The sequence below is a fragment of the Lupinus angustifolius genome, chromosome LG19 (genome assembly GCF_001865875.1).
Source record: "Lupinus angustifolius cultivar Tanjil chromosome LG19, LupAngTanjil_v1.0, whole genome shotgun sequence".
Taxonomy (NCBI): Eukaryota; Viridiplantae; Streptophyta; class Magnoliopsida; order Fabales; family Fabaceae; genus Lupinus; species Lupinus angustifolius.
Window position 1 is genome coordinate 13,002,839 of NC_032027.1, and position 72,089 is coordinate 13,074,927.

General features: G+C 33.0%; 6 protein-coding genes across 10 annotated transcripts; 2 read left to right on the forward strand and 4 right to left on the reverse strand.

Moving 5' to 3' along the window:
* On the forward strand, positions 2,626-4,891 carry LOC109334054. The gene is made up of 3 exons (XM_019569630.1): positions 2,626-2,965; positions 3,276-3,299; positions 4,528-4,891. The coding sequence occupies exons 1-3, from the start codon at positions 2,779-2,781 to the stop codon at positions 4,851-4,853; spliced, it is 537 nt and encodes a 178-aa protein (XP_019425175.1). The 5' UTR covers positions 2,626-2,778; the 3' UTR covers positions 4,854-4,891.
* LOC109333611 lies at positions 5,781-12,151 on the reverse strand. Of its 4 annotated transcripts, XM_019569128.1 has the most exons (11): positions 11,572-12,146; positions 10,505-10,605; positions 10,301-10,372; positions 10,063-10,144; positions 9,230-9,310; positions 8,636-8,677; positions 7,286-7,345; positions 6,908-7,051; positions 6,116-6,276; positions 6,032-6,075; positions 5,781-5,989 (listed from the first exon to the last, which is right to left on the reverse strand). In XM_019569128.1, the coding sequence occupies exons 1-10, from the start codon at positions 11,959-11,961 to the stop codon at positions 6,051-6,053; spliced, it is 1,158 nt and encodes a 385-aa protein (XP_019424673.1). In that variant the 5' UTR covers positions 11,962-12,146; the 3' UTR covers positions 5,781-5,989; positions 6,032-6,050. The 4 variants fall into 4 exon arrangements, 3 of the variants coding, with proteins under 3 accessions (XP_019424673.1, XP_019424674.1, XP_019424675.1); XR_002106033.1 differs by having other exon boundaries at positions 6,032-6,276; positions 11,572-12,144; XM_019569129.1 differs by having other exon boundaries at positions 5,781-6,276; positions 11,572-12,144.
* LOC109333664 (protein STRUBBELIG-RECEPTOR FAMILY 8-like) lies at positions 18,776-23,942 on the forward strand. Its single transcript, XM_019569199.1, has 16 exons — positions 18,776-19,076; positions 19,599-19,731; positions 19,837-19,908; positions 20,003-20,068; positions 20,169-20,240; positions 20,412-20,483; positions 20,879-20,950; positions 21,043-21,108; positions 21,181-21,246; positions 21,342-21,655; positions 22,006-22,262; positions 22,442-22,713; positions 22,847-22,982; positions 23,089-23,228; positions 23,340-23,496; positions 23,653-23,942. Exons 1-16 carry the CDS (start codon positions 18,974-18,976, stop codon positions 23,803-23,805), a joined length of 2,151 nt encoding a protein of 716 aa, XP_019424744.1. The 5' UTR covers positions 18,776-18,973; the 3' UTR covers positions 23,806-23,942.
* On the reverse strand, positions 25,346-30,844 carry LOC109334745 (50S ribosomal protein L4). Of its 2 annotated transcripts, none has more exons than XM_019570670.1 (9): positions 30,766-30,844; positions 30,077-30,230; positions 29,902-29,957; positions 29,642-29,762; positions 28,053-28,201; positions 27,566-27,673; positions 27,348-27,467; positions 26,051-26,224; positions 25,346-25,808 (listed from the first exon to the last, which is right to left on the reverse strand). In XM_019570670.1, the coding sequence occupies exons 2-9, from the start codon at positions 30,180-30,182 to the stop codon at positions 25,707-25,709; spliced, it is 936 nt and encodes a 311-aa protein (XP_019426215.1). In that variant the 5' UTR covers positions 30,183-30,230; positions 30,766-30,844; the 3' UTR covers positions 25,346-25,706. The 2 variants fall into 2 exon arrangements, with proteins under 2 accessions (XP_019426215.1, XP_019426214.1); XM_019570669.1 differs by having other exon boundaries at positions 29,902-29,963.
* Positions 33,331-40,441, reverse strand: LOC109333651 (homeobox protein SBH1-like). Its single transcript, XM_019569183.1, has 4 exons — positions 39,220-40,441; positions 38,616-38,865; positions 34,416-34,657; positions 33,331-33,806 (listed from the first exon to the last, which is right to left on the reverse strand). The coding sequence occupies exons 1-4, from the start codon at positions 39,667-39,669 to the stop codon at positions 33,597-33,599; spliced, it is 1,152 nt and encodes a 383-aa protein (XP_019424728.1). The 5' UTR covers positions 39,670-40,441; the 3' UTR covers positions 33,331-33,596.
* On the reverse strand, positions 62,488-66,710 carry LOC109334872 (plant UBX domain-containing protein 4-like). The gene is made up of 4 exons (XM_019570859.1): positions 66,532-66,710; positions 64,107-64,392; positions 63,314-63,409; positions 62,488-63,089 (listed from the first exon to the last, which is right to left on the reverse strand). The coding sequence occupies exons 1-4, from the start codon at positions 66,678-66,680 to the stop codon at positions 62,706-62,708; spliced, it is 915 nt and encodes a 304-aa protein (XP_019426404.1). The 5' UTR covers positions 66,681-66,710; the 3' UTR covers positions 62,488-62,705.

Below are 72,089 nucleotides of genomic sequence, written 5' to 3' on the forward strand. Positions count from 1 at the left end.
GTGTATTCTGTAAAGCCCGTGCGTTAAAGGTCATGCACGTCTATCCCAGTATAGTGAACGCTCTAGAAATTTATGCCCCAAAATTTCATAGGAAGCGGCCCCCACTTCCACATTCACATAGGTGAGTCTATCAAGAGTACTCCTATAGCCTAGGTACTCCACTCCAATTGGAGTATAGATCTTATTAAGAGTTTTAACTCATCCTTACATATGCTACATGAATCATGCTGCTTGTAATTTTATAGCATGTTTATTCTCATATCACTTCACAACTTGTTATTACCCATTGAACCTATTTCTTGGGATCTCCAGTCAGTTAGGTCGAGTTACCAACATGAGTGATCCTCGTTCTAAGGGAAATAGTCACATACTCTCAGAAGTATTATGAACTTTCTATCTAGCTAGTCCTTTCGTCAAAAGATCTGCTAAGTTATTCTCAGTGCGTATATGATCCACTCTAACAACTCATGTAGAGAGTAATTCTCTAATGGTGTTGTGTTTACGACGTATTTGTCGCTTCTTACCGTTATGAAAGCGGTTCTCAATTTTTTTTTCAATAGCCGTGGTACTATCACAATGGATCAACATGATATATGTTTTTCCCATAGGGGAATCTCTGCAAGCAAACTTCTCAACTCACTTGTTTCTTCATTAGCTGTTGCTAATGTTATCATCTCAACTTTCATAATGGATTGAGATAACATAGTCTGTTTCTTGTTAGACTCTAGATAGTCCATCTCTCATTTATGGCTTCTCGCCACAAATCAATATCCAAAAAAAACTTCTTGGATAGTTGATGGATTATCCTCCAATATATAGACCATATAATCATGTGTATACTCTCTAACAATTATTGTTCTCTTACTTCTTCTAGGTTCTATTTTAAACCTTTCATTTTCTATCATTTTCTCTAATCACAAGTATGTGACTAGTTGATGTGCCCCCACTATTCCTCAATTTAAAAAGGAATTTCTTCTAATTAAAGTCAACATCGTTAGACTCAATGATCATTTTGTGTTAAGGTCCTAATGCTTATACACAATATTATTTATATCATACCCAATGAATATAAATTCATAGGCTCTCTGAGTTTAACTCTATAGGGCCATACCATCAGAAATAATTTCATGAGCAATTTTATGTATCTCATAGGACTAAGACTCTACTAATTTATTATCAGTCATTTTGATACTTGAGGTAGTAATAACATTATATATATATTATCTTAACTTCTTCGGTATCATATTTCTTTATTTCTCAAATGCATACCAAATTAATTTGGCACACTTGTATGGGCTATAGTAATCATACAGATCATCAGACAACCCATTCAGAATGAAGTTCTTACATAAGTAATTACTTTCATTCCAGAGAGCTATTTCAATAGCCAATTTATCTTTTTCATCTTTTTCAGCCTCATCCGATACCACTGGGATGTCGGTTTTCAAAACATGGGCAACCTTTCTCATAGTGAGAAAAAATTCCATCTTATGTTGCCAACGTTTGAAATTTGTTCCGTCAAACCGAAATGGCTTGTTCAGGTCATAGTGTTCGGTCTAGTAATATTATCTACGAATGTCATTGCAGTCGAAACGTCTTAAAATTGTTGATACCGTAGCTTGCAGCAATTCTAAATGGCGCGAAATAATACTTAATGGCTAAGTCACGACCAGATCGCTCTCTTTAAGACGTTTCGTGGTACTGCCCAAAATGTGCAAGCAGACTATCAACCACTGTATGACTACCCATGCCAATTCTCACAATACTGACTACTAGTGTCAGTTCTCGAAATGCCCATAATATGGCTACCTGTGCCAATTCTTTCCCTCAATACTGACTACCAGTGTCAGTTCTCGAAATTCCCAAAATATGTCTACTTGTGCCAATTCTTTCCCCCAACAATACTGACTACCAGTGTCAGTTCTCGAAATTCCATCACGGAAAGAAATGGGAGAAGTTTGCCGGAAATGCATCAACAGAAAATATGAGGGAGAAAGAAAAAGTTGAATGAAAGCGCATTCAACTTGGGGGGCAAGAAAATATGAAGAGAGAAGGCTTCTATTTATAACTTGAGATTTTTTTTCCAAGTTCCAGTTTCTCCAATGTGGGACTTGAGAGTTGATTTTTTCAAAACTCTCATATGTGGGACTCGGGTGTTTTTTATATTTCACACCTAAAAGTTCTCACTCATGGATTTCAAGAAACCATGTTCCAACATAAACAACCAAATAGATATATACTTTAAGTAATAATTATTCATATGAAATCAAAACAGTAGCGAAAAGCATATGATGAATCACGATCAATATACATGGGAAGGATTTGGAGGGTTATATGAGGAATGTAATGAATACTCATATTAAATGAAAATTGTAACCAAATAATTGATGAATCATGATCAATATTCATATGAAGGATTTATATATATAATTATAAAGGGAATTAACAGTCCAGTAAAATATGACAGACAAAATTATTCCATTTAAGTACTAATAATTCCTTTATAGAAGAAGATTATTTATGATTTATTTATTTTAATTAACTAATTAAATACTAGTAAATCAGAAACAATGAGAACAAAAAACACTATAAATAGAAGAGTGAGATACAAGAGAGACACACGTAATAGACATGTGGGGTTAATGTAGTTCAGTTTTCCCCCAAAAGATGAGAGAGAAACAGATACACGAATCATGAAAGCAAACAAACAAACCTTAACCAATTATCATTCAAGATCCTGTTCCTCAGTTTGAGAGAGAGCAGAAAATAAAAGTAAAGATGAATTGGAAGCAACAAAGAGTGTTCAAATTGTTCATGTCAATTCTGGGATTCTCTTTAGTGACTTACATTGTAGGACGACCCTTATATTGGCATATCAACGATACCCTAAACTCTATCTCTTCTAATTCTTGTCCTCCATGCCACTGTGATTGCTCTTTTCAACCACTACTTTCTCTCCCTGAAGGTACCAAAAAAATTTGGGTGATGAATATTGAAACACCATTACCTTATATTGTTAATATAATAATTCCTTGTTTGTTTAAATGCATTCTGGTAATAGGTTTATTTATTGTACATTCTTGTAAACATGCTTTCTATGATTGTTATCAATTAATGGGTAATCAAATTACTAAACTAAGTTTAGAACTTTTTTGTGTGTGGCCATGCAATGAAAATTTGGTAACTTGATAGGTATAGTATTTGTATATGTTGTTTCTTGTGCTTATATATCATTGATTGCTGATGAGGTGTTTCTACGTGTTCTTAAACTGCAGGATTGGCCAATGACTCCATTTTAGGTTAGTTCTTCTCCATTACTATTAGAGTTCTTCATTGGTTAAATATGTAAATGCTGAAGCATTTATAATAACTTTGATATCTCTTATGTTAAGCCAATTAACAATAAGATAAAAGAAAATGATGAAGATCACACATATTTAATATTTAATGTGGTTTGGTCAATGTGACCTAGGTCTATAGGCAAAAACAACAATTTGTTATTTCTAAGAGAATGGTATACAATGAGATGATTTACAATAAGCCCTAATAACATAATATATGGTAATCCACAAAAGTCACTAAAATGCATGTAAATATGCAAGGGCAAAAATATAAGTGGCAATCACTTTTTGCTTCCCACTTGCTTCTTATTTTTCTTCCTTAAAATTTTGAGCAAAGTTAGGTTATAATTTGTACGGTCCCTTTTTATATGACCAATGGTATTTTCTCAAGATAAGGAAATAATTCATTTTGGACGTGTGTCTACCTCTCTCAATAAGTGTCACTCACGTAAATTGAATCTTTAACTTTTAGTCTAGTACAATACCTGATAATCTAATAAAGTCTTATACCACTAGACCAACTTGTCGTTGATAATTTGTGTTGGTCTATTAACAACACTCAAGACATTCTACTGTCATTCTTTATGAGCTAGCTTTTGAGATAGAGTTGTAGCAAATTATTTTGATAAGTTCCATTATTTTGACCAAAAAAGTAAAAAGTTGGCATCAATAAACAATACCTATGGAGATTGGGTTCTATCAATTTCCTTAGTGTTCAGAGAGGATATTGGCCTTTAAATAAGTTATATATATAGTAAAATATTGAGTCAAATCTAAGTTAAAAAGCTAATGACTATTAAATAAGGTGAAATAGAGAGGAAATGGAGATAATCTGCACTTAATTAGATAAGATGAATGAATTGAACTAGAAATAGAGAGGGTTTACACCTCACCTAGGATAGCCTTAGTTTTTCACTTGATAAAAATATTAGAAAGAGAGAATTACTTTATGGACAATAGTATGTGGTATTTATGTCCATATTTCTAAAAGTGTAATAAAATGGTGTTTTGTAATTAGTAATTAGTAAAAGGGCTTATTTAAGAAAAAACATCTCAAATGCTTTTCCTTTTCAATTAGTAGTTTTTATTTCTAATTTCTTAACTTGAGCCCTAAATAATAGAAAATGTAAAGTATATAATACTTTCATGCATGAACAAATGTAAATATTGTTGACTATATTTGTAGATTGCATGAGGCAAGAGCAAGGGGTAAGTAAAGAAGTGGAGAAGAATTTTATAGATCTTTTGGCTGAAGAAGTAAGGCAAAAAGAATCTGAAGCTGAGGAAAAACAAAGAATTGCAGACATAAAACTATTAGAGGCTAAGAAAATAGCATCACAATATCAAAAGGAGGCTGATAAGTGCAACTCAGGAATGGAGACATGTGAGGAAGCTAGGGAAAGAGCTGAAGCAACACTTGAAAATCAGATGAAAGAAACTGCTCTTTGGGAACTTCGGGCTAGGCAAAGAGGATGGAAAGAAGGTGCAAAGAAATCTAGAGCTCATTTTTGAATAGTATAGTACCCTTTACAAAGGGTACTCTACTTTTAGTAGTTAATTCTTTCTTTTATTTCTTGACTATTTTTTGGTTACTTGAGTATTATTTAGTGAAAAATAAATACACAAGACCATTTAGCCTTCCCATGAATCATTGAGTTTTCATCAATTCATTAACTTGATAGGTTTTGGTGTTGAACCTTAACATCCATTCCCATAGATATTGATGACAGAATATGACAAACAGTAAATTGCTTGTGTTTGAGTTTGACAAAGACTAAGTAGCAAAGCCAATATAAATATGGGCGGTTAGGATTTAAACACATGAGAATAGTCTAACACAAAAGACTAGTCAATTAGGTTGGAGAGCCGTATAACTTAAATACTACATTAAATTTGTTATTCTAATCAATAAAGGACTCTAACATGGCTTTATGTTCTCTCCTGCGTAGTCCATCTGGGAACATTAAACTAGTAATTATATGTTGAATTTTAAATTATGGTTACAGTGTTGATCACATTGCAGCTATTGCAATCAATTTCAGTAATGTGGTCCACAATCATGACCCATTGCATATGATGCAATTTACATTTTAAAACACTGACTACAAGCTTCAAGTGATCAACTATTGGGCATGTTGTGATCCCACATGAAGGAACCACTTGTATTGAAAGAATGAATTTAAAAGTAGAGACACCCCAAAAAATGTGGTATGGCAAACATGACCCTAGCAATACCTCCCCCATTTTTTCTTTAAATTTTTGAGTTTAAGGGGTTAGGTCTCTATATGTAATATACGATGCATGAACCTAAGTAGATGTACGTAACCTTATTCTGCAAGCAAAGATATTGTTTCCAAGATTTGAACAAGTTACTTCATATTCACTAAGCAACAACTTTATCTTTGTGACAAACTCAACTTCAAATACAATCTCCAGGTCTTCTATAAAAAATAATGCTTCTTTGTATTATATTATTATAACTGGTTACATTATGTAACCGATCACTGTTGTACAAGTGTGATTAATGTACACACCAAGTCATATAAAATGGTCTTATTAGTTCATTACATCCGCATAAACTAACTATCTCAGTCACAACTACAAACTTTTATCTTCAAAATCTGGTTCTGGAAAGTGATGTATATATTAAGTTGTTGCAGTAATCCCATTAGACATCCAAAGTATATATCTGTCTATGTAAGTCAGTAATCAGTAAATGGCTAAAGAGTGGTTGCTTGGACAAAAGCACAAAAGGTCATAGAGGAGTGTCTAACATTGCCGAAACTTCAAAGTGGCCAATAACTTCTTCACTCAACAATCTCATAGCAGCTCCCTGAGAGAATTTCCTAGCAAACAAAAAGCATGGAACAGATGTTGAATTGGAATGACACCACTCGGTCCGGTACTCGGTTTCGTAATATACATGATTGATGCCCTGTTAAAAAAGACATTAGATTAAGCAAATAGTTGTATTAAAAACATAAAATTGTTTTCAAAAAAATAAAACAAATTTTGTTGTGCTAATCGAATATGATTCTACAAATCTATGATCAGCACTAGATATATTGATGTAAAGCATAACATCTGTATGGGCACAAATTTGGTAAGTGAAGACATGGAAATCATTTACCAAAGGTAGTAAAAAAGAAGACAATCATTATTCATCATTTTTTGCTATGAACCTTTATCTAACTCTTCCAATAAAACCATTGTTCACTTTCAACCCGGAAAGGACACTTCAATCTTATCATGAGAGATGACAGTTTGATTACTAATATGAATTATACCATGATATAGGGTCACCCTGTGCCACTTCAAGGAAAGCATTTGAAGGAGCAAGAAAGTTTTATTTACTTCAATGACAGTTTTCAACCATCCCATGCCCCAACCACAGAATATAACAGAGCAATAAAAGACACCAGGGTTTTATTAAATGGATCCTTCTTTATTATTTTACATTTTTTATCCCAGCAACAAAGGAAGGTGGAGGCCGAGCCATCTCTTTTTATCCAACCCTAAATGTCTAAATCTATGTTCAAGTCAAGTATGAGGCACCAGAAGATAACCTTCATATCCTTTATCCTTTGAGGGTTAGCATTTGCATAGCTGAAAGTCATAGGATGCCATTGATTCTCCTTTTTCGCTGCCGACTGGTTCCACAGGGTATAGGTCAACGTTCTGCGTTCAAGTTCCCCTTCTAGGTCATGCATCTAGAAAGAAAGCACAAAGAAGAGAAATGTATTATGATTCACAATAGAATCAAACAAAATCCATGCAAATTAATCCTCAATGAGTTATTCAACATTATTTGATCAAGGTCATTTGTGAATAAAGCAGAAGCGAGAAATATTATCAGTGTAAATACTAAATAGGGTTGAAGAGTGAAAAACTCATCCAACAAACGGCAAATGTAAACAGTGATGAGGGAAAACTCAGTATATTACTGCAAGCAATGTCTGCACGTAGTGTTCATCTGGAATACAGTTGTGCTGCTTCTGAAGTTTCTGCACTTACACAAAAGCATAACAAACAATTGTTACTATGAAAATACATTATAAAATGAGGAGTACTAACTACTGGGAAGCATCACAATAATTGCTAAGTCACAAGGATCTATAATGTTTCGCTAAAGAACCTATAAACTCCTAATCCTAATAACCAACTACCCAATATGTTATTACACTCACATCTATACTAATATACAACACTTTACAAGGCTACACACAGCAACTAGTAATCCAATTTAAAATTTGACAAAGCTGGACTACTGAAAATTTATGGTACATTCAGTCAAAGACTGAATGCAGGCCCCAAGGAAAATTCCAATGTTCCCAGGAATACATAATTTTGAATTCCCTGTACAATTTTTTTTAATGTTACATCAACAATTCAATATTGAACACCAATCTTTGCTTGAGTGGCCCATAGAGCTTCCATTAGCCAGTTACAATTATTTTGAACTACTACCAGCCTAGTGCATGAGGCTCCCAACTAGTGGGGTTTGGGGAGAGTGGCAAAGAGATTATTTCCAGGATTTAAGCCTATAACCTCTAGGTCACAAGACAAGCAATCTAACCGTTATGCCCAAGCTCACCCTCCTATTTAGAACTACAAGCATAATCCCATAATCAACATAACTTCAAGGCATACAACCTTGATTAATAATTTCCATAAATTTATGAACATTGATGATATAACTTGCAGCCTGTGTGGTCTTGAGCATGAAACCATAAACTATTTGTTCTATGAATGCCAACGGACACGTGAATTACTCCAACAGGTTTGCCAATCATTGTGTCTGGACTATTGGCCCAAGAGTTTCAACAGATGGGTGGGATGGATTATGCATGCTTTCAGAAACAAGATCAGGAAACATATGGTTTGGGCAGCTTATGCAGCAGTTTCTTACTATGCTTGGAAGGAAAGGTATATGAAAAGTTTCAACAACGTAGTTCCCAACCAGAACAATACTTTAATGTGGTTAAAAAAGAATTGGCTATGACGTTTCTTTTCTGCTATCCGAATATTAGGAATTGGAAGAATGCAGTGTTAGTTAGCGAAGTGCAAGCAGAATGTATTTAATTTTGTAGTTTGTTTTCTTGGGGCATTTTGTTGGGCCCGAACACTTCCTAGAAGGAGGCAGGACTAACTAACTTCACCTTTTATTTGTATTGTTGAATTTCCAATTAAAAGCAAAGAAGGTGCCTTAAAATTATGTATAACAGTCTAAGACAATATGATACATTCCATATTTATACAAAATTAGAAAATCAAAACTAAATTAGATGACTTACAAGATTCAGTTTTCCCTTTCTGCTATCAATTGGTGGACGTCTCTGCAAATGAGAAGAAAATTAGATGGATATTTTTTAGGTTTAAATATGTTTTTGGTCCCTGAAAATATATCGAATTTTTGGTTTAGTCTGTATAATTCCTTCTTTAGGTTTTGGTTCTTATATATTAAAAAAAAAATTGGTTTTAGTCCCTAATGACAATGTGGCTAACATCAACAAGTGACGTGTCATAATAATTGATGGTGTGGTCAATTATGGTATTGAGTATTGACACATCATCAATACGGACTAAAACATTAACAATCAACTAAAGTATGGATTAAAAACTATGAAAAAGAATTTATGGGACTAAAATCAAAATTGCTTATATTTTCAGGGATGAAAAACATGTGTACTCTACTTTTTATTAAGACATTACAGTCAAACAGTTAGTCCAGTCGTGTATAGTTTGTATGCTGAAGGGTTAAGTTTTGAATTCTATATGATGACTTTGATATAAAATCAAGTTTAAGCCAACTTTAAGAAATCAATGTTAGAGTATAGCAATTAATGTAGGACTAGTCAAAACCACCTAACCAGTGATCAATTACATACCTTGCAGTATTTCTTAAAGACAGAAAAGATAATATCATCATCTACAATCACTTCGGCATGGCTACGAATTAATGTGATCCACTGAAAATTCAAAATAAAATCAAATTAAGACATTATTTCTAGGAATAAATGGTTGAAAATATCACCCTTTAATCTCAATGAAACAATTGATGTGCATTTTATATCTATAGAAGCAGTTCATAGCTAAATTCAGCTTGAATTTCCAAAATTAAAAATTTCCCAGATTACATGGCAAGTGGAGCCTTTTGACATAACTTAGAAAACACTTGCGGAAGTCAGCTCCATGGAGCAACAATGGTTTTAGTTCTCAATCTGAAACTAGTTTGGAAGAAGAAGACAAATTCCTGCCTTCGCAGTTTAAAACATTAATTAGCTCAATTAAAAAAGAGCGGTCCAGTGTACAAGGCTCTCACCTAGTAGGGTCCGGGGAGGATAGATGTATGTAACCTTACTCTCACAGCCTTTACTAATTAAATCAAATAATTGAATTTATTCTACCACATATAGGAATCACAACTTAAAACTATGGACATGGAGAGTAAAATGAAATGGAAGATTATATTTCACCAATACTTCAGCTAGCCAAATTTTATGCTTTTCCATCAACTACTATCAGCTAAACTTTTCTGTTTAAAAGAAAAGGACACGCCTAACCAGTAGGTTCCAACAGATTGCAGAATTAAATACTCTACTAAATACCATTATCACAACAAATAAAAAAAAATACAGATAAAATACCAGCAAAGGGTCCTTAATGAATGGGATGAACAACATTGATGTCTGGAAAAAAGGAATTAAATGAGAGAAATAACCTGGGACCCTTTGCGCCATTTTTCTCTGGGTATTTTAGGTGACATTTTTGGGTTGTAGCGGCCCTCCTTCACATCAAGAAAGCTGCAATATAAACAAACTAGTTTATTGCATCTTAAAGTTTAAACCAACTCTCTCCACTTCACTCCAATGAACAGATTGTAAATATGGACTATTTATAATTTAACAGTCAAAAAAGACTTTGTGCTAAGCACCTCAAGAACCAAAGCCTTCTTCTACCTGTCCACGAAACTCCTTGGAGAAGCCATGACATAATCATACACATAGGAAAAGTTGTACAGGGGAACACAGCTACACATGGAAAACAGAAACTTAGAGTCTGTGCATGGGACCTGCCCCTGCCTACAAAACGTATTGAAAACAGAGCAAGAACAAATCTGATCTGGAAACATACGTTAATGCAAGACTTCAAAAAAAACCAACCTGTCCGAAAGAAGGACAAATCTTTGATTTGCAGGGTCCTCTAAAGCTGCTTCTAGTAACAACTTTTCAGCCTGAATCATACTTGATTCTCCCCATGAAACCTAAAATACGCACAACACTAAACTCCTATCAACATGGAATACAATAACCCATGGAAGTATTTCATTTATATTCAATCCCATTGGTACACACATTGTAGGCTAAAGCATAAATCCTAGCAAAAGAACAAGTCTGAAAATAGCATGATAATACTCTCGACCATCAAAATGCTTAGCTACACACCACCACAGTTACAGAATAATATAAATATCATCACAGCACTGGCATTCATAGCACATTTTTTGTACTTGATTCATTGAGCTAAGAAAGAGTGATCCTTTGCACAAGTGTAAGGTTGATACCTTTTGACCAAGTGGACTCACGGTCACAAATCTAAATCCTGGAAACAACATCTTCATATGTGGAGATAAGGTGTATTACATTTACCGGACTCCACCGAGTGGGAGCCTCGCATATAAAAAATTCTATCTATCTATCATGTAAATAGCAGGTTGAACAATTAACAAGTTAACCTAACCCATTGGAAGAGTGTCCAGTTGATTGAGAAACCAAAATTGAATCTTTAGAGCCAATTTGATATCCCTATTCATTGGTGATGAAAAATCTACAAAGCCCATCCCAAAGTACTTTCAACTTTCAAAGGGAAATGAAACAAAACCTTATATTCTAGTTCTAGTTATGATTTTATAACTTCATACGAAAAGGGTACACACTAATATGCATCAACAAGTAGAAAAGAAACTAACTTTATAATAATAATAATAATAATAATAATAATAATAATAATAATAATAATAATAATAATAATAATAATAATAATAATAATAATAATAATAATAATAATAATAATAATAATAATAATAATAATAATAATAATAATAATAATAATAATAATAATAATAATAATAATAATAATAATAATAATAATAATAATAATAATAATAATAATAATAATAATAATAATAATAATAATAATAATAATAATAATAATAATAATAGAAATTTACCTGAATACTATTATTGATTTGTCGAGCTTTGAAAAAACGGGACCTGGTAGTTGAATCATCCAAAACGAACCCAGGTGTGGAATGAACATAAATGGAGAATTTCGAAACGACACCGTTTTGGAAGAATGTTCCCCAGAGAAAATCAAGAGGGATGTTACGTCGAACAAGGAACAAAAATGCGATCTTGGGAGGGCCATTGAATACGCGAGAAATTGAAGATCTCGTCAACCGAGATGAGTTATTGCTATAATTATTATTACTATAATGAAGCCTGAAGAGAGATGCTAAAACGACGACGCATGAGAGGGAAACAGAGAAGAACAGGATCAGTAGCTTCCAGTTGAAACTCAACCTGGTGCTGACGTGGCGTCTCTTGCTATTTGCAGCCATGCCTTTGTTATATTTTTATGTGATGTGAAAATAGGAATGTATGCATAAAATACATAGACATAGGTGGTGTTATTGAATTGGAATTTGATGCACATGCAAAAGCTAAGAAATTATTTGGGATGTTTAATTTGGGTGCTTTCTCTTCATCTTCTTCAACCACTTCATTGAATTTTTTCAAAATTGGGTATTTGAGGTTGGAGTGGGAATGTAGGATAGACAGCGAGGCGTGAACGTGGGGGCCACTACCACTGAATTGCCGCAAGTGAAGTCTGCACTATGGGAGGGGAGCAGATTTGTTATCCATAGTTAACCTCACCATACGTGTTTTTAGCTTGTAATTAATCAAAAAAATATTTTATAATTAAATTTTAATTTAAATATATTTTTTTAATTAATCATAAGTTCATAATACATAAAGTGGCATAAACTATGTAACAACATATGTAAATATACCCTTTGAGATGGAACGTGAGATTCGATACACATGTACCCACATCGTTCCTCACCTAAAAACCAACCATGTTTTTTTTAATGCTAGTTTACTAGGATGCCTTCGTTTACTAGGCTGAAATTTGGGAGAGGCTCTAAATGCATGTATAGATTCAATGCTGTTGGTGTAAAAGTATATCATTAAGTACATAATTGTTTGGTAAATTTCTTAATGAGAAATATATTTCAATTAATATGGAGATCGTGAGAATTTCGGTCTTGGGCCTAAAAGTGTGCTATAGTTTATAATTTTTTTTTCTAAAATGAATGATGTGTTAGTTGAACAAGATAAACCATATGAGTTGAATGAGAATAAACATGGTGGAATGTGGTGAGGACCCACAAATGTGTTGGATCCAAAATCCTAGAAGTCCATGTATTGGATTGAGACCATAGTGGAGATAGGAACTCAAGTGTTGGGTCGAGCTTTGAGACAAAGGTTCATAGATAGAATATCTCATTTGAGAGGAAAAGTGAAATATCATTATGTTGCGTTCACTGCGTCATAGTGAATGGTGTTAATTACTAGCAATTCCACAAAAGCACATGGATGTATGTTGACTTTGATGCATTGTGGAATGTGGGTATTGACTTTGATGTAAGTTGTAAATGGTCATTGGTAGAGATGCAGTGTGTGAACTGAGTATTGACTTGGATGCAAAGGTATGACACGAACATTGGTTGACATTGATGTAAGATGTGTGTTACAGTAATACTCTTCAAGGTGGACTATAATAGTTCTTTTAAACTATGATTATTGGTGTGAACAATGGTGGTAGTTGTTGAGACTTTCCAATGAAGTTTTATGGTTCAATTGGGTTAAGTATAGAAGATGACGATTGTTGATGAACTTTGGTGTAAAGATTTCATAGTAGATAGTATTGAAAGACTTCCTAACAAGAAAGAGCTAGATGATATGCTCCATTAGACGATGATACAAGAAGTTGCACAATAAGTTTGGAGAACTACGCTCTTGGTAACATCGCCAATGATACTCAAAAACATATGTTGGAGGTGAACTCTTAAGTGAGGGGATATTAAAGAGAATTAAGCAACGAGCAAGGTAAAATGAGATGTTCACTAATGTCGACATTGTTGTGTAGATTTCAGAATGAGTGATATATTTTAATCAAGGTAGAGATTGATGGGATTTGCTTGAAATATAGTATTATAAAAAGTCACATATTGCTTAGGATTAGGGTGTATGAGATAAACCAATGATATATATTGAACCTAGATCTCATGTTATAACTAACATCAATTAGAAACACTTTATGGGTTCTGTTTTGGGAGAGAGGAGCCTTCAAGATCAGTACTCCCCTTTTGTTGAACACTTTCAGCATCCTATCCTCCAACCTCGTGTTGTATCCTTTTTCAAATAATTGGCCTAGGCTCAACATGTTTCTTTTCATCCTTGGCACATACAACACATTAGAGATGTAGGAGGCTGATCCATCCTTCTTGATCATCACTTTACCAACTCCTTCTACAGTGATGGAACTATCATCTACAAACTTGATCTTTGTCTCAACATAATTGTCCAGGTTCACAAACCGCTCCCTATGCCCTATCATGTGATTGGAACATCTTGTGTCAAGATACCAACTGTTTGAACTCTTATCACATTGAGTTCTTACCATCATAAGTGCCTCATCTGAATCACTAGCCTCTTGATAAAAGCCTTCTCTTTTGGCTAGTAGCAATACCTCTTCTTCTGAATCCTCGTCCTTGGTTAATATGGTCTCTCCTTATTTAACATGAGTGGCATTTTTCTCTTTGCATTCAGAGGCAAAATGACCTCAATTTCTACAATTGAAACATTGGATTCTACTCTTATCCTTTTTCTTCATGTTATTCCATTTATGGCCCTTTTAATTAGCCTTATTGATCTCAATGTCATAACTTTGATTGATAGAGTTAATCCTTTGAGACCCTGGTCCTTGTGATCTTGAATTTTCAGGCTCAACTCTCTTGTCACCATGCCACTTTCCTTTGTCCCTTTTGAATTTATCATTGTGTGCAGAACCTTTTCTTTCTGAATTGAGCACTCAAAGCTTGCTGAGATTGCCTATCAGAATACCTTTTTATGAACCTTCGTTCATGTGCTTCCAAGGAGCCCCGCAACTCATCAATCTTGAAGTTTTCAAGATCCTTTGACTCCTTTATTGCCACTACAATATGATCAAACTTAGGAGTGAGCGTTCTAAGTATCTTCTCCACCACACCTTGCTCAGATAGTGTCTCTCCATGCCCTTTCATTAGATTGATCAAACCACAAATTCTTGGGAGGTATTCTACAATTGTCTCTTGTTCATCCATTTGGAGCAATTCATATTGCCTCCTAAGTGTTTGAAACCTCACATTCTTAACCTTCATTCCACCTGAGTAACTTTTCTCTAAGATTTCCCATGCTTCCTTGGAACAAGAAGCTGCAGAAATCTTCTGAAAGTTTGCACGATCTACACATTGATGAATCAAGAAGATTACCTTGCAATTCCTCTTCTTGGCTTCCTTATGCTCCACTGAATCTTCCTCTATTGTTTGTAGCCTAAATTGCGCACCATCAAGACATTCTTGGAACACAAATATTGCCTTCATTTAAATGCTCCAATGGTCATAGTTCTTCCCATCAAGAATTAGAAGATTCATTGAAAATTCATGTGAGGTTGCCATATTCCTTTGCAGCTTCACTTTCACCCCCTTTCTCCTTGAGTCTCTTATCACAACTATGAGCTTCACCACTTTGAAGCTTTTTGCACCTTAACTTGGCGCCTCCATAGATCCCTAATCACTTAGCTCTAGATACCACTGTTGGAAGGAAATAAGGAAAGGGGGAAAAGAATGAATTTAATCGATTAAGATATGAGTAATCGATTATCGAGTGAAAAGAGTGTATTGAGCAAAAAATTGAATAAATACTTCGCGCCTTTTTTATTCCAGCTATAGTGTCTTTATAACAAAAATAACATATTGTTTAAGCGATTGTACAATCTATTAATCGATTAATGAAACTAACTAAATGAATTACATTATTCTCAAGAAAACCATCGTCCAATATTAAGAGTGCTAAGTAGAGTTCTTTGCACTCTTCACATTGGTACTAAGAGAGAGGGTTGGAGACAATATAGCAATAAGAATATACATCCCTTAGTTTGTCATATGGGTTGAGGTTTACCAAGAATGATTTATTCATCATATAGTTTCTCCTATGTGCAAAAAAAATTACAATGGATAAGTGTGAAAGATACAACTTAGATAAATGATTTCACTTCTCCCTATTAGATGTGTGGAACGACATCTTTTAATTAATCATGCTACACAAATATATTAAAAAAAACAATTAGTATGTGCAAAAAATATAGATATGTTAACAATCAAATATTACAAAAAAGAACAAAGATAAAGGAGAATGGTACAAGAATTTGTCATCAATGTTTAGCCAATTTACGCATATATTTTCGAGAGTTAAACGCTAGCTATATTACTATGCATTAGAAAATAATAATTTGTATATCACTCTAATCTAATAACTTTTATATTTGTAATGTTGTTTTAGAAAGAAAAGTTCCAACTCAAATAAGTCATCTGTATAACAAAATGTCAAATCTATAATTATTTTTAAAAAAAATGGGGGCTGGTGCCCTCAGTGAGTCACTGTGGACTATGTAGGTGCATCCCCTGAATGGTAGTGAGTTAACAGTGATATATTGTTTATGGACAAGGATTATCTCTCCTTAATCATGTCATATTCCCTCTTCTAAACCAATTACATGTTGTCATATGAATAAAAAAAAATAAAAAATAAAAAATTCTAATTAATTTAGGACAGAAAATGGAACACTATTAAGAATATTGATCTTTATCCTTTGTTTATTTATCTCAGAATCAGTGTCATATGATATTTATTACTAACACTCTCATCTTATTATATGTATTTATGAGTTAATTTTGGTGTTGTCGATAGTATTATTATCTTATTAGGTGCTTTTGGACTTAAATCTTCATCTATAAGCAAAAGATCATGACTCATGTCTTTGTTTTTCTCCATATTAGCTGTCTTTCAATCTATAAACACAGATCCAAGACGCATTCACCTTCCATCTCGTGTGTCTGTTGCTTGCACCGGAATCTGTGATTGAATCTAAGTCTATGTTGATCTGAAAGATACCCGAACTTTGACTTGTGCCAATTGCTAAGCAGTGAAAAAAATTCCTATTACGTGCTCATCAAGAAAATGTTGTTCTTCCTCCTTACTTATAATCACTCATGGATAATAGTGAGAGGAGTAACATAATAAGTTCTCAAGGAGTATGAAAAAATATATGTTGGTGTAGTAGAAGTAATTATTGCATATGATTAGCAACAGAGAAAAAGACAAGATAATTTGTTAATAAAATTTTGTTAATTGTGCTCATGTTTCTAGGATATCATATACATAATTAAAATTACCCCTTTTTACTCTTAAAATATGATAGAACTTCAACTGGGGCCATGCACGTCACTAAAATTAGCTTTTTTTACATATGTGTGAGGGTTTCTTAATTTATATTTTGTATACTTATTCAATTTGTAATTTAATTATATGTAAAGTAACCATGCATATTAAATACTTTAATTTTAGCATATTTTCACAAGTTTACATGTCTCACTATGTATCTTATTTGGTGTACTTCTCATATAATAAATTGTGATCGAGTAAAAACTACTCTATGTAAGAATGGATACATTTCAAGCCACCTCAATTTCGTTGTTTCATATTTATTTCTGATTAAACTCTAGGTTAATGGCCAGAAGAGACACTACAAGCAGCACCAAATGTTGCTAGAAAGTGCAACAAAAGGTGCTAAAATTCACCTTAAAATTGGAACTGATGCAATCCATGCCAGACTCAAAACTGTTAATGAAGTTACATTGTCTGCATATTTCACAGCTAGGAAGTATTTATACTCCTGTAATTTTGTTTATGCTATTTGATTTGCTAGCTACTAATCTATTTCACAGCTATTATTTGATGGCCAAGTTAATTCTTGGTATTGGTATTGACATCTGAGGCCTGTAATAACATCAGCCCAATTGAAAAGAAAATGTTTAAACCTCAAAATTATCATGTTCACGTGACTTTTTACCTAATCATTATCTTATTATCTGATATTCAAAACTGTGTGATTTCCTGACACAGGTTGGGGTAAAAGCAAGAAAGGTGTGGAATAAGAATGTAAAATGGATAGAAGCAAAAAAATAATATCCATAAAGTAGAAAGGCATAGGCCCCATATATTGCTTCACTCCTTTAAACAAAACTACCCTCCACCCCATCCACTCTTTTTATTTTCATATTAACTTTTTTTAACACTATTACTATTCATTATTTAAGTTTTTTAAATTTACTCCACATCATAACATCAATTTTAAAAAAAATTCAATTTTTTAAATTAGTGGGTACATCTAAACATTAATTTCCCTAGAATTGATAGCTAAGATAAAGAGTAAATTTAAAAAATTTACTCTTGGAATAAGTAGATCCTCACTCTTCATTATATCTTAGCTATCAATCATGTAATTATATATATATATATATATATATATATATAATTTTCAATACTAGTTTTACTTTGAAATAATAATTATGCTGAAAAAATCATGTAATTTATTGTTTTGGGTGTTCTTTTGCCTGTTACGAAAATCATTTAGTATTGGTTAGTTACCCAAAAAAACTAGTGAAATGAACTATATCTATACTATATATAAATACAAAACTTGAAATAACTTCTCTAATTGTGTAATTTTTATTTCCTATTTTACTCTTCACATTATTTATTTTTTACAAAAAAACTATATAATCCTAAGCAACCACCACCAATACATTAATTAACCACATATCTCACCTTAAATTAAATATTATCATAAACACAAAAAATATAATATAAAGTACACCGAACATAACAAATACATTCTAATTCAAAAAAAATGAAATATATAAAAACTGAATATGTAATATCACACCATATTCGCCGTACCTGTATACACTAGTAGATATAATAAACAATTATACTTATCATATTAGTCGGTTTTCAATTAAATCATATTAGTCATATATACTATTTTTTATTTAAAATTAATCTTTTAAAGAAATTAACTTAATTTTTATCAAAATAGTATAAATAATTAAATACATAACTATTACATTTGTTTTATCCATCTAAAGTATATTATCTACCATTAAATAACCCATTTTATTTTATTAGTATTAAATATAGAACACAATACCATGTTGAGTAGGGTATTAATAACCCTGGTTGCTTTTTTAGTTTCTCTGTATTCATTACTCTACGCTTCGCTTCGAATTTCTATCTGTCCCTTTCATTAAATGCATTACTTTCTTATTCTGCCATTCGTGATCTAAACCTCAACTACTATTGTACTACTTTCACTACCGTTTTCTTCATCTTCTTTCCCATCGTCCCCATGCTATTATTGCATGCACTCTCCCACACCTGAACCACGCTTCTGAAGTAGAAACAACAATGCCTCTTATCATCTTTTCCTTCTCTAACTTCATGTCACTCTCTTTGATCCTCTCACTTTTTCTTCTGCCTTTTTCACTCTCTATTACTGACCCTTTTGATGGTATTACTATTACTACTATTATACCCTTTTTCTCATTTGTTCTTTTTATGATATCATCACGCTGTGTTTGGTTGATTCATTGATTGGTTTTGTTGCTGTGGGGTCTTCATTTCATAATGTTATGGAAAAGTTTTCGTTTTTGATAAAAAGTTTGGATTTTGCGATGTGGGTGGTTGATGCTTCAACCCAAGTTGAAACCTTGGCTTCTTAAAACATTGTCTTTTTTGGCTTTAGCGTTTTTTTTTGGACTGAACCGATGAGGGAGCGTTTACGTTTGGGGTTTTTGGTTTTTGTTTTCTGAAGTCTGGTTTATGGAGGAGAGAGTGCAGTAAATGAAGTCACGGGTTTATGCTTTTTCCAACCAAAAAAAATGTTTTTTTTTCCTTCTATTATTTTTTATTGGAAATAAGGTTGAGCTTAATCCATTTTTATGGCTATATATGAATTTGTTAATGCAAAGTGGCTGATGCCATTGCCTTTATGGATTATTGATAGTTTTTATTGTTGTTTCTCATGTTACAGTTGAAGCTCTTCAAGTTTTGTACAATGCTTTAAATAGTCCAAATGTGCTAACGGGTTGGAAAATCAGTGATGGTGATCCATGTGGAGAATCATGGAAAGGGATAACCTGTGAGGATTCATCAGTTGTTTCCATGTAAGAGATTCAGATGACACTGCACAATAATAATTTTTTATAGTTGTTTTTAGTGTGTTGATTGAGAAAAATGACTGATTTGATCCATGTTGTAATGCTGTTTAGTGAGCTCTCAGGTTTAGGACTCAATGGGACTCTTGGTTACCTTCTTTCAGATCTCATGTCACTGAGAAAGCTGTGAGATAATTCTATTCTGTTATTTTGTGGTACACATAGTATTAGCTATTTTAATGTATTGGTGATTGATAGCTTCTTACGCGTGTTCGTCCAGTGATTTAAGTGACAACAAGATCCATGACATAATTCCTTACCAGTTGCCGCCGAATCTTACAAGCATGTAATATTCATTTATTGATCAGTTTCACTTTGGTGGTTTTTCTTATTTTAATTTTTCTTGTCACTGAAATGTGTCATTGCTCTTCAATTGTATCAATCAGGAACCTTGCAAGAAATAATTTAAGTGGAAATCTTCCTTATTCATTCTCGGCCATGACTTCTCTTAATTATTTGTAAGTTGCTTTTGAATGTTTAAAATATTATTTCGTAATATTCAATTTGGTTGTTAACATTTAATCCATGTAGTCGATCCCACCTAGTAAGGCTAAGGCTTCGTCGTTGTTGTATTCAATTTACTTGTATATTGGAGCCACTCTTACACTGTTCTTTGATGTGATTTTTAGGAATGTAAGCAATAATGCGCTCTCCATGACAATTGGTGACATCTTTCAAACTCTTTCTGATCTTGGTACCCTGTAAGATATCTTACAGTGTCTTCACTGCATTCTCCCATCATTTAATTCATTTTCATTGTATTCGGTTTAATAAAAGTATGCTTAAATGTGACTACTCTAGTTCTAGGATTGACAATGTTGAAGTATATTTATTTTTCTCTTGTGGAAGCTTTATTCATTGCAATTCTTTAGACTGATCACATGAGGATCCGAGTTCATATTGATATACCATATTAATATAAAGCTTATGCTGCAAGGGAAAACAATTTTAGGGTGAAAGAGTTTCATACTCAAACTGTATATTTCTTCGGGCTTTATAGCTATTTGTTGTTGCGATAATTATTACTAGCTAGCTATTCTTAGTTTTAAAGTTCATTATATTTAATGAATGGTTGCCTTCCTTTTCAATGATGCAGGGATCTATCATTCAATAGCTTTTCTGGAGATCTTCCTCTTTCATTTGCTTCATTGTCCAATATTTCTTCTCTGTATGTTGGATGATATTTCATTTGAAGAACTTATAGCATATTGTAGATTTGTAGTAAATGTTAATTTGATGCTTATGAAAACTTTTTTGCAGCTTTTTGCAGAACAATCAGTTAACTGGATCTCTTGTTGCTCTTGTTGGTTTGCCGTTGGATACTCTGTAAGCTCTTCTCCTTTTGGGCCTTGAATTATCTTTATGCTTTTGTTCTTATCTTGCTCCACATTTTTTCAGAAATGTTGCTCACAATAATTTCAGTGGATGGATACCTCATGAACTTAGTTCCATCGGTAATTTCATGTAAGTATTTATGCATTTTTTTATAAAATGACTATATGTTTTGTAGTGCATAATTGCAGCAATGTGGTTAATGTGACTCTTCAAATATGGGCTAGATATGATGGAAATTCTTTTGCTGATGGTCCTGCTCCTCCTTCACCGCCATCTACATCACCTCCGCCGAGTGGATCTCATAGTAGTCATCATCGTTCTGAATCTGGTTCACATGATAAAGCATGGGGTTCTAGTGATGAAAAGACTGATGACCATAAGGGTTTGACAACGGGGGCCATTGTAGGCATTGTTTTAGGTTCAGTGTTGGTGACTGTTCTTGTGCTACTCGCTCTTGTTTTCTGTATCCGAAAGCAAAATAAGAAGGAAAATGGTGCAAGAACTTCTAGTGGGAGCCTTCCTCGTGGAATTACAAATGGTGAGTTCCCTCCATGTACCTTCTCGTTTCCTATTATATTTTCTGATTGTGTATTTTGGTTTCTTTCTAAAAATATTATCTTAATACTATGTCAATGAACATGATTTATGATAGAGAATTATGACGTTGTTCCATGTAACCGGCCCTACTTAGTGAGATTAAGTTTTGGTTGTGATGGCGACATTTCTCTTTATTCTTTAACAAAATTCATTTACATTATCCTTTTGTAGCTATTGTTCTGTGAAATGCTCGATAGAGATTTCCTACTGTTATATTTATTGTTTTAAGATTAAGGACTACATATACGCCTCCTCGCAAGTTTAACTTCTCTGTTGGGCTTTTACATGCAGTAACTCCTCAGGTGCAAGAGCAAAGAGTAAAAAGTACTGCTGTTGTTGCCGATCTCAAGCCTCCTCCTGCAGAAAATGCGATGATTGGGAGGCTACCTATAAAGAGCGGATCTATAAGGCAAATGAAATCCCCTATAACTTCCACACCATACACAGTTGCTTCTCTCCAAAGCGCGACAAATAGCTTTAGTCAGGAATTTATTATTGGTGAAGGTTCTCTCGGTCGAGTTTACAAGGCTGATTTCCCAAATGGAAAAGTAACCTTTAATGTTGCATTTCTTATCTACCTTCTCTACTCTATGTGTATCTCTTCATTTTCATGTTCTATTTTGGTATATTTTATTTTCTTAGAAAATCAAATTTATGAAAATTATTCCCTTTTATGTTCACATTTATGTATATTCTAATGGTTCCTGGGTTTTTTGTGTGTGTTTAGATCATGGCTATTAAGAAGATCGACAAGTCGGCATTGTCACTACAAGAGGAAGACAATTTTCTTGAAGCTATTTCAAATATGTCACGCTTGCGGCACCCAAACATTGTTACATTGTCTGGATATTGTGCTGAGCATGGCCAACGACTTCTAGTTTATGAGCACATAGGAAATGGGAATCTGCATGACATGCTCCATTTTGCTGAAGATAGCAGTAAGGATTTATCGTGGAATGCCCGTGTACGCATAGCACTCGGCACAGCTCGAGCTTTAGAGTATGTCTCATCATATACATGACATATTAAGCCTCTCCCCTACCTTTTCCCCCAACTTTATTATTTTAGGATGAGTTAGCATATCACATTCATGCTAATTTATATATTTTTTGTAACACGCTTTGTCCATTAGGTATTTGCACGAAGTTTGCTTGCCTTCTATTGTTCATAGAAATTTTAAATCAGCAAATATATTACTTGATGAGGAGCTCAATCCTCACCTTTCTGACTGTGGTTTAGCTGCTCTAACACCAAGCACCGAACGGCAGGTTGGTGAAAGAGGCTCGTTTTTCCTTCATGCACTGCTGAACATGGTATTTGTATCTTTTCTAAGTACACTACATTGGTGAAAATAATTATCTTTGTGCTTAACAGGTTTCAACTCAGATGGTCGGTTCATTTGGTTATAGTGCTCCTGAGTTTGCATTATCAGGAGTATACACTGTAAAAAGCGATGTTTACAGCTTTGGGGTGGTTATGCTGGAACTATTGACGAGTCGGAAACCACTTGACAGGTGAGTCTATCCCACGTGATTGAAAGTAATGCTCATCATTAATGTTTGCCTCTTAATACTATCTTTTCTTTTCGGCATGGTTTCTTAGACTCGTAATTTTTGTATGTTCAGTTCACGGGCTAGATCAGAGCAATCACTTGTGAGGTGGGCTACACCGCAGCTCCATGATATAGATGCTTTGGCAAAAATGGTTGATCCTGATTTGAATGGCATGTATCCTGCAAAGTCACTTTCGCGCTTCGCCGATATCATTGCCCTATGTGTTCAGGTACAAATTCTTTTAATTTCTTATTTTGGCTTCTTTCACAAATGTTGTAAGCATACTTATTTGCAAAGCTATATTTTAGTATCACTCCCATTACTTGTTTACTTCATCAATCCTTAAAATGATTTTATTGATGAATTTTTTTTATATTTTGCATAGCCGGAACCTGAATTTCGACCTCCCATGTCTGAGGTGGTGCAAGCATTGGTACGACTAGTCCAAAGAGCAAGCATGGTTAAACGACGACCAAGTGAGGAATCTGGTTATGGTCACAAGACTCCGGATCATGAGTCCATAGACATGTCCTTTTAAGTGTTTAAGCCTCTAATTTTGTTTACAATTTTGTGTAAAGTGTAGTTGTCCGGGTAAAAAATAATGATTACAAAAAACAGGAAAGAGTAGAAGTTTTAAAGATGCATCAAACAGATTCAAGATATTTGTGTTTGGAATTTTTCACACTTCATTTAATAATACTTTGGAAATAAACTATATATTTACCTTACATTGCTTTATTACAATGTAATTTGATGTCATTCTCACCTAGATGCTAGATTAGAAAAAATATGTAGAATAACTTTATTACTTAATGTTATTTTGTATAACCAATGGTTGTCTTATGAGTAAGAAATTGTCCTTTTGGAGTATACGATTGTCTCTCCCAACAAGTGTCAATTAAAGAAATTGAACCATAAACATTTTAGTCTATTTAAGAATCTAGTGGATCTTATATCACTAGATCAACGCCTTTTACTTTGTTTGTGAGCACATGATTGAAGTCCAACTACTAATGAGTTGGATATGTTATGATATGACATTGCATGCATACTGAAGGGCCTACTCCATTATTTTCTTCCACTTTTTATTGTCCTCGTCAAGAGACAGTGCATTTGGCATTTGGCGTTTCCACTTTTTATGCATGAAGATCCTGAAATAATTGAGTAACTTTGGTTGGATTGCATTCTTTTAGATTCTATAGTCCATAACAATGCTTCAATAAGTAGTTGATTAATATATTTGTTATGTGCCTATTTAAGGAGTTGGATTGAGTCAATAGTTTCCATGAGCTTAATATTGACAAAAGTCTTGTATAGATTTTCGGATAAAATTATACAAAGGGACAGCATCTTCTTATTATATAATTATTTTTCTACAACATTACATTAATTTTTAGATGCATGCATTACCTTCATCAAAAAATAATTTAAACATATCAATTAGATACAAATTTATTTTTAAATTCTACTAAGCATTGAAAAGTATGGTAGTCGTGTTCTTCTGAACTCGAATTTCGGGTAGTCAACAATTCTTTCCTACTTGGTTCACATCAGGTACCTCCTATAGTTAGAATAAAATAAAAGACTACCAACAAATACCTCTTTATGCTTAGAATGGCCTTTTAAGTTAGAAAAATAATGAAATTATCAAACAGTGGAACTTCGTAGTTTTCCCTTATTTTTCAAAAAATAAGTTTAAAATTGCAGAAGTATATTTGGCACTCCACTAAAATTAAAAATTCAGCTGTTATTTATGAAAAAAATAAACTAAAAATAGCCTATCTTTTATAGTGGGTTATATTTTTTTTATTGCTTAATTTTTCTAACCAATTTCATTATCATTTTATCCTTCAAATTTCAATAGCACTTTCATTTTTTTTATTGACCTCTCCTTAGATTATTTTATCATTTGTAAACTATTTATTTTGTAGATTATCTAATTTAAGTTTAGTAAAATATTAGTTTTAGTTTAAATATTTGTAATCCAAAAACAAATGGTACTTGAATTTTATTTATCTTTTGCAATAATCCAGACATGCCTCATTGCTTTGTCTTGCAGCGTGTATATTCTCACAACCAATAAAATTGGCCTATGAGCTTATAAGTCACTTTGAATCAATCCAAGTTTAAGAGTTCAACATTATGACAAATATTCAATCTTTCACTAGAGTGACCAATTTTATGCCTCTCAAATCCATGCTAAGGGAAACAAAAGAAAAGTAAAATCATGCTAACCATTTAACATCAAAATTCGACCATCAAGTTCCTAAGTTCCAACCTCCAATACTGCCAGAAAGGCATAACTTGCCTAGCTGATATGATTTCAACACAAATCACATGCAAAATATATTCTCATTGGATTCTGAGTTGTTACAGAAAGGGACACCGGATCATTTTCCTAGTTTCATGAAGATGAAATGGATCGCTATAGTAGCTGCCTTAACGATTTATTGGAGTGTGCATACGCTCAACGATTCTGTTCACAGCATCTCGCGACATCACCAATGTGTCATGCAGTAAAATGCTGTAAACATTCAAGCCCTGCAAAATCATGTCACACACCATACATGAGAAAAAGAAACCAATATTGCATCGATTGATTATTAATCCACATAGCTAAAACCCCATCTGACAGGATAGGGTTGGGTACTTACTGTTGTAATTGTATTGATTCTAGGAAGCATATTTATAAACTTTAATAGAAATTTAAAAGGCAGTTTTAAAATATCACTCTTCCTTTCAAACTATGATAGAAGCAGCAAGAGGGAAAAACTGAAACTTACAATGGCGGGAAGTACGTTAACATAATGTAGATTTTGTGTAGCCAATTTCAACTTTTCATCTATCGGGCCACCATCTACGAGCAGAAGTTTCTTGGTTCCCTCCATTTGGTTGAAATAATTCACAATGTACTTGGTTTTATGTGTGGGAACATTCAGATCATCAAACACACGAAGCTGCAATCCCCCAATAAGTGCACAAAACGCAAGAACAAACCTTATTTAACATACAATATAAAAAAACACAAATGAAGGGATTGCAAATAGTATTAGCAGGATGATAATGGGGTGAAAGAAATAAAAGAACAACTTACGTACAAAAAGCTACATAAATACAAAATCCAACATACCCAACCAGAATCCATAAATGACATCTAGGTAATGTAAACTATAGAATATGTTATCATAGGATTGCATACCCAGAAGAACCATTGAGCTTACAATAAAAAAGGAATCAAAGAACAGCTGATGCAGAAGTAACGCCCATTTTCTTTTGTTTTGAGTTATTTCCTCATTTCACATTTTGATACTTCACATGGCATTACAGTCTTACTACATTAAGTACTCACATGAATGACACATGACCTTTAATGAGTAGACTCTAGAGTGCAAAGTTTAGAAGGGACTTGTACTTTGGACTAGGATTAGTAATCACAATTAACCTAGTATAAATAGTACTTAGGACTTTGTAGTAGCTGTAATGTGATATACTTTTAGGCCTAAAGATATTTCTAACCTTAGAATGAAGAACCCTAATTCTTTTGTTCCTACTTCAATTCACCCAACACACAACCACAATTCTGTGAAGAAGTTGCAGTCTACTTATTTTCCCAGGACGTTATCATTTAAAAGAAAGGCCAGCATTGGTCATTACTCATTTTTATAACTATATATATGTGTGTGAAATTCAGTAACATATGATATGATTTTATAGCCCAAAGGCTGATGCTGGGAACACTCGTATGAAATATTAAATGACAACCAAATAAACAGTGCACACTACAATGTCTTTAATTGTGATAACAATAAAAAAGACACCCCTAACGGAATCAGAAAGTGAATCATTGAACGATATAACCATAAATTCTAAACACGAAACCTTCATGAAGTGAAAAATCACACTTCATCAAATATATGCAAGAACACACACAAAAATGGTGAAGTAAAATGACAAAGCATGAAAGGGAGACAGTAGAATGTAGAGATGATGTCCCTTTCTATTTCTGTGTGTGTGTGTGTGTGTGTGTGTGTGTGTTGGGGGGGTGGGGGATTGATGTAGAAAAGTAGGGATGAAGCTTGCCTTTCCTTCAGCTGCACGAGCTGACAAAGCAATCATCAGCCCCAGACGCCGGACCTTCTTATTGAGTTTAAAAGCATGGCTTCGAGGCTTAGGGCCATGCATAGTGGCACCACCCCTGAACTGTTATCATGACATAAACTTATTAACTTCAAATACTCCGGGGAGTAGAAACAGGAAAATAGATAGACTGGAAATTAATGACCAGAACGCTTCACTACCTGAGGCCCACGCAATGACCCGTGCCTTGCTCTACCAGTTCCCTTTTGTTGCCAAGGCTTTCTCCCGGTCCCACTCACCTCACTGATAGTTTTTGTTGAGTGAGTTCCCTGTTGGCCAATTGAATTAGCAAGCACTCTCATAGAAATTTTTCATAGCTAACAATTTGGATCCATGCCAGATATATATCTAATACCATTTATATGTCAAGTGGAAGAAAACATAATAATCATGAAGGCATTTCAACAAATAAAAGAGACAAAACATCATTGGCAATATCTCATCCTTAAACAACTGAAAAGACATGTCAAACCATGGTTATGGTTATGGTTCCAGATCCAAATCCTTGTCATCTCCAGCCCAATCCCCTATTGAGCTCGCCCCAATCAATTGTCAATGCAATTTAATGAAAGAGAATAAATGATTGAGTATTACATGGCTCCAATGATAAACAAGCTTCATATTTCCAAAACATCAAGCAATCACTACCTGTTGTCGTTTTGCAAGCTGCCACCTAACAACGCGATGAATAATATCCTTCCTAATGGGCAAATCAAAAACATCTCCAGCTAAAACCATAAAGCCCTTGTCTTCATTATGAAAGTTGGTCACTGGAATTAAAAGATCTTGACAGCGCCCTACATCATAATGAACTGTGTTAACAACACTCTTAGATCTTACTGAAACAACAATCAACTCGTGTCATAATAGATGGTAGGCAGTGGCAAAAAATAGGGAACACAATCAAAGAGGGTGAGGCTCAGAGCAACGTTAAGGTTGTTTGCCTTGTGACCTGAAAGTCATGGGTTCAACTCTTGGAAATAGCCTCTTCATGGTAAGGCTGTGTATATTTCCCAGACCCCACTAGGATGGAGCCTCGTACACTATGCAACCCCTTTTATAATCAAAGAGGCACTCAAAACTTTGATCTGTAATAATGGGCTTAAATCATCGCCTTGCTCTCATTCTTGAAAAGGGCAGAGACACCATTCAAGCAGAGGTTGTAGCAGTTAAGAATTAGAGAAAGCACTTGTTAACCAACAAATAATAATTATACGAAAAATGTCTAATACATGACTTTAGGAATAGGCAAGACGGCACAGAGATTAAACATTGACTACAAATTCATTCAATTTCAGAGCAGAAGTAGTCTTTAAGCATACACAAACTATGAAGTTTCACAAGACCAATTGACCACGCTAGACAGAATGTGAAATAAGAGTTATACAACACACATATTTGATCAAATTTTAGGTATAAACATGTTCTTTAGAATGAGCACATACTAATTTCTGGCATTCAATACATAGAAATGTATTCTGTCTGTTACATATGCTTGTTGGAGACAATTATGAATCTTCAACTTTTCATCGAAAGACTGCAAATGTTATTTTTTATGAAAAAAATTTGACAAGGAAAAAATTCAATCCATATTGGACAACGTTAAAAAAATACGTGATAAGGAAAAAAATTAATCCAAAATGAAAAACGAAACTTGTCTCATGTTCCAAAATTTATGTAGCACTTTACTTTGAAGCACGGATACGTTGAACGCCCTCACGTGTCGATGTCGGACATGTATCTGACACGGATACGCTCGGATTCGTGAAGGATACATATCCCTAGAGAATGCAAAAATTAAAAATAAAAATAAAGATGAAGATACATATCTATACATTTTCAACAAAAAATAGGATAAGATATGATACATTTTATCAATTTTATGAATTATTTCACTATATTTTCTAGTTTTGATACTTGGAATTTTGGATGACAATGATTTACAATTTCCATTATATTTTCTACTTTTAATATTTTGATTTATACTTACAATTTTATCATATTTTTTGTATTTCTTACTATTTTATATACGCGTCCCTGAATGTATCGTATCCTATATTTTAGAAAAATGTGTGTCGACGTATCGGATACATATCGTATCCGACACACATATCTGTATACGTGCTTCATAGGCACTTTATCATGACTAGCAGACAAATATTAGAAAGAAATATCAAAGAAGCAGAATGAAGCACCAGCAAATTCATGTATGAAGTGCTCCAAATTATCCTTCATACCTATAGCACGCTCCGCAGATGCTGCGATGGGCTTTTTGGACAGCAAATCGGAGGGAAATGAACTTTCATCAGACCTAGGATTTATAGTAGAAGTAGAAAACTGATGGATCATTGACCTGGCCTGCATTTAAATACACCATACGAAATTATTAAACAATAATCCGTTAACAAACAAAAGCACAGGAGAGATCTGAACTGATTAAAATTCATCCTGAAAGAAGTTACACAGAGACGTAAAACTAAATGCAACAACAATGTACCAAGAGAAGGCCGGAACATTCTGCAGACAACCGTCTTTCCCCAGATAAAATGCTGCCTATATCTGTTATGAAAAATAATCACATATACGAAGATTTATGAAAGCTGAAAAACAATAAAGTTTGAATTAAGGGCAAAGGGAAGCTGCTTAGTTAAAGAACAACATAAACCACTTACCATGTGATCGAGAAAACCCAGCATTAGGGGAATTACAGCAATATCTCCCCACTGAATGCAATGACCCAAAAGAACGTAGTAGCCTTTTGGAGACCAAGGCTGTCATTCTTGAGCAAAGAATCTATAATTCCAATAGCAGCAAGTGGATTTGTACCTGTTCATTTGAATTTCATAAGCAATGGTGAGTGTGTGAATAGGCAACTTCTGAAATTTCGCAATTTTAAGTTGAAATACCCACCACAACTCCTAGGTTCCTACTCCACCACTGAGCTTTTAATAACATTTATCAAATGACTTATTCTTACTATTGATAATGATGTTTCAAGATACTCGAGGCTCCCACCTAGTATTACCTCGGGACAATAGATGTATGCAGCCTTACATGTTTCCGGGATTTGAAACCATGACCTCCAGGTCATAAGGCAAGTTGAGCCGAGACTCACCCTCTACTTAACCACAGTTAAAAACTACTAGTTGCATCAGACAAATAAACAAAATATTATATTCAAATGATCAAGCATTTCACTGAAATCCACAGAAAACTAGGGAGGAGAATTTACAGTTAAGAATTTCTAGAAACGAAACGTTAAAATGAGAAAAAGCATCACATGTCTAACAGAAATTCAGCATCACGTATATAATTGCATGAATGGAATAGATAATAATTGAGAATAAGAAAAATGAATTACCAGCAATAGAACACAGAGGCAAGTCCCAAGCTTCCACAGGAGAGAGAACTCAACAAACACTTCTTACAAAAGCGTCTACCTAATGGGCCTTGCTAACCTAAACGGTACGGGCTTTTCGGTTATGGATTCGGCCTCATATTAATTTACACCACATTTCTCTCCCCCTAATATCTGACCACAACTTCTCTTAATCCTATATGGTGATTGGTTAAAAATATATATTAAAATTAAAATTTTAATTATTAATTATTTTTTATCGATCACAACTTATGATACATGAAGTGAGATATATTGTGGATAAAAGATATGCTCTCCGAATATCGTGTAAAATTCATTGCATTTTTCATTCAATACTAATAATTATTAGAGATAATGATAGATTTAATTTTAAATGTGTAATTAAAATATAGATATAAGATAAAAATATAATTTTTTTAGGATAAAAAAGGCAATAAAAAATAAGTTGGATGACTATTAATAAATGAGAATAAAGTATTAGTATATTATTTTACTGAATAATAAATGAAAATAAAGTATTTCCTTAGATAAGGGGATGAATTATTTCTTCCTTTATCCATTAAAATTATGACATATGTCATATTTAATCATTTTTCTATGAAAATATTTCTAAAACTAATCAAATATTATACAAATCATACTTTTACTAACTGAAGAGATATGTTAATTCTCTTACTATTAACAACCAAAAATTACGGCATATGCCAAATGTAAGTGAAAGGGTAGAGCAACGTAAAGAGAGAGAAATCCAAGGTCATACAGGCTACAGCAACGTAAATAGAGAGAAATCCTTATCAAACACTTTATATCACTGTTATAAAAACTGATTTGTGCCGGCCAGTTTAATCGGTAAATTGGTGAACCAATCTTAATACCAATATGGTACATTAATTATATCGATAGTACAATTATACTGGTTAAAATCAGTCAAAACTGGTTATACTGGCCGGTTTTCAATTAAAACGTGTCGGTCATCTCGGTCAGTTTTTATTTAAAAATAATTTTTTAATGAATTTGAAAAATTTATTGATTATTTACTGATTTTTCAATATTAATAATAATATATTATATTTTTATATTTAATTTTGTCGGTATGCGGTTTAATTAGTGAACTATCAGTTGAACTGCTATACCACTATACCAGTACCCTAACCGGTAATATTCTTATATGAGTAATATTATATCCTCATACTATACCATCATACTTACAAGAAAATGACTATATCATTTATAAATCAATTATTAATAAATAAAATATTTGATGGTCATATATGTTATCTTGTAGGTAAGGGATTAATTCGAAAATGTAGAATGAAATTATATTATTTTCTTTCTTATATACCCCAAGAACATGAGATCCATGTCAAATACACCAATCCTGTTCAGTCTCTTTACTTGCAGAAAAGTTATATTTTTAAAATCTCATAGTATTTCTAAGAGTAAATTATATTGATACCCTGAGTTTTAGTGAAATTATACAAATCATCCCTTACTTTTTTACACCTGTACAAAACCCCATACTTTTTATACTTTTATTACACCGACCACCCCTGCACGAGAAATAAGTGTAATCTTTTAAACAAAAAATGTGATAAACGCAATTAAGTTAACAAAAACATGACATATTGTGAGACAAGTCCAAATAATATATAAGTCAATACATCTTTATTATTTTTGGTTCGTTATGATAAACTATAAAAGCGATTTAAACAATATTTCTTTAGAACTGTTGATGCATTTTGTAACAAAAAATAACGAAAATACATTGATTCGTATATTATTTGGACTTGTCTGAACAATATATCATGTTTTGTTTAACTTAATTGCATTTATCATATTTTTTGTTTAAAAGATTACACATATTTCTCATGCAGAGGTGGTCAGTGTAATGAAAGTATAAAAACTAGAGGGTTTGTGTAGGTGTAAAAAAGTGATGGGTGATTTGTGTAATTTCACTAAAACTCAGAGGGTGTCAGTGTAATTTACTCTATTTCTAACTAATGTTCATCCAATCAAATCATGAAATTTACAAGCTGTGACTATTAATTTTCCAGATTTTTTATATATTTTAATTGAAGACTCATGCAATTGTGAATTGTTAAAATGTTCAAATTCTTGTTTTCCAATCAGTTAAATTCTTTAAATTTTAAGATATCTCAAACCATCCAACTGAAATGAATGGACAGAGGACAATAAAGTAAATGACCCGTTGACATTGGGCACATTGTGCTAGAAAGAAATTAATTCCTAGAGTGAAAAAATACGTGACTAACACCAAAATTAAGAGTTTCTTATAATAATTAAGATGGTATATGGAATTGAACATTATATAAATAATAAATCTTATAACCAAAAGTTGGTGCAATTGAATTACATGCTCCTTTTGTTTACCAATGATAATGATACAAGACTAAGGTGCATCTTTCTTTTACAATATTACCGTACAAACATTGTTCATTGAAATACACTAAATCCTGAGGCGTGGCACAAATTTTGATCTCAATATCATGTCCAACACAACAAGAAGAATAATAACAGATAAATCAGCATGATATCTTGGAAATTTATTTATTCATGATCCACATAAATATTATATTTCAACATTTTCATCACTAGAGATGACCCACATAAGGACCATTTAAAATCTAACAGTGGACACATGCATACTAAGACTATTGTATATCAATCACACATACTAATACATCATAATTATAAGGTTTTAGATCTCAAGTGACATACATGCCCTTAGGGTTGCATGGTAACTTCAACACACAGAATCTATCAGATTGCATCAAATACATACTAAATAATTTCTAGAGCATTGTGTTGGAGAGATCCATAGGAAAAGGATGGCTCAGAACATTATCCATGTAATATTGTGGGTGGTTTGGATCCATCATATTGGAATAAAATGGCATGTCTTCTGAAGGCTTCCAGTGCCGTTTCCTTTGATTAATAAACCAGTTGTTGATTTGCTTCTGATCTAGACCTGTTGATTCTGCCAGAGCCAGCTTCTGTGATTCCTGTTATTGAATCAAAGTGCACCATGTAAATTATGAAAATTGTACTACTATACACGAGTTGCAAATATGGTATTCTTCTCTATTTTTGCCCAATTATTTGTTGTTATCATAAAGTAGTTGTTTGAGATTGTAAACTGAAAAAATTAATCAACCCATCAAACATGAACATGTTACCTTTGGCTTCTTTTACTTGGTTTATGTTATGTCCATAAACTAAACTTATTTCTCAAACAAGCTTAGTTTATAAAAAAACTTATAAAAAATAAGCAAAAACAACCCTAACCTTACATGCACGAAAGTATAATGACCAAATTGAAAATGAGTCTCAGTCATAAGGTGGACATGATAACTCGGACAAGGACAAAAGAAACATGTTAATTTCTTCGACCTTGCATGTGTCAATCATTTTCAATTTGATCCTTGCACTTTAAGTGAAGTAACAATAGTAAACAACAATGAAAAAATGAAAGCAAGTGTATTTACATTTTACAAGACTCTACAGGGACCAAAAATATATTTCATCTTCTAAATTATATGCTCCTTATAATTTAATCATAAAAATAGCAAGACAAATATTAGGAAGAATAGGGTGATATAGATGAAACATACAGAAGGGTAAGGCCATTTGTAATGTCTGCTCCACCATTCAAGTAATTGTTGCCTTGCTTCTTTAGGTAGCTTTCCTTTTTTCCTCTTCTTCATGAATTCTTGCTTTAGACTCCCTAAGTATCCGCTATACTTGCGCAAAAGATGACCCTTCAACTCTCTGTCTTCTACTTGAGGATCTATAATGTTGTGTAGATCAACATCTTCTTCAGATGATCCATTCCTTTCTGTAGCTTCATTACAAACTGATGATCATATGAACCAATTCAATTATGATAAGCACTAGAATTCATGTAAGAATTATAAATGGTCACTAATTGGATTAGAAATAAAATGCTTTGTTCACAAAGTAATGTGAATCTTACACTAATTGTAAACTACACCCATTTCACATCTCATTCTCTAAAACAAGGCAATCATTCTTTTGAGTTACAATGGTGCAAGAAAATGTATAATTAAACTCATGTGGAACGATGAGGGTTGTTATTCGAAATACTTAGATTTGTCATTTATGTGTCATGGTAGGCAATCCATGCACCTGACCTTACTTAGTGGGATAAATGTTTGGTTATTATTGATAGGTAAAAACCTATATCACAATTTTTTCTACCCTGTAAAGGCAACTCAAATAATTTGATAATTTAGATAATTGCTACCACTAAATTGCAATAAAGTAAACTCTCAATCAACATAAAAATAAAATTCAGCATAAAAATTCAACTTTAGATATAACAAGATAACAAAATCATAGGACAAAATCATTATCCACAAATCAATAATTATTACAACTATGGAATAAATAAACCTAGTAAATGAGGCAATTATAGCAACCCATTGGTGCCATCACTGTTTGAACTAACATATGTTTAGTTCAGTTTATATACCCAGCTATCATGCCATTATTACTGTTTAATTAAGACAAATTATGATAGCATTGTAATAAAGGATGACAAAGTGTACTATTCTCAATCATTAGGAAGTAATTGATTCATCACATTGAAAGTAACATTAAAATTGCTGCATAGGATAAAGAGCCAGGAGCCCAAAGCCAAATATAACCTTATTCTCCCCAACAGCACAGTTGCTCCCATGCATCTAGACCCTGAGACAATAGTAGACACTCCCTTTTCTACATACCCAATAAAGTTGGAGAAAGAAAAGTATGCTCTATTTATGTAAATGTCTACTTCACCAAAATAATTACGAGTGGATACTTTATCAATACATATATATAGACCCTAGTCACTTAAGCCTAAGGGGGTTAAATTTTATGCAAAAATGAAAACAAGGGAGAGCTATTGTAATAATATGGAGAAAAAGGTAACAACTAGTTTATTTCATATGTTCATAATCAGAGTGCCTAGAACTCATTATCTCTTTGAAATCGAAGATACATTCTCTAGTCATAATGCAATCATAATCAGCATGGTAACTGGTAAGCACTAGGCAGTAGAAAAACGCAATGCCATTTAGTGATTGAAGAATTTAAATAATCAATTAATACATCAAGAAATTGTCAACAACATAAAAACTATTTAATCCCATTAAATATGGATAATAAATATAGAGCTACAAAAGGAATTATTAAGTCACATTAACAACAAGGCATTGATCTAGTGATGTAAGACTTTACTAGATCCCACAATAAACCAAAAGGTCAAGGTTCGACTCTGGGAAGCGATACTTATTGAGAGGAATATCACGCATTTGAAGGGAATTACTTCATTACCATAGGGTGAGGAGATACTCTTGGTTGTACCAAAAAATGACATTCTCTCAATCTTTGATTATCCTAATACAATATATACAAAGAGAATCTTGCAAAGTTTTTTTGTAATGTATCTAGCAAAGCTTACATCAATAACTAGATAGACATTACTATTTATGACCCATACATAGTTGGAATGTTGAGCATAATGATTAACTCAAAACTTGGTTATGTTTAATATCCGAGGCAGTATATGTGATAAGCTCCAACATATTTTTATCAGTCATTTATACTAGAGCAGCAAAGTTTGACCCTTAAGTTAATGGTTGTCACATTCAATTGTAAATTTCTTTCAACAATTAGCATCACTAGAATATGAAGGTGTCTATCCATTTACATGCAAATAAATTAGTGCTACCTCCATATTTATGTATATATGTATCAATTTCAATTAGAAGTTCAATAATATATTAATTTTTAGTTTCATATTTACCTTTATTTAATACTCTATTGATTCAAGTTGATAGTGGGAAAAAAATAATGATCACAACGAGAAAAATGATGTATTAGAAAAAATACAATAAATGTCACGTAAAACAACAATATCAACACATTTCTTAAGGGACTTGTTTTTTGGAATGTGATAGATAAATAGGAATGAAGGTAGTAGTGTAAAAACATTGACAAAATTCTCACAAGCATGAACATATACATCTTTACCTGCAGACACAAACATGCATAATAATGACAACATGTTTAGTTGCACTAGTTCTAAAATTCTGAAATCATACAAATTTACCCAAACATTTTAAATAATAGAGAGTGTGCACATGGACCTTTGAGGAAACAAATTGGACAACCCAACAAAAAAATTGAATTTACCATTATTGTCATGAACCATATATCCGGTTTATTTAAACACTAACATGCCCCTTTGCTCCCTTGAGGATTGAAGTGTGATACTCCTCCATTTCATATCTTTTGATGTTTAAGGTTATGCACAAATCATTAATCTTAATAAACATTGGAAACTACCTTAAAAAGAAATGGAGAAATATGAGGTGAAAAAAGTAGTAAATATTAGAATAGTTGGAATATCAAGAAAAATGTAAAACATCAAAAGATATAGAACGAATGGAGTAATACACATAATCACATCTCTTACATAGGCTTATGAATAATTAACAAGTGCCGACATTGTTTAAGAAATTAAAGTTTAGAAAATTTTCATTGAAAAGTCAACTTGAAATTTTCAATGCATCCTTAATTAATGTGTGAAGGACAACATTCTCCTCAATTTTATAATTATATTTGAAACGTTGGCACTCTCAAACATTAGGTTAATTCTTAAATTCTCTCTTACAACTCATTTATCTCCTAAATAAATTCTGCACTCTACCCTCCAAATTAAATTCAGCAATTCCCAACCAGAGATAAACTTATGTAGCTAGCCAAATGTGCCAACCTCACAATTATCCTTCCTGGGCATCATTTCAGGAGAAACCCTAATACCTAGTTTTCTTACAAAACCTAAATTCACCAACCTGCTAACATTCTTCAATATCTTTGGATTCATTTGAATTAGAATCTTTGATAATAAAATTCAGAATGCAAAACTAGTAAAACCTAAGCATCTCAGTAAACATCAAATGGAGAAAGACATATATATGGACAAGCTAGCTATCTGATTAAAGTCCGTTTTATTTCTAAAAACACAAAACTACCTAAAAATGTGTCAATATCAAGCACATACATTAAAGGAAGAATTAAAAAGATACTAACAAAACTTCATTCAATGCACTAACGTCGAGAAGAGAATCACAACTATATGTGTACCACCACACCATCTACATTTTGAACAGACAAAAAATATATTCCAGAAGGAGCACCTTTGGTATAACATATAAATTCTCTTACACAGAAAAGACCAGCAAAATAAATCACTCAGAAATTGAAAAGATTTTTGAAGTTGAAAGCTTTCGTCCACTTAAATAGTTTAAGAATCAGGATTTTCAAGAAATCCCATCAAAACCCACTTGACCCAAAAAATATCTCTCAATCACTGAGAAATATACATAACTCAAACATTAACAAATATTATTTAAAAAGAAAAAAATAATGCAAATTTATACATAATTGATACTCGGATAAAAAGTTAACCTTGTGTTATAAGGTCAACAGTCAACTTCAAATTTGTTAAATCTCAATAAAATCTAAAAAAGGCAGTGCTTTTGTTCACTAAAATTTAAGAACCAAGTTCTATAGAAATCCGAACAAAACCTACTTTTTTGAAACACAAACATGCATGGATAGTCAGTTAAGGTAACATCAAACAATAAAGCAATCTGTTACAATTAAAATACCAAGAGAATCAAGATTTATAATAAACTATAGGTTTAAACGGAAAAAAAATAATTAACTAAAGGTTTAAACGAAAAAACAAATAAAAAAATCTTCAGAATATTCAATAAGAAGCCAGAGAGAGAGATTATCACCAAGATCAGAAGAAGAAACAGTGAGATTTTTGAACTGGAATTCGATCCTTTGAAGAAAGAGCATGGCTTCCTTCAAGGGTTTGGAGAGTTCTTGTTCATACTTGGTCAGCATCTCACAGTAAGCCTCCATGAACTGATCCAGTGCTGGATCTTCACCTAAGCATGCTGATCCAGCTGTGTCTCCTGCCATAGCCACTGCAGATGCACATGCTTCTTCTAACCTTGCCACCACATCAGGCGGTGCTCCAACCTAATAAGATAAGGTTCACAAATGAAGAAAAAAAATGAAAAGAAAACAGAAAGAGTAGTTGAAGTGTCTTTATCATTTCAGTTTCATAGGGTTTTGACTTCTTCACCCACTACTCTATTTTTTCCTTATGATGGAACATAATTTGTCAATATAGTATAATAAAAAGAAAATAGTACAAAGTTTATAGTACAAAACTCAGATCCAAACTTACCAAAGAAATGGACTATGCAAAAACTAATTAACTTAGTAAATATGGAAGCATCATTTTTACTCACTGAATCAAAATTCATCTGCTTTTTTTCTTCTTCTTTTTAAACAGTAGAGTCATAATGAAGCTTTAAACTTCTTTCTCACCTTTTGACAACTGACGTATGCTGCCAAGAGACGGTGATAGTAAGGATGGGCCATGATTTTGGCCTTGTCAGCAGAAGAAGAGGAAGAGGAGCTTCCATTGTTGTTGTTGTGGTCACTCTCCATGAAATAATAACCTATCCCAGTGTTGCTGTTGCGATTATTCTCTAGCATGAGAGGAGGGTTTCCTCCACTGTTGTTGTGGTTTTGGTGTTGATGATCATTAGTGGAAGAAGGCATAGAAGGGAAGAGACAGTTTGTGTTTTCATTGATAGTACCATTAGTTGTAAAATTATTGTTACTATTATTATGATTAAGATTATGAGGATTTATTGGATGATGACCACCATGATTAGAAGTCACTAAAGGCATCACCATTATTGGATATAGCCCACCACTGTTCTCTCCAAAAGGCATCAAACAAGAAGTGCCATTTGAACTACCACCCTCCATTGCCCTCTCTTCACTCACTCATTCACTAGCCCCCCTGTAATAAATAACCAAAGAAACGCTTCTTCTCTTACTTCCCTTTCTTTCTTTCACTCTCTATGTATTTTATGAAGGGTTTTTTGTCTTTCACTTTCAGGACTCTCCCGGGTTTTATGCTAAAAGTATCAGCCTTTTTACAGAAAAATCCTAAATAGTGACACTGGTAGCTATAGTTGTTATGGTCAGTTACATGAAGAAAAGTAGTAGAGATAGAGATGTTTTGTTTTTCCACTCTCTCTATCTGGTAAAGCCTGCACAGATAGATTTTAATCTTTCTTTCCACCCATTTTCTGAGCATTAATAACAATAACTCATGCAGTTTCCTTAATGAACTATTCTCACACGGTTACATGTGATACACAAGTGGTGAGAGAGATAAGAAAGAAGCAGCACAGTGCACGCAGTGCAACACAAAGAGAGAGAGAGAGATAAATTTTACTTGAGTTACCGAAAGAATAGAGGGAGAAAAAGGGTTCATGATATGCACTGGTGCAAAGAAAGGGTTTTACCTTCCCAATGAAAACTCTCCATCTCTTATCTGCCACTGATACTGCACTGCAATTTAGTGGACAGTAGAGAGAAGAATGAACGATCAAATCGAGGAGATGCAAACAAGTTACCTACACATATAAGTGTGACGATTTATAAATATGGAACAAAGAAGAGGGTGCACGGAATCAACTTTCTCTCTATCTATGTCTCACTGTTAATTATACTTTTCTTCATCTTACTACTGCTCTTTGATGGAAATCCCTCCACTCATTTAATATTCTCTCACCTTCCTTGTCTTCTTCTTGCCTCTCCAATCCAAAAACAAATCATAATAGTTTTTCTAAAATCTAAACTATATGTATTTTGCCAAATCTACTTTTATGTATTTATGCAGTTTTTAGAATATAAATTGAGTCATACCAAACATAACTCATAATGAAAGAAAATGCACTTGAGTATGAATGGGAATAGAACATTATAATATAATGATCATTGAAATAATAGTCACTAGGATGGGAAAAAGGTATTATTAGACTGATTGTCGATGAAAATGATCCTTATACCTACACATCGACAAACATCTCCAAATATATATTTTTGGTCTGCACAAGAATTATATCATTAAAACGCCCAAACAATATTAAATTAGTACATGATTGAGAAGGTATAGAAGAAGAAAAATAAAACACAATTATGAAAAACAAGCTACGGGATTTATAGCCCAAACATAGTAGGGTATTACATTCTTTTCCTTCTTCTTATTGATTCAAAGTCATGGTTTCACCTTTATAGAGTCTGTGATGTGCAGAAGGGATGGAGTAATGGAATTAAAGATAGAGCCATTTCTAGATAACCATGCAAATTGATCATATTGTAGCTAACCAGGTGACGCTCAAGAATTTTTGATATTTTATGTGCTTTGTCATGCCCATATGCATTGTGAAATGGAATTTTGGATCAAATGGTAAAGCAATGCTAAACCATTTATAAAGAAGTTGTCAAACTAAATAAGTAAGTTGACATGAAGAGAAGATGTGTTGAAATAAAGATCCTACTCCTTGGTCAAAAGATAAACATCTGAAATAATCATAAATAAGATAATGACTAGTCAATCTAAATATCATTTAACATAGAGTGATGTTTTTCTACGATCACTTAATTTACAGGCGTCAAAAGATATGGAAATAGAAAGAGAATAAGCACGTGAAAGGAAGAGAAAATGTGATATATACCATTCTTTGGACTAGTGAGTCGAGGAATTGGCGTATTTCTTGGAGACGAAATCTTTTATCATGGGAGGAAGATTCGGCTAATCAGTTATACAATTTGATAAATCGTCATGGTTGTTGGCAAGGTATATCTGATAGGTGGAGGTGGGGCTTACATTCGTCTAGGATCTAATCGATCAACTCGGTATATTTCGCTTAAGTGAATTCTGGTATTTCTGGTAGGGATGATCTTCTAATCAAGTGTTGGATAGATTGTGCTTCGACGAAGGTTTGTTGTTTTTTGTGGAAAACACTAAGGGGGAAATTGGCTACTAAAGAGGTACTTTAGAGAAGGCATATTGTTAATGGAATAGACTTGAACTGTGTTTTTTGTATGGAGCAAATTGAGTCAACTATCACTTCTTCTAGCTTGCCCCTTTGTATCTGTAGTGTGAAAAAAAAATATTATTGGTTGCATGTTCCTATTCTTTTCCCTAACTTTATTTTTGATCTTCTGGTGATGCATGATACTTTTATAAGTCGCCAGAAGGTAGAAAATGCTAGAGAATGTTATAGTTTGTTGTGGTATGGTTGATTTGGCTTATGAGAAATGATGTAATTTTTTCTGTTAAAGAGGTTAGCTTTACTTATGTTATGGATTTGATTTAGATTCGTTAATCGACATGGTTTTGTTCCATTAGTGGTCTATGTTTTTATGATTTTTCTCATTGGTGTATAGATATGAAGTCTTGTATTTCTTATATCTGTAGCAGTAACAGCTAGTGATTAAGTGTTGCTTTGTATTTGGGTTGACACCCCTTGTGTCTGTTTATGAAATTCTTTGCTTATAAAAAACATTCTTTTAATCCTTATTATAAGACATTTTGAACTAAATTATTTATATCGATGTGAATATTTACTTTTCTTATTTTTTACAAAATATTATAAGATTAAAGTTTTATATTATCTAATATTGTTCATTAAGTGATAGTTCTGGTGACAATAAAAAATATAAATGTAATAAATGTTGTATACAGAATATAAAATATATTATAAAAAATATCATCAAAACCTTCAAGAATTTGTCCTAGAATAAGAAAGAAATGGAGTATAAGAGACAGTAGGAAAAATTAGCCAACAAAATGAAGTATGGAAGCAAAACTGAGGGGCAATAACGGGATCAAAGGAAACTATTTGAAGGCAATAATGGAATCAAAAGGAACTGGTCGAAGGTAACAATGGTCGTAGAGAAAACTAGTCAAAGACTATAAAAATATGAGAGGGAACTAATTGATTCATCGAAGGAACAAAGAGATTAGACAATAGAAAAAAAAAGTAATGCAGTTGATAGTTAAATTAAAGAATTTAATAAATGAAGTGAGTGAATCTCCCTCACAATAAAATATTGATGATAAAAGAACAATGATATATACATGGAATTTTTCTAATGCAGAGTTTATGGAAGACAATGATATGATCGAACAAAATTAATCGAAGACAACAAGATTAAAAGGCAATGGCAACTCTATCATATTTTATGATATTACATTTGTTATTAGTTCATAAACTATTATAACTCGTGTCTAGTTCATAATAGTCCATGTCCTATTGTCCTAGCACATAATCTGAAATTATAATTGAGCAAGGATAAAAGCGCTTCTGCATGTAATTAAATAATAAAGCTGGTAAAGTTTGTGGGACAGTCCGAATGTCTCTTCATCTCTCTCTAGTTTATAATTTATAGTTTCTTAGGTTTCTCTATATCCAACAACCATAATAAAGGTATAGAGTAGCATCATTTCCCGTAATAAAATACCTTCATCACCTTACATACACATTGTCGCTTCCCATTGTCTCCGACCCGCTTTATACGTACGCTCTTTATTTATTTTTTCGATATCACACTTAATTTTCAAGAGTGTAAGAACTTTAATTAATTTTCTAATTTTCATGAGTGTAAAAGTGTTGATGATAAGAAATCGAATAAAGTAAATACGTTTTGAAAAATTAAATTTATTACTATTAAAAATTGTTAGATTGTTGAAATATATTTTGGTAGTTTATCTTAATATTGTATTGAGATAATAATTAGTTTAAAATTATTATTTTTTGTATAAAAAATCTTTGTAAATTCAATTTCCATTTTTAAAACACATGTGAAATGGATTATTTAGTTAGTTATGAGTTAGTTAGAGTTAAGTCTCTTATATTTTCTATATTAATTAACTTTTTGTAATCTAATTCATCCAATATCAAATTGTTCATTTAATCAATGAAATACACAATTATTTTTTGATTTTAGAAAGATGTATAAATTGATAGTGTAAGAGTTTTTTATACTATCATTGTATTATCTACTATTCATTTTTATCATCATTAACTTAAATAAAAGTAATGCAAATAAATGGTAGATGATATTCTAATTATTTATAAATCTTTATACTATAAATGTATAGATATTACACTAATAATACCAAATAAGGTGTGAGATAAATGTTTAGGGATGCAATGCGAAAGTTTATGGCAAATTCATACATGAAAATGTTATTGGCTTAATCTAAAGAGTGTGACTATATAAGTTTATAATATATAAAGTTGAATGCATTATATTACTTTATGATATCTCATAATGTATGTGAAATGAATCCTAAGTTTTAATAAATTATATATGTGGGGAACAAGCAAGCAATCAAATAGTAAAAGAGTATAGAGAAAAGAGAATAACACAAGAAGTTTAGTAACGAGGTTCGACCAATTGTGCTTACGTCATCGAGAGCGTTAAGAGGTTACCACTATGTATTATATGTATTATTAGAGAATAATGATTTGTGTTTTGACTATTCTTCCTCTTGTTACATTAGGTTTACATAACATAAATATATAGCCCTCTACCCTAAACCATTTTACATTAGCCCAAGCCCATAACTTGTATTGTTGTTATATAGAGATATGAGCTATTGCACAACAATCTTCCGCCGTTGGGTTGGGGGCGCTCCATAGTCTAGCATCAGTGAATGTTCAGCAAGCTCAGACAATACTTGAACTTGTCTACAATAACCGACTTGGTTAATATATCAGTTGCATTTTCCGAAGTGTGAACCTTCTGTAATAGTATTTGCCCACAAGCTACCAACTCCCTGATCTTGTGAAATCTCACATCAATATGTTTGGTTCTAGCATGATACACCTGGTTCTTTGCTAAGAAGATATCACTCTGATTGTCACAATACAATGAAACTCCATCCTGCTCAATGCATAACTCTGCCCCATAAGCCGCAAAGTTTCCTTAGAAGCTTCACCGGCTGCCATGTACTCTGCTTCAGTTGTGGACATAGCAACAACATACTAAATTGACGATCTCCACATAATTGGTTCACCTACAAGGGTGAAGACAAACCACATTGTGGACCTTCTATCTTCCAAGTCTCCTGCATAGTCCGAATCAACATAACCAATAACTAAAGGCTTGCTCTGTTGGTTGCCAAACATGATACCGATACCTATAGTCCCCTTCAAATATATGAAAATCCATTTGAATGCTTCCCAGTGTTGTTTCCCTGGTTTCAACATGTACTTGCATACGTAACTAACTGCTTGTGCCAAGCCCGGTTTAGTACAAACCATAGCATATATCAAGCAACTCACTACACTAGCATATGGAACCTTTGACATATACTTCTTCTCTTCATTTGTCTTTGGATACTGATCTAGGGAAAGCTTGAAGTGATTTGCCAATAGAGTACTTACTACTTTAGCATTGCTCATATCAAATCTCTTTAAGATCTTTTCAACTTGCAAACCAAGTGACTCTGTCCAGCTGCATTAAACCCTTCTGGTTGTGTCATGTAAATTTTCTCCTCTAATTGACCATGGAGAAATGTAGTCTTCACATCTATCTGTTCTAAGTGCATAACCCAGCTGGCTACCAAGGCAAACACTACCCTGATAGAAGTGTGTCTCACCACTAGGGAGAAAATCTCATTGTAGTCGATCCCCTTCTGTTGTGAATTCTCTTTTGCTACAAGACGAGCCTTGAACTTTTTCCCTTCTTTTTTGATATTGTTGGCTTCATCTTGTACACCCGCTTGCATCCAACTACACGCTTGTCTGGGGGCAATTGGACAAGCTCCCAAGTTTGGTACTTGTGTAGAGACTCCATCCCCTCCATCATGTCACCAATCCATTGTTCTTTCTCCTGGTTGTTTATAGCCTCTTGAAAGCTACATGGATCTCCTGAACTAATATGGAGAGCAACTGAAACCATATCCTTAAAACTATATCTATCTAAAGGTTTAATAGGACGCCTATCCCAGTCTCTAGCAAGTAGATACTTCTGCACATATGAACTCTCTGCCTGAGAATCATCATATTCTTGACTTGAACTAGTGTATGGTTCCATACCTTTATTTACCTGAACTGTTTCATTGCTCATTAGAATCATATTTGATCCCAAAGTCTCTCCATTTGGCCTGAGCACCTTTGTCAAAACTGACTGTTTCAGCATGAAATCTTCATCAAACACTACATATATGCTCAACACCACCTTTCTGGATACTGGATCCCGGAACTTGAAACCCTTCACACCTTTGGTATATCCAATGAAAATACACCTCTTTGACTTATGATAAAGTTTAGATCGTTCATCACTAGGTACATGTACATAAACAGGACAACCAAATATGCGTAACATATTATAATTGACTAAGTTACATGTCCATACTTCTTCTACAACTTTACCATCAAATGAAGCTCGTGGTGATCTATTGATGACATATCATGCCATACTAAGTATATCTGGCCAAACACATGTGCCATAATTTTGTAGCACCATGGTTTGAATATACTCAAATCGTTTAAGCTAGTCCAGCAACTCCACTTTCAATTGTTCTCCCTAACAACTTGTAAGTGTTCCCTACAGTCCTCTTACCCTTCATCACAGTTAGAGCATATTTACATACTCGAAGAATATCACTATCCCCATCAGCTCTATAACTAAATCTTTTGGCGTGCAATGTCCCCAAAGAAATCAAATTCTTTTTCAAATCTGGTATGTGTCTAACCTCAATAACGTCTTCACAATTCTGATTTCTCTCATGCCAATAATTTCATATGCTTTATTATTTCTAAGATACACGAAATCCAAATTAAGTGCCATGTATGTGGTGAACCATTTTGTGTTTGACGTCATGTGGTGGGAACAACCAGTGTCAAGTATCTACTCAAGCGAGCAATCAAATAGTAAAAAAGTATAGAGAAAAGAGAATAACACAAGAGGTTTGGTAACGAGGTTCGGTTAATTGTGTCTATGTCCCCGGAAGTGTTGAGAGGTTACCACTATGTATTATACTTATTATTAGAGAATAAGAATTTGTGTTTCGACTATTCTTCTCCGTGTTACATTAGATTTACATAACATAAATATATAACTATCTACCACAATCCTTTACATGAACTCAAACTCATAACTTATATTACATATATATATATATGAGTCATTTCACAATAATATAGATGCTTGAGCTGGTCGAGATTAACAAAACCCCAAAACATACAATATAAGGGGTGCAAGTGATATTCCAAATATTGATAGAGAAACACACTTGTGACTCCTTCTTCGAGGTCTGGGACTAGAGACAAAACAAGTAATAGTTTGCCTTGACACACATGCATGAGCCAGCCCTTTCAACGATCAATCCAATCGGTGGGTCCTAATTCTGCTAACAGATTTTTTACGTATAGAATTGATCATGAATTCTCTTCATTTAAGAACCCAACTGATTTAACAAGCGTGAAGAATAGACAAACAAAATTAGAATTCCATTTTTTTGGAATTGAATTAAAATCATAAGCACTTATACTCTACTAATGTCTATAATGACTTTCACTCTACTAATACTACTCGAATATATGGTAGTTATTTCTCCTGTCTGGTGACTCCACTTAGATCATCTACTAGTATTAGATCAGTCCAACCTACCCCAACCTACAAGTGGCTCTTTCCTAGTCCAACCTTTCAAAGAGAGTACCAATTCTTATGACTTAAGTATATGAAGAGAGTTAAATCCAAAAAAGAAGTTCATTAGTTGAGAGAGTTTCATGATGTAAATTCTAGGATGACCTTGCTATTTTATCTAACGAGGGACTTTGTTAAATTATTGTTAGAACTTATGTACAGGAGGAGCGTCCAACCGAAAAGAGTAAGCAGTCCATTAGGTGAGAGTTTCATGACTTAAATATCATGTTGAACTTACCTTTTGCTCAATGTAGGACTCCTAATATTGTTATCCATTTAAGAAATAATGTCCATAATGACTTTTACTCTATCAATACTAACCAAATGATAATACTTTCTATTTTTTTGGTTTCCAACATGTATCCTCACACTAGAAGCAATCATGTCCGAACCGAAAATATTCACATGTATGTCAGACTAACTCCCTTATACTCTATTACTTTAATCAAACATATATGCACCTCTTTCTTTCTGTAACTCAATTTCTCCATGAAAATATCAGTTTTTAGAACTTAAATATATAAAAAAGAATTTAACCCAAAAAAATAGAATTTAACCCAAAAAAATAGAATTTAACCCCAAAAAATAGTCTATCATCATGACTCATGTAGCATATTAAAAGTTTATTTATACATTAACTAACAATGAGTTTAAGGAGTGGTGTAAGGCTCTATAAATTTTTTGAATATTGTATAAGACTGAGTGCAATACTTATTAGAAAAGGTATTTCAAAATTGATGAGTTTATTATCTAAAGGAAATAGGCTTGATAGAAAAAAATACATTTATTAAAAAAGATGTATTTTATTTTAGTTATATGCTTACCCAATTGTCACTTACTCACTTTTTTAGCGTACGGCTTGTACCCTTTAAATACGATTACTTTTTTATGATAAAATAAAAACTACTTAATTTTATCGAACATGGATAGAAAATATGGAACTGGATTTTATACCTCTAAACCATGAATTACACATCAAAACTAGTTCCCAATTGTATACTTATAGCTCTCACATATTTGTTGTGGACAAAAAAGTTCCCATTTACAAATATCTAGACAGACAGAAAAGAATAAAAAGTAACAAGAGGCATCTAAAGTAATGGCCAAAAATCAAAACACACGAGCCATGTAGGGTTTGGCACCATACAGGACGTTTAGGGTTAGGGGCATTGGTTGGGTGGGAATAATAGTCATTAGTGACTGTTTGGGTTTAGGTGTAGGAAGCTATGTAGTAGGAATACATATTTGTGGGAAGAGGGGATAATACGCGAATCCGTCACATTTGCGTAAGAAGAAAAAGGAAGATATATCAAATTAGACAATTATATGATATCCCAAACTCTATTTTAAATTATATTTCAAACTAATAAAATTGAAGAAAAAAATATAAAAATAATCAATATTTAATTAACATAATATATTTTTATTGATTAACGATATAATTTATAACATAATTTGAAACAATGTATCAATGCTTATAAAATTGAGATACGTCACTAATGAGAAGTGTGAGCATGTGGCATAGGCATAAATAGCTGGGCCAACAGCCTTAGACAGGCCTAAGCAATCTTTTCCTTTTTCCTTCTATCTGATTTTGGATAACAAGTTAAAAGAGTAATAATTAAATGATTAATACTTTCAGAATTAGTAAGATTTGGTTTTCTAGTATTATTTTTACTCTTATTCTTGACTTATTAAGAAAACTCAGGTTTATAATTAATTTTCTGATTTTCTCCATTCTCTCACTTTAAGTCACGTCATATAATTAACAGGTAACTGTTGTCTTTTATTTACTTTTTATTTATTAATTATGAATTAAGAAATAGGAAAAATATTAGAAATGTATAATTTGTGATTTAATAATTGGACATTATATATTTTATTATAACTTATTTAAGAGATTATAAAACTACTAAGATTAATAATTCATATGCTATTAAGATCAACAATTCATATAACTTCTAGAGACTATATGAGTTTAATGAGTAGATAGACATGTTAACTTATAGGAAATAATTAGAACATTATTGTATAACACAAGATTATTTATCCTAATACATGAAATTATAAAACAATTTTTCACTTCTTCCTATTATAGAGAAAATGAAAATCTTTTGAGGAAATTGTTGGAACTTTGCAGAGAAAAACAATTAGAAGAAGGAAGAAGAAATGCTTCTGAGATACTTTTGTTTTTCTCATTCATATTCAGCAAAATGCATACACTTGCCTTTTATAGAAGGCAATGTTAACTACTAACTGAATTAACAAACTGAACCTACTATTTATAGAAAGTTACAACAATATTTCCTAACTAGAAACTAACCCCTTTAATACTTGAATTACACATTAAACTCAACATCTCCCTTTAAGCCAAGTCTTCAAGGGATTCAACTCCCATTTTCTTCCTAAGCTTCTCAAACCTTTCTCCTTTTAATGCCTTTGTAAATGCATCTGCAAGTTGCATTTCTGCCTTGTAGTAAATCACCCCAAGCCTTTCTCTATTTACAAAGTCTCTTATGAAATGAAATATTACCTCTATATGTTTATTTCTTCCATGACTTACTGGATTTTTGGACAAACTTATGGCTAAAATGTTGTCCAATCTCAGTTGCAGAGATGACTTCACACTAATTCTCAATTCCTTGAGAAGTTCTTCCAGCCACATTGCTTGGCATGTTATATAACAACTTGAGATGTACTCTGCTTCACAACTAGATAGTGTAATTATTGATTGTTTCTTGGAGCACCATGAGATGAGAACATTATTCAGTAGAAATAGGTACCCTGACGTACTTTTCCTTTCAATCAAATCACCACAATAGTCAGAGTCTGCAAACCCAACTAATTCTAGTTCTGAACTCTATCCACCAATTGGAAACAAAATCCCATAGTCAGGAGTACCTTGAAGGTATCTTAACATCATCTTGGCAGCTAGCATGTGAGACTTCTTTGGCTTGCATATAAATCTGCTCACTAGGCCAACTCCAAAAGATAAATTAGGCTTGGTGTTGCATAGAAACCTTAGAGATCCCACCATTTGTTTGAACATGGTCTAATCAACAACCTCTTCATTCTCATCCTTTCGCAACTTTGAATTTGTTTCAACTGGGTTTGATACTGAATTACATGAGGTCATGTTGAACCTCTTTAGCAATTCTCTAATAAAGCTTAGTATCCTAGGAATTAGCTTAGTCTTCCAAAGTCAGTCATTTCGAATTCAACTTCCATGATCATTTTGAATTCTTTAATCCCTCTCAAGTCTGATACAGTCACTAACAAATCATCAACATAGAGGCATATGATGAGTAGCTCGCCATCTCCACTCTACTTGACATATACACCATGTTCAACAGTGCATTTTTTGAACTTGAGTTCAAATAGAAATGAGTTAATTTTCCTGTTCCAAGCTCTTGGAGCTTGTTTTAAGCCATACAAGTCTTTCCTTAGCTTGTATACATGTTGTTCCTTACCCTTCACCATAAAACCATGTGGCTGTTGTACATACACCTCCTCTTCTAGTGGTTCATGTAATAAAGCTGATTTTACATCAAGCTGGAATAGTGGCCACCTTTTAGCACAAGCAATTGCCACAACCAACCTTATAGTTTCAATTCTAGCTACAAGAGCAAATACTTATGAGTAATCTAGGCCTTGTCTTTGTAGAAAACCTTTAGCAACCAGTCTAGCTTTATGCCTTGAGATTGATCCATCAGGGTTGTGTTTTTGTTTGAAGATCCATTTGAATCCTATTTCATGTTTGCCAATTGGAAGTTCAACTAGATTTCAGGTCTTATTCTTTTCAATAGATCTTATCTTTTCATTCATAGCATCCTTCCATACTGATTGATTCATGGCCTCTGATTCATCAATGGGTTCTGCTTTAGCCATTAGTGCTAAGTGTATCAACTCACCTTCCTCATTGATCTAATTATTAGAGTGGATTTCATAGTCACTGAATCTGCTTGGCCTTGATCTTATTCTTTGTGGACTTTGAACTGTAGAATGTTCAGTAGTGTTCTCAATTCTATCATCATAAATGACTTCATCCTCAACAACATCATGAATCATCTACTTCAAGCTGGTTCTCATTTGTTTCCAATTCCATTTCTTATTTTCCAACACATGAACATCCATGCTAATTAGCACTTTTTTTTATTATTGAGTCATAGAGCTTATAGGCTCCTATTGGATCAATTGCTTCACTTTTGTCTTGAAGCTTTGTTCTTTTCTGATCTGATATATGTTTGTACACTAGTGAGCTAAACACTTTGAGGTGACCTACCATTGGTTTCCTCCCTGTCCAGACTTCAAGTAGTACCTTCCCATTAAGCTTCTTTGTTGGACATCTATTTAGTATGTAAACTGACGTAGATACTACTTTAGCCCATAGTTTCTGTGGCAGGTCCTTCTCTTTGATCAAGCTTGTAGCCATGTCTATTATGATCTTGTTTCTCCTTTCAGCCAGACCATTGTGTTTTGGGGTGTATGGGGCAGTGACTTCATGTTTAATCCCATTCTTTCTGCAATAAGATTCAAACTCATTTGAGGTAAATTACCATCCTCCATATGTTCTGAGAATCTTCACTTGTTTCCCACTTTCCTTTTCTGCAACAACTTTGAAATGTAGGAAGGATTCAAGGGCATCACTCTTCACTTTTATCACATCCAACCAAATCATTATGCTAAACTCATCCACAAAGGTTATGAAATATCTATTTCCAGCAAATAATGATATTTCAAAAAGGCCACATACATCTGAATGTACTACTTCTAACACTGTCTTGGACCTCATATTCATTTCTGATTTAAATGAGCATCTAGATTGTTTTCCAATTAAGCATACTTCACAAGCTTTTTCAGGCAGTGTTGTAATAAGGATTCTAGTGACCATATATTTTGACCCTAATTGATGCAAGCTTTTAAAATTTAAGTGACCATACCTTGAGTGCCATAACCATCTTTCATCACTATTCTCCATAGCAGCCATGCATTGACCTTCAACAACTTTGATGTTCACCTGGAATGTTATGTTCTTGGTCAATCCACTTCTGATAAGGAGTTTATGCTCAGTATCAAACAATTCAAATTGACCATTCCTCATCATAGTAGTGAACCCTTTCTCAATTAATTGACCTATGCTAAGAAGATTGCACTTCATTCTTGGTACAAGCAACACATTTGAGATTGTTGCTTTTGAGCCATTTTGCCTCATGATCACCATATTCCCAACTCCTTCAACCTACAAAGAGTTGTCATCTGCAAATTTTACTCCGCTCTTCTTTGATGCATCAAAATCTACCAACCACTCTTTGTGTCTTTGCATATGGTTTGAGCACCCTGAGTCAAGGTACCATGACTCAATGTTTGAGCTTTCTACAGTACTTATAACCACTAGATTTAATGGCTTAGAATCATATTCTTGTACATTATAGGCTTCATTTTCTTGATTCTTCATTTGCTTCTCTCTGTTTGTAGAACACTCATAGGAGTAGTGTCCTAATTTGTGGCAACTGACGCATTCTACTCTTCTTTTGTCATACCTTTTCTGATTCTTGATCACTCTTAACCCTCATATTTTATCATAAGATTCAGGCCATACATGATCTGATCTACTTCTATCAGAGTTTTGTGACCATTTCTTGTGATATCCAGCTTTTCCCTTCCACTTCTTGTCTTTCCTTGTATCTTCATTTTTGAAGTGGTTTGCTTTCAAGGCTTATAGAGTGTTCTTGATAGGATTTATGTCCAATAATATCATCTCATGAGCTTCCAAGGAACTTTGAAGTTCTTCAATCTTCATTGTAGTGATGCCTTTTGTCTCTTCAATTGCAACTATATTGTAGTCGAATTTCTGAGGCATAGATCACATTATCTTTTCAATAATCATGATATCTGCTATGGACTCTCCATACCCTTTCATTTGATTGGTTATGGTGAGTATTTTGGTGAAGTATTCACCCACTCTATTACTTTCTTCCATTCTCAACAGTTCATATTACCTCCTTAGCGTCTGAAGTTTTACCTTCTTTATCTTGTCTCCACCAGCATGACTTCGAATCAAGATATCCCAGGCCTATTTTGCAGTAGTAGCATTTTGGATTTTCTCAAAATGCACATAATCTACACATTGATGAAGAAGGAATAAAGCCTTGTTGTCTTTCTTCTTGCCCCCTTTATGTATTGATCTTTATATCTATGTTGCTTCGAGACTCAATGTTAGGAATCCATTCTCAACAATATCACTTACTTCTTGGAAGGAGAACGAAACCTTCATTTGAGTGCTCCATCTATCCCAATTTTTTCCTATTAGGATAGAGAGACCCATTGTTGGTAGATTGTTGCCATTCCCTACCATCTTCAATTTCTCAAATATTTCACACATAGTGAATGTTGAGGCCACACCTTATCTTGAACAACATGTATTCTTTCACACCGATTAGATTGTAAGATCTTCACAGACAAACCAACAGGTCCCGAATATAACGAGCTTTGATACCAAATTTATTGGAACTTTGCATAGAAAAACAATTAGAAGAAGAAGGAAGAAGAAATACTTATGAGATACTTTCGTTATTCTCATTAATATTCAGCAAAATGGATAAACTTGCCTTTTATAGAAGGCAATGTTAACTACTAACTGAATTAACAAACTGAACCTACTATTTATAGAAAGTTACAACAACTTTTCCTAACTACAAACTAGTCCCTTTAATACTTGAATTACACATTAAACTCAACATAATTCTATAATTTGGTTGAGAAATATCATCATACCAAAATTCTTAAGTCATGCAAAAAGAAATCAAGAACATAGATACGGGAACGTATCTATATTGTTATTTGTTTATATGAGAATCATGAAATATAATATCTTAAAAAAATTAATAATTCTCAAATTCCAAGATTTCAGCCACATGAATATGTAAATTGAGTAGAACAGTCAAATTCTCATGTTATTTTGTATTTAAATAATTAGAATGAGAGGATATCATATGAAATGAGCTTAGATAAATGGAACCTTATCCTTTAATAAGGACATCTTGCCTAAATAGACCATAAATCTAAAGTATTAGTTTTGAGTTAAGGTATGGTATCGAGTACACTTATATTGTTTAGCTTTGACCCATTAGTTATAGACTTCTTTGATTATTGGGCTCCATAATGGTCACAAGTAGCATTAGAGCTCAAGGTTCAACTTTGTCGAGTATTCAAGACGACAGTCCTTGGTGGACCATGATGTGGGGTTGTCTTGTTTTGAAAGTTTTCGTAGTGATATACGAAGTCTAGGAGACTTGTACAATGATGATATAAGTATGAAGAAGAGCATGCGTGCCCAATCAGGTTGCGACAGTTCGACTGAGCTCTTGGTGACACAGTAGGAAAATCTTTAATATAGATTTTATTGTGGTGTAAGACTTTATACTTAAATATATGAATACATACTAAAGATGATGAATAATATTATCATCATATATAACCAAGATCTTTCATGTCAACTCATCGAGAATAAATATAAAACTAGAGTGGAAGCATACCTTAATGTATTCATAGAGAATATGGTAAATGAACTTAATATCATCCTTCATCATGTATCCACCAACTCCAAGTCATTTGTCCTCGTATACAAATGTCACCATTTATCCTTGTATTCAAATGCATATTCATAGTAGAACATGTAGGTTCTTTGACCTTCCAATTTTAGACTACCCTTAGCCTTAGTTTCTCCTCTAATGGGATGAAGAGAATGAAGTCTTATGTTGTGGTTCATGTTATTGTTGTCTACAATTGGGGACCATAACCCCTTATTTATAAGAAGTGTATACCCTTTCATGAAGAGTAGTGCTATTTGATTTTCTTATTCTAATTTCGCTCATCATAAAATAGAAATAAGACTTTTGGTATCTACATAATAATTTTCAAGACAATAATGTCTATAGTCATATACTTTACTTGAATTAGATCACTTTAATTTGGCTACTTAAAATAATGATTCTAAACACATTTAAATATTACATGTGTACCAAAATTTATTACAATCATATGAAGTGAGCTTACATAAATGGAACTTTATATTCTTTGATAAGGAGATCTTGCCTAAATAGATCATAAATCTAATGTATTGGTTTTGGGTTAGTGTTGTTACCGTAGCTTGCAACAATTCTAAATGATATGAAATAATACTTAGTAGCTGAGTCACGATCAGATCGTTTTCTTTAAGATATTTCGTGGCACTGCCCAAAATGTGCAAGCATACTATCAACCACGTCATCCTCAGGATAAAACAACTCAGCTTGAAATTCTCACAATATGGCAACACATGCCAATTCTTTTCCCATAATACTCACTACTAGTGACAATTCTCGAAATTCCCACAATATGGCTACACATGCCAATTCTTTTCCCACAATACTGACTACCACTGTCAATTCTCGAAACGTCCACAATATGGCTACCCGTGCCAATTTTTTCCCCATAATAATGGCTACCATTGTCAAATTTCGAAATTCTCGCAATTTGGCTGGATGTGCCAATTCTCAGTACCACAGAAAGAAAGGGGAAAGAAAAAGTTGAATGAAAGCATATTCAACTTAAGGCAAATAAATAGGAAGGGATGAGACTTCTATTTATAACATGAGATTTTTTTCCAAGTTCCTCCTCTCTCCAATGTGAGACTTGGGAGTTGTTTTTTCAAAACTCTTCTATGTGGGACTTGGGAGTTTTTTAGATTTCATAACCAACAGTTCTCACTAATGACTTCCGACAAACTATGTTCCAAAAATCCCCCACTTGAAATTAAAAAAAGGATTTCTGAGAACTTTTATGGTATCAATAAAATTGTGCATAAACAAAGGTGTCATGCGACTTAAACCTTTGCATAATGAGTAAGATCCATATTTTACTAGAGTGATTAGTAGTCTTGAACTCTATCTCTAGCATCAAACTACACACAACATTTTCAAAGGTATATTCTGTAAAGCTCGTACGTATAAAGACCATGTATGTCTATCCCAGAGTAGTGAATACTCTAGAAATTTATGCCCCTAAATTTCATAAGAATCGCCCCCCCACTTCCACACTCACATAGGTAAGTCTATCAAGAGTAGTCCTATAGCCTAGGTATTACACTCCAATTGGAGTATAGATCTCATTAAGAGTTACCCATCCTTATATATACTACAAGAATCATACTTCTCATAATTTTATAGCATGTTCATTCTCATATCACTTCACAACTTGTTATTACTCATTAAACCTATTTCTTGGGATCTCTAATCAGTTAGGTTGTGTTACCATCATGAGTGATCCTCGTTCTAAGAGAAATAGTCTCATACTCTTAGAGTATTATGGACTTTCTCTCTAGATAGTCCTTTCGTCAAATGATATGCTAAGTTATTTTCAGTGTATACATGATCCACTCTAATAGCTCCTCTAGAGAGTAACTATCTAATGATGTTGTGCTTATGATGTATTTGTCGTTTCTTACCGTTATAAAGGTTCTTAATTTTTGCAATAGTCGCGGTACTATCACAATGGATCAACACAACTGGTATCAGTTTTTTCCATAGAGGAATATCTGCAAGTAAGCTTCTCAGCCATCTTGTTTCTTCGCTAGTTGTTGCTAATGCTATCATCTCAGCTTCTATAGTGGATTGAGCTAAAATAGTCTATTTCTTGTTAGACTCTAGAGAATCCATTTCATCATTATGGTCTCTTGCCATAAATCATCATCCAAAAAAGTCAAAGTTTCTTGAACAGTTGATGGATCATCCTCCAATATATAGACCATATAATCAGGTCTATACTATCTAGCAGTTGTTGTTCACTTACTTTTTTTAGGTTCTATTTCAAACATTTCATTTTTTAACATTATCTCTAATCACAAGTATGTGACTAGTTGATGTGCCCCCACTATTCCTCAATTTAAAAGAAAATTTATTTTTCATTGAAATCAACATCATTTAGACTCAATGATCACTTTTACGTTAATGTCATAAAACCTGCACACCTTGCTATTTACAACATACCCAACAAATACACATTCATCAGCTATGCGAGTTTAACTATCTAGAGGCATACCATCAGAAATAATTTTATGAGCAATTCTATGTATCATATTAGACTGAGAATCTACTGATTTATCTTCAGTCATATGATGCTTGAGGTAGTGGCTAACAACATACTTTTCAGTCTCAACTTACTCAGTATCATATTTCTTTTCAAGTGCATACCAAATTAATGTGGTAGACTTGTATGAATTGTACTAATCATAGAGATCATGTGACAACTCATTCAGAATGAAATTCTTATAAAGATAATAATCATTTTCTTCCAGAGAGCTATATTAATAGCTAGTTTATCCATTTCCTTTTTTTCAGCCTGATCCGACACCACTAGGATATCAATATTTATTAACATGTCAATAAGTTTCTTACTTGCAATGATTAGACAAACCTTCTTAAAAATCTTTTATTAAACGAAAACTGTGCTCCCGAGAGTGGAGGGGGCAAAAGCTCATAAGAGCCAAAACAATAGGCTTCTCCACCAATAAGATCTATCCCATTAATTTAACATAATTTCACTTACATGATACCTTGTTGATTGAAGAGAATAAATCAGTATCAATGAGTGGTAGGTCCAATCTTCCCTTTGGAGTGGCACATTATATGCATACCGCACAGGGGGAAGCCCCACATGTTAATATCCTTCCCCACCCATTTGGGTTAATTGTGAACAAGGGTCTAAGAAATTTTATAACATTAATTTTTATTTTTATAATTTTTTAATTAGATGATACTTTCTAATTGAGTTGAGACAAAAAGTGAGACAAGAATGTGAAAATGTGATTCCCATCCTTAATTGTGAGTGGAAAACACATCAACCTTCATTAAGAAAGAAAGAAATTACAAAGAAACCAATAGAGCAAAGGCCAGCCACACAACCACAGGCATAAGAGGAGGCCGAACAAAAAAAAAACTAAGAAATCAAAGCTAACCAAACCTATTCCTATAAAATTCTTGAATCATGAAATCAGGAATTGTGTCCCACTAAGAATGAGTTTTTGACTCAACTCCAAAAGAAACTAATTTATCCATGCAAGAATTTCCCACATGTTAATATTCTTAAGTTAATCTAATTTCACTTAGCAAGTCAGATGGCACCTTAAAAGTTGAAAAGTTGGTCCAACATATAATTGATGGTTCTTCACTTGTCTCTGGGTCACATTTTTTCAACATAAAGTAAGCATATTTCTAGCTTTTTCCGACAAATGGAATGGCACTAGTAGTGTGCCTTTTGGAACTTTTTTTCTTCAAGATCTTTTTAGGTGCCATTGTGTCAAGATAAAGATAGTGGTGGCTATTACCTATTAGATATTGTTCCAAGACACTAAGCTTTGTTTGTTCCAATTGAAATGCTAATATGTGTCTACTTGGAGGGAAAGAAGACGTTGATGGTTTTACTTACCATTCTTAGAGGGACTAGCAATTGTAACTAAGCTAATAGTTGTTTTCATAATTACTTCCACATGGAACCGCATTTGTTGTTGTATGGCTACAAGTTTACAACGTGCTTGTTGTTGTTTTTTTCTTCTCATCTTGTATAGTTCATGTCATGTCATGCCACTAGGAAGGGAATGTGACTATTCCGAGTAAGGATCGCTCCTTCTCGAGTACCGGAAAGATATATACTATAAAATAAAAGAAAAAATCATATGGTAAGATATTTTTATTCTTTTACATACAGTGAAATAACATTTTTGTCATTGAAAACAAAAGAAAAAATAAAGACTTTCATCTCTAATATTAGAAATGATCATTGTTAGACTATTTGGGTTTGGAGTAAGATATATAATACTAGTTCATATTTGGGTCCTATCACATATGGACCAAGATTGTAGTGGACCGTGAATCCGGTAATACTAATGTGAGGATGAAAAATGCAACAACTATACTAATATTATATGAAAAGTTTTCTTATCATCAGGATGGTGGAGGGTCATTGAAATTTAATGATAACTTATATAAATACTTTCTATTATAATAAAAATAGTTTCAATTATATATCCTTATTGGTAATGGTTGATGGTGAGGAAATGGTAACTGATAAATGTATTGGGTCATGTTAACAAGTATCCTAACTACCCGAATCTACGGCATCAATCCTAAAGCCGATAAGCCAAATTGTTAAATCTGTTAGAAGGGTGTCAACAACGGCGGTGGTGTCAAACAACGGCGGTGGTTTCTGACTCACACTTCAACGATGCCTCACTTGAACATGTGCTCCCTACTAGGAGTGAAACAAGTTAGGACAAATCTCTCCTTAAACTAGCTGAGTCTATATAGCAAATAGCAGTCTAAGTCTAATTTGTTTATGACAAAAAATATGATATGAGATGTTATAGGTCCAGTTATATGATGCTTTGATATCTTTTGGGAAGGCAATTCTTTTGGTTGATGAATTGATGGTGGAGCCCGTGGCATTTTCAATTGCATAAAAAAGAAACTTCAGAGTGTTTTTCAGCTCTTAACAACACAAATGGGTTTTCACTCTCATTTGGGTTTTTAATCTTAAGGATAATATCTTTTTGATGCCCTTCACAACAATATTCCCTTGGTTCAAAGAATGGCAGTGAGGGGTTTAATTTGAGGGTTGCTTTAGGCTTTGTTTGGGAGTTATGTGGGAAAGAAAAAGAGAGAGATCAAAGAGCTAGGAAGGGAAAGGAGTGGAATGAAAAAAGAAGGTTGAGAGTATGAAATTTATACGATGTAGTCTAAACTAACGATAATGTAAGAATATTTTTTTATTTTTCATTTTCCACTAAGAATGAGTTTTTGACTCAACTCCAAAAGAAACTAATTTATCCATGCAAGAATTTCCCACATGTTAATATTCTTAAGTTAATCTAATTTCACTTAGCAAGTCAGATGGCACCTTAAAAGTTGAAAAGTTGGTCCAACATATAATTGATGGTTCTTCACTTGTCTCTGGGTCACATTTTTTCAACATAAAGTAAGCATATTTCTAGCTTTTTCCGACAAATGGAATGGCACTAGTAGTGTGCCTTTTGGAACTTTTTTTCTTCAAGATCTTTTTAGGTGCCATTGTGTCAAGATAAAGATAGTGGTGGCTATTACCTATTAGATATTGTTCCAAGACACTAAGCTTTGTTTGTTCCAATTGAAATGCTAATATGTGTCTACTTGGAGGGAAAGAAGACGTTGATGGTTTTACTTACCATTCTTAGAGGGACTAGCAATTGTAACTAAGCTAATAGTTGTTTTCATAATTACTTCCACATGGAACCGCATTTGTTGTTGTATGGCTACAAGTTTACAACGTGCTTGTTGTTGTTTTTTTCTTCTCATCTTGTATAGTTCATGTCATGTCATGCCACTAGGAAGGGAATGTGACTATTCCGAGTAAGGATCGCTCCTTCTCGAGTACCGGAAAGATATATACTATAAAATAAAAGAAAAAATCATATGGTAAGATATTTTTATTCTTTTACATACAGTGAAATAACATTTTTGTCATTGAAAACAAAAGAAAAAATAAAGACTTTCATCTCTAATATTAGAAATGATCATTGTTAGACTATTTGGGTTTGGAGTAAGATATATAATACTAGTTCATATTTGGGTCCTATCACATATGGACCAAGATTGTAGTGGACCGTGAATCCGGTAATACTAATGTGAGGATGAAAAATGCAACAACTATACTAATATTATATGAAAAGTTTTCTTATCATCAGGATGGTGGAGGGTCATTGAAATTTAATGATAACTTATATAAATACTTTCTATTATAATAAAAATAGTTTCAATTATATATCCTTATTGGTAATGGTTGATGGTGAGGAAATGGTAACTGATAAATGTATTGGGTCATGTTAACAAGTATCCTAACTACCCGAATCTACGGCATCAATCCTAAAGCCGATAAGCCAAATTGTTAAATCTGTTAGAAGGGTGTCAACAACGGCGGTGGTGTCAAACAACGGCGGTGGTTTCTGACTCACACTTCAACGATGCCTCACTTGAACATGTGCTCCCTACTAGGAGTGAAACAAGTTAGGACAAATCTCTCCTTAAACTAGCTGAGTCTATATAGCAAATAGCAGTCTAAGTCTAATTTGTTTATGACAAAAAATATGATATGAGATGTTATAGGTCCAGTTATATGATGCTTTGATATCTTTTGGGAAGGCAATTCTTTTGGTTGATGAATTGATGGTGGAGCCCGTGGCATTTTCAATTGCATAAAAAAGAAACTTCAGAGTGTTTTTCAGCTCTTAACAACACAAATGGGTTTTCACTCTCATTTGGGTTTTTAATCTTAAGGATAATATCTTTTTGATGCCCTTCACAACAATATTCCCTTGGTTCAAAGAATGGCAGTGAGGGGTTTAATTTGAGGGTTGCTTTAGGCTTTGTTTGGGAGTTATGTGGGAAAGAAAAAGAGAGAGATCAAAGAGCTAGGAAGGGAAAGGAGTGGAATGAAAAAAGAAGGTTGAGAGTATGAAATTTATACGATGTAGTCTAAACTAACGATAATGTAAGAATATTTTTTTATTTTTCATTTTTAAATGTAATTAACAATGAGAAATGAACAATAATGTATAATTATATAGTATTACTAAAAATATTTAGCTATTTCGACATTTTATCTCTAAAAAACCCCAAATTGGGAGAATTTAAAGATAGACTAAACCCTCCAAAACCATCCATTCTCCCTCATCAAACTCCCAAACAACAGGAATGTTTTCAAAAATCATCCATTCCCTTCCCTCCTCCCAAACAAAGCATTAGGAGATAGTGAAAATCAGCTCTTCCATTCATTATTTAAGATATATAACCACAAATAGTAATAAGACAACATCTGTTATTCCATAAATTGCACTAGTACATGTACCATAAGTTTATGATTGATTGAAAAAATATTTTGAAATTAAAAAATTAATAATTAATTATTTTATTGACCAACCACAACTAATGGTACATACACCACAACTAATGGTACATAGAGTGACACAATTCGTAAGAAACAGATGTGTACCCATAGTAACTAATATTTAAAGCTGATAGATGGGAAGGGACTATACAACATTTCAATAAAGGGTTCAACATAGTATAAGCATATAAAAAAGTGTCAACATATATCAAATTTAAATGTTTTTTTTGTAAACGAAAGGACCTCATGTCTAAAGGCCCTCAATAAAGTTGGTTTACTTCAATACAACATTTAACTAATAAGGACAAGGAAGCATATGTTTTTGTGCAGTTTTGCTAGAATTTCTGGATGACAACTGAGTTTGCTAGTCCTGCCTGCTCTATAGTCTGAGTATGATCAGTCAAAACCTTTGGTGGAAAACCCATCATTTGAAGTTGATAATTCAGCTGAGACCCAGGTCTAGATGAATCAACAAAGCCACGAATGTCGCTGATGGTGTGGTTAAGATTAAAATGTGATATCAAGCGGGTTCCATCAGCTAGCCGAATTTGTATTGTGGTTGATGGCAATGATTGATCAACTACAAGACCAGCAGAAGGGGCCAATGCACCACTCGGAGGTGTTGAGGCAACAGTTGGCTCAGGTGCCACTGAAGTAGAGCTGCTTCCCAATGTTCTTCCCACTCCCTGAAATGAAACAGGGCGCTGCTTTGCAGGTTCCTGCAAGTGCGACAAAATACACTTCCAATTTATACACTGAACATATTCATAAACAAAGACAAAAACTAACAAGTAATCATTCATAAACAAAGGACCTGAAATGCATTTCAATACGTAAAAACTTCAAAAGCTCCAATACTAATTAGCAAATGCAACTAAGTTCATCCTGTTTTGATAGTAAATTGGATTAGAGATAAGCCAAATAACTCAAATAGAAAACTTACAGGACATTTTTCATTCCTCCTTATGAGGTTCACATTAACAGATGATCTCCTATCGGCAGGTTCAAGTTCTTTCGGACACTCAGATTTTTTTATGCTCTGCCATCAAACATAGCAAATATCAGCACACACAGAAAAAGCATTGATGTAACCAAGAAAGTAATAATAGCCAAAATATATATTTATCGGGGACTAGTATTGCAAGGGTACAATGAAAAGGGAGGAGAACTTGTACCCGATGGGAAGTGGGTATGGGTTCATGTTTGGTACATCCGGGTTCGTACCCGGTTCGTACTCAGTACCCAAAAAGAAATTCACTTTCGTTGTTTGTACTGAAAATGCATCAGAACCATAATGGGAATTGTTGAATCGTAGGTAATTAATTACTATACGTTGATTGAGAGAACTATGGGAAATAACAGTCATAATTAGATTATAATAAATATTATTAGTTTTAATTATACCTTATATATATTAAGGTATTCATATTCTAGTTTTGAGAAAAAGTTGAACCCCGAATCTGGTACGTACCACATACCTAGGACGTACCCATGTTGGTGCAGCATACTCTTGCACGTCCTTACATTGTCCTATTACGAGATTTTGAAAACTTGCAGAAAAACATATATAACAAAATATGCTAGAGGTCATAGATGATTTAAATAACAAATTGCAGTAAATAAAGTTGTAAGCAAACTCAGGACTTCTAATTCTCAGGACATATGCAACCTCACCACTTCCAGTAATTTTAATCCCTCAATTCATTTATGGAATCTAAACTTAAAAGTGAAGTTACCTCTAAAAACGAGGCATTTTGAGGGTCATCCAAACTCCTTAAAGGTCCATCATTTACAGTGAAACCATTACTCCAAAAAACAATGTTGTGAATAACAGCCTCAGGTTGCTGAGGAGCAGATTGTACAGTTTCCCCCGAGAGTAACCTGCCAGTTCCAGTAAAGCTAGTCGACCTTGGATGTTCCTGTAGTTGATCGAGAGGCCTTTCTATAGCTCCAAGTTCCCTAGCTTGATTGAAAATTGCATCCACATCATTTCCCTTTGTAGGATCTTGGACAAGCATTCCACTGGAGATATAACACACAATTAATAATATTCAATAAAAAATACCAAATCTAAAACCAACTGTAACTAGATATGAATCTTGTTTATATGTAAATCTTGTATAAAATAGTGATGGCAGTAAACTGTATATGACTATATGTACATTAAATTTAAAATTTCAGCAAGCATGGCAACAGAAGTACTACACTAACTTAGTCAACAAAAGTGAACACCTTCTGAAGTCAACTCCCGATATACAAAATTTAGAAACTTGTAATCAAGGGAGTTCAATGAAAGTGCTAGGGTTTCTATAAACTCAAAGCATATAAGTGAGATACTACATACGAATTTCCTTAAAAAAATTATAGATAAATAGTGAATTGTAACTACACTTACAAGTCAAATTAAGGCAAAATAGTCCGATGAGTTAAAATTTGAGAACACACAATAGCATCCACAATCAACAATGCTTTGAAGTGCTAATATAAAGCTTTAACAAGTTTTGGACATCAAAAGGATCGCACAATATTGAAGCATGAAGAAAATCAAGCGATAAAAACAGCTTTTTAAAGGTTTTTCTCTATCATTCTTTAAAAACTGAGTGCTTATGTGTGCTCAAAGCTATACATAGTCGGTCCTAAGTTTGGATAAAAGGTGAAGATTGTGTTAGGTAATCGATATCTAACATAAAACTATAAAACTTTGTTGAATCATATGATATGAAAAATTTAAATGATTGAAGTTTTTCTATTTTGAGTCGTGTTAGGTCTCATTCCTATTATTTTAGTTGTATTACTCTTAACTGCATATTTACAATATCGATGTGGTGATCAGTTGGACAACGATGTGATAGCAGACCCCACATAGTGGGGCTAAGGCTTCATCATTGTTGTGTATTCTTTAGAAATTTGGACAGGAGATGAATGAAATTTCATAAGTCTGACACCAATACCAAAAAAGTATCTAAACTAAGCAAAGAAGTGCTCATAAAAAATGTGGTTTTACAGCTTTTAATGCCTAAGCTAAGCTTTCAAATGCATTCACCCAAAATTGATTTCGAGCAAGATCTAAAAGCACTTGGTACAAGGTAAACTCCAAAATCATGCTTTAAAAAGAATAACCATAAATCTTATCACTAATCTCTAATTGGGCAAGATTTTCTGTAATACCAAGGCATTATGCGAAAAAGTATGGCAACTGTTTTTGATTTTTGTTAAGTGAAGCTAAAGCTCCATGAGGCAACAAGCAAAGTAGGGCTAGGGAACCAACAAGGCCCAACATAGGTATGATTTAGCTAGGTTTCTTAAGCATGTGACAAGGATTCAATTTCTTCCATGTGCATGGGAAATACTATGTCGGGAGAGGCAAACTCTACTTCAGCAATCCTATGCCTTGAGAGGGGTTAGTTCCCATCTATTTATTGGGAGAAACCCATGATGCATAAAAAGGGTTTGTGGTGGTCATCAATGCCACACATCAAAACAGCCAGCAATCCCAGCATACAAATACAATCAAAAGAAGTAGAAAGAAGAATAATAACCATGAGAAGACCAGCACTAATAGTAACTCTCGTTTCATATACGGCGGAGGACATTGACTCTACGATTCGCCTGTATTACTATCCAAGATTTAGTTTTTTATTTTGTAGGGTTTTGATTGGTTAATGAGGAGTGTGTATAAGCAAATTGGAGAGCTAATAGCTCCACCCTTCATATATACATAAATCATGCTAGAATTTGAAAAAATTCCAAACACCTGTTCCCAAACCCATCCTAGTTCGTTTGCTTGGTTTAAGTTATCTACATTATCACAACAACAATAATTGGCAAGGTAAACAGAACAAATTTCCACATACAAAGAGATATCACGAAGTTATGAGAGAATTAGTAAGGACTTAACTCCATTAAGATCAACTAACACGATATTGAATTGGCATAAGGTAGTACAACAGCCATAGAAACAAGGCTTCTAATATATAAATATTATAATCATAGCAAATTACAATTAACCCTAATCAAATAATTGTCTAATGTATATGCCGCTCAAAACCCTAAAGCTGATCACTAAACAAATTGAAGAATCAGCGAATACCCATTTCAATTGGATCAATAAAATATGAAAAGGAATTCAAAAGTTTGAATTTTGAAAACGATTTGGAGTACCTCTTCTCCCCGCCGGTGTAATACTCCTGAGGGGCATCGGAGTCGCTGTCGGAATCGGCGGAGGGACGGTTGAGATCGGAGAGGGTACGTATTCTGGAAGCTTTGCTGCTGGAAGGTTTTGATGCCTTCTTGTTGTCTCGTGAAGCCATTCGTTTCTTTACAACACACCCAAAGAGAGAGAGAGAAATGTGAAACGCTGTATTTTTCTACGTCGTCGTGCGAACCTTATATCACGCGCTGTGGGAGCGCGTGGAGATTGAACCACGTGATGTTAGTAACTAGTAAGAGTATCTCGAATCCCAAATACAATCTTCATTTTTATTTGGTTCTCACACATTATTTTATAATTTATTATAATTCTCAAAAAATAAGAATAACATATATTTTTTCCTCACAATAACAAATATCATTATTATTCTTATTTGGGTCCAACAACTTCTATTTTTTTCCACAACATTTACATTCTCCTTCCATTGGGTTAAGAACAAAAATAAGAAAATAAAAATGACAAATTGGAGAATAGAGTAAAAATGTTTTTATTTCATTAAGTAACCTTACAAACAACCATTCTGGTTGTTCTAAATGTATGATGCATAGTTATTTTTGGCTTTCAACCTAACTATTAGAATACTCGCCTATTCACATGGGTTGTAATGAGTCTTGAATTTAATTAAAGAATGATAATATAATGGAAGATGATTCACTTACTTTAAGAGTAAGTTTTTTAAATTTACTACTCATCATAGTTATCAATTCTAGGGAAATCTCATAGTTTGAATTAGTAAGTAAATCTAAACTAATAGATATCCATAGAATTGATGGTTATGATGATGAGTGAGGTTAAAAAACTTACTCTTGGAATAAGTGAATCCCCACTCTAATATAATTTGTTAGGAAAAATGTTATGAAATATTCCCTCATTCAAGATAAATTTTATATATTTGTTTGTTAATGTAAAATTGTTAACGAATAAGAAAATTATATTAAAAGAAAATTTTGAAACACCATGTAAAATAAGTTGGAAAATATATGTTAAAGATTTTGGTAAACTTATTTATAAATAACATTTGTTGTTGTCTTTAGTGGTTTACAACTCTTAAAATAGCTACGTACAAATGATCATGATTGAATACTAGTCTAAGAAAATATAACCATACACTTTTTAATGATTGACATTAAAATTTATTGAATATCATAGTATAAGAAACAATTATAGGGAACTATTTTTTGATAAGCTTGAAAGGTCATGAAAATTGGGATGAAGATATTGACATCAAATGAATATATATATATATATATATATGATATTTCCAATGTTTTTTCTCGACAAAATCTTTGCTTCAAGTGCATGATTTGTCATCTTAGTAATCATTAATCTTGTATCATTACATAACCCTTTAGTCTACTCTAAATTCCCCAACAGCATTATTGGAGTTCCAACTTCCAACTTTCAATTTGATCTTATGATTTGGAAGACTAGATATTGCAAGTGAGTTTAGAAATTCAGGAGTTAGTATGTTAAATGTCACTTTCATTAGCATTAGACATATCAACTGAATCTAAACTAAGATATTCATTTTCATCACATATAGTTATACATTAGAATATTTATTAATATAAGTTTAATAAGTTTATTATATTGAATAAAATGAATATTCAAAGACAAATGAATAAAATTTACCTAGAATTTTACTTAGAACTTATTCATTTATTTGATCAACAATCTCAATTGTTGATGTAAGTATTGCTCTACATTACATAAACTGTTTGTCTTTGTAGTGATGTTGTAGGTTTGAGTAGGTGCTCGACACTAAGTCATCAATTGAGTTATCAAAATCGAAAATAAGAAGTTCTTATAGAATATCAACTTCAGCACAACCATCATCATGCTCGGATAAATTTCCATCTCACATCTTCACTATCCATTAAGAGAATTGCTTGATTTTTGTTATATTGTCATGATTTTGTAGACATGTGTTCTTTGTAAGAGTTAAAACTATACATTGATATCAAAGATAAGATGCATTAATTGCTGCATGTACAATGTCTGAACGATACGCTCTTAGAACAATTGGTAGGATTTATCTAAAATCACCTCTAAAAACTACAACATTTCCTCCAAACAAAATTGAATCATTTGTTGACCCATTATGCCTCCAAGACTTTTATCAAGTGTCTCAAAGCAAAACTTATATAACATTGGAGCTTTATCCCATATAATTAGCTTTGTTTATTGCAATAAGTCAACAAGTTCATTCACTTTATGAATGTTGCCAATAAAATTGTTCAAAGTTGGTACAAATATTTTAAATTTAAAGTGTGTTGTCCTATCTCTTGTAACAATAAAGAAGCTACACCACTTGAAGTCAAAGTTAATACAATATGCTTTTGAGATCTCAATACATATGTTAGGGTTTACCACACATGGGGTTTCAAATTCCTCCATAACCATATAAGAAAAATATGTGATCATGTTGATAGTTAACATCTTAGATTATAGTCTAGAATATTTTATATTGCTCTTCTGCAAGAAATGATATGAATATGTAAAGATTCATGTTAATAGTAGATATTGATTAATAAAGGAACTGAACACTGTATGTATAGAGTAAGTTTTCATTAAATGTCAAATTCTGCTGCTTCTTATCCCTTTTCATTGACAATATTACTTAATAGTGCATTCTAAAAAGACATTACAAAATTTAGAGATATATGTAGAAGACACGACCCTAGGTTGTATGAGTTTTACTATAAGTATATCTTGGGAAAACATCATATAGAGAGGTAGAAACATTACCTTAATGTCAAAATAGTATATGGTCTTTGGTGGTCTTTTCAAATAACTATTGACTTTTTAAACGAAAGGTGGTAATATCACCTAAATACAAATACAATAGTTAATTACAAAGTTCAAGGAAAGAGGGTTTAAGTTACTAAGAATAAGTGTTTGAAAATAGAAAAGATAAAAAGAAGAAAAATATATAAAGACCAACAAAGGGTTAGTGTAACTATAGGAAAGAGATGGTGATAAGGAGTTTTGGATTGTTACCTAAGAAGTGTAAGAATCTTGGAGGATAGTGGACATTGAAATTGTAAGCTGGAATTTGAAAACCTAAGCTGGAGATATCTTTTGGAAGGAGGAGAGATGTTTTGGAAGGAGAATATGTGAAGGTTCTTGTCATTTCTTTTTCAATTTTTTGGATTGGAGGAGATATATTTTGTTGTTTTAATATTTTTTTATATATATGCTTAAAGAAACTTGTAAGAATGCTACGAATTACATAGGGTTTTAGAGCTAACTTTGTAGATTGGAGAAACTTTGCACCAAAGTTGTTGTCTTACTTTGAAAAGTAAGTGTAAATAATGTCTTTTTTATGAGAATGAGAAATTGTACCAGCTGAAATAACATCATTTCATTGGGTTTACCAATGTTATATTGCAAATGGTATGTCAACTCATAATGAGGATCAACTATCCTACTTTTTATGTCTTATTATATTCCAATCTAATTGAAAGTTGTTACCTACTTAAAAAGAAAAATAAAAAAAATATTTTTATGTTATTTAGTGAGATATGAATTAAAAAAAATGACATAATACTCAAACATAAATCACGTTTATAATAAAACATTGATATTTAAATATTTTCTAATCGATTTGTGTATGATTTTTCTTGGCATATCTCTGGTTTTAGGAAATAGACTAACATTATTTGATTTACTCTCTTCAATGAAACTTCTATAAATATTTTTTACACATGTCCAAACCATATAAGGGGCATTCCTACCATATTCTCCACAATAGAAACTACTCCAAATTTATTCATAATACATTCATTTTTATTCATACCTTGTCTAGCGTGTCTATTAATCTAATGCAATGTTTTAATCTATTCCAAATGTACTTTATTCTTTTATTGACATTTTAGTACTTAACATTCAATTTCATATAACATTATGTCTTATAGTTGCGTAACAAAACTTTCTTTTAAGCTGGAGTGACATGAGTGACATTTTTATCATATATCACACATGAAACATTCCGTCATCTCATACACCATGGTTGAATCATGTGGTTTACATTTTCATCAAATTTCTCATCGTGTTATATATGATTGACTTAAGATACTTAAATCTAGTTATTTATGGTATGTTATTATCTTAAATCTTTACATCTATAGTAGATTTTGTCCATTGTTGCAAAACTAGCACTCCATATATATACTAAGTCTTATACGAAAGTTATGTACTTCCAAAACTTGTATTCACATTTCTAGTTTCTTAGTTAATTCTTCTCTCAAATCTCCAACAAAGATAATGTCATCCACGAAAGACATGTGCAATGCCACAAATTCTCGGATATGCTCAATATGTGCATTTAGGACTAGTGCAAACAAGTAGGGCTAAATTTTGACGCTTTATATCCTATGGAAATAGGAAAATTTTACGAGACCCTGTCATATATGATTCGTGAGCTTAATCTCCTATAGTTTGCATAATTTTGTATGTCATCCTTGTTCTTATAATTAAGGATTGAAATGTTTCTCATCCAGTTGACTGACATGTTTTTAGAAATCAAGATCTCATTAAACAACATTTTATTCTAACTAGTGTTTCGACTAACAACTTTGTTGCTACAAAAAACAACTTTATGATCCAACTAATATAATGTTCTCCTAGAATCATTGTGGCCTTACTATGTATACTATTGATCTCTTAGCTTTGTTATTGTCCATCCTTTTCAAATGTTCTTTCATCATTAACTCCAAATTTTTTCAATAAAATGTATATTTTTTATCACCATTTATCCCATTTTGTATATAGGAGAGAAAAATCATACTCAAAATTAAAAAAACTTGTGAAAATAGTTTTTTTATCTTTCCTTAATATAATTGTCATTCATAAAGATTTTTTTATCTTCATATTTTTTGGTACTATTAAGGATATTCACTCACCCTAATAGTAAGGAACTAATCCATTTTGAGATGTGTGGTTGCCCCTACCAATAAATGTCGCTATCAAGAATTGAACTTTTGATCTTTTAGTCACATCCTGATGATATAATGGGTCTTATACTACTAGACCAAATTAATTTGTAAAGACTACTTTTATAAAACCTATTAGATGCTCTATTTAATGTTTTAGATGGAATGAACAAAGCAATGCCAGATTTTTATGAACAATATAACATCCAAATTCATTGCACCAATGCTGTTTTTTTTGATACGTTGGAAACAAAAAAATTTAAAACAAAATATTAAGATCCATATGAAGATAATGTTGACAATTAGCTGGAACCATAATTCAGGTCTTTAACTAGGCAGTAGAATGTAAAGTTTTGCCATAAAATCAATCACCATATTAGCCTCTCTAACCACAAGCTTAACTTCGACAACCCAATCATGAATTAACCAAGTGCGAACACTATTACTCAAACTTAACTTTAGCAAGAGATTTGTTTTATCTTCTCTTTCTTCATATAAATATTATAATCACGTATTAAATGAAAAGCTAAAAAACTTGAGAACATATATAGAATCCAAAATGTAATACAAGATTT

What these genes read in the sequence shown, in the direction of transcription:
- LOC109334054 (XM_019569630.1), top strand. Translation starts at nt 2,779, where the DNA reads ATGAATTGGAAGCAACAAAGAGTGTTCAAATTGTTCATGTCAATTCTG. An exon ending in ACTACTTTCTCTCCCTGAAG is followed by an intron (nt 2,966 to 3,275) that starts GTACCAAAAAAA and finishes CTTAAACTGCAG; the next exon opens with GATTGGCCAATGACTCCATT. An exon ending in GGCCAATGACTCCATTTTAG is followed by an intron (nt 3,300 to 4,527) that starts GTTAGTTCTTCT and finishes CTATATTTGTAG; the next exon opens with ATTGCATGAGGCAAGAGCAA.
- LOC109333611 (XM_019569128.1), bottom strand. Translation starts at nt 11,961, where the DNA reads ATGGCTGCAAATAGCAAGAGACGCCACGTCAGCACCAGGTTGAGTTTC. An exon ending in AATGGCGCAAAGGGTCCCAG is followed by an intron (nt 9,311 to 10,062) that starts GTTATTTCTCTC and finishes TTGAATTTTCAG; the next exon opens with TGGATCACATTAATTCGTAG. An exon ending in TCTTTAAGAAATACTGCAAG is followed by an intron (nt 8,678 to 9,229) that starts GTATGTAATTGA and finishes TCTCATTTGCAG; the next exon opens with AGACGTCCACCAATTGATAG.
- LOC109333664 (XM_019569199.1), top strand. Translation starts at nt 18,974, where the DNA reads ATGCCTCTTATCATCTTTTCCTTCTCTAACTTCATGTCACTCTCTTTG. An exon ending in TTGTCCAATATTTCTTCTCT is followed by an intron (nt 20,951 to 21,042) that starts GTATGTTGGATG and finishes ACTTTTTTGCAG; the next exon opens with CTTTTTGCAGAACAATCAGT. An exon ending in TCATTGCCCTATGTGTTCAG is followed by an intron (nt 23,497 to 23,652) that starts GTACAAATTCTT and finishes TATTTTGCATAG; the next exon opens with CCGGAACCTGAATTTCGACC.
- LOC109334745 (XM_019570669.1), bottom strand. Translation starts at nt 30,182, where the DNA reads ATGACAGCCTTGGTCTCCAAAAGGCTACTACGTTCTTTTGGGTCATTG. An exon ending in GGTCATTGCGTGGGCCTCAG is followed by an intron (nt 27,468 to 27,565) that starts GTAGTGAAGCGT and finishes TCATGATAACAG; the next exon opens with TTCAGGGGTGGTGCCACTAT. An exon ending in CTCGTGCAGCTGAAGGAAAG is followed by an intron (nt 26,225 to 27,347) that starts GCAAGCTTCATC and finishes GGGGGATTGCAG; the next exon opens with CTTCGTGTGTTTGATGATCT.
- LOC109333651 (XM_019569183.1), bottom strand. Translation starts at nt 39,669, where the DNA reads ATGGAGGGTGGTAGTTCAAATGGCACTTCTTGTTTGATGCCTTTTGGA. An exon ending in CATACGTCAGTTGTCAAAAG is followed by an intron (nt 38,866 to 39,219) that starts GTGAGAAAGAAG and finishes TTATCTTATTAG; the next exon opens with GTTGGAGCACCGCCTGATGT. An exon ending in TGTTTCTTCTTCTGATCTTG is followed by an intron (nt 34,658 to 38,615) that starts GTGATAATCTCT and finishes TATGATCATCAG; the next exon opens with TTTGTAATGAAGCTACAGAA.
- LOC109334872 (XM_019570859.1), bottom strand. Translation starts at nt 66,680, where the DNA reads ATGGCTTCACGAGACAACAAGAAGGCATCAAAACCTTCCAGCAGCAAA. An exon ending in TACACCGGCGGGGAGAAGAG is followed by an intron (nt 64,393 to 66,531) that starts GTACTCCAAATC and finishes TTATATCTCCAG; the next exon opens with TGGAATGCTTGTCCAAGATC. An exon ending in GGAGGAATGAAAAATGTCCT is followed by an intron (nt 63,090 to 63,313) that starts GTAAGTTTTCTA and finishes TCGCACTTGCAG; the next exon opens with GAACCTGCAAAGCAGCGCCC.